This window comes from Hemibagrus wyckioides, linkage group LG07, assembly GCF_019097595.1.
Source record: "Hemibagrus wyckioides isolate EC202008001 linkage group LG07, SWU_Hwy_1.0, whole genome shotgun sequence".
Classification (NCBI taxonomy): Eukaryota; Metazoa; Chordata; class Actinopteri; order Siluriformes; family Bagridae; genus Hemibagrus; species Hemibagrus wyckioides.
The window spans coordinates 23555009-23626727 of record NC_080716.1 but is presented as its reverse complement, the minus strand read 5'-3'; the positions used below and the strand labels follow the sequence as shown (position 1 = coordinate 23626727).

The window sequence follows — 71719 nt, the reverse complement described above, 5'->3', positions numbered from 1 at the left end:
TCTCTTTGAAGTAACTCTCTTTGCCGCATAACGCAATGACCCAAATCTAAATATTTTTTTTACTTATGCAAATTCTTACTTGTGCAAATAAAGTACAAAACTTAAGACAAGTCAGTCATTTTGCAGATTTACTCCCCCCTTCATCTTCCCATCAGAAAAAACAACAACAAACCAATAACTAAATCCATGTCCTGGAATAAAACGTAAGGACAGGACACAGGGACAAAGGAAGGCATTTTGCAGTATATGTTGTTGCATTTTAAGCACAGACTATCTTAAAGTTTTATATTGTGCGACATAAAAATCATGATTTCTTTATTTGTGAAATCACGCCGAAAATAATCGTCTATAATGTTTTCCCCTTTATCATACCGGCCTACAATCTGATGATAATGCTAAAAAAAATGCAACCAAGAAAATAAATGACAGAAGTAAGGGATATAAACTCAGAACTGCGAGAATTGTGAGATGAAGTCGTACTAACCTTTTATATATATATATATATATATATATATATAATTTTCTTCTCTGCTTCGATGGAAACCTGTAACCAGCTGTTGCTACGGTCTATAATAAAAAGTAATGTTTAACATCCGGGTTACTCAGAGGGCTAGGCAAAGGAAATCGAGCCTGGAGTGTGGGACCGTTATCTCTCTCCAGCCTTTAAATGCCTGTCTCTCTCTCTCTCTCTCTGGAGCGCGCGCCTCTATCACTATAGCAACAAAACACCGCGAAGGCAATCGTGGATGAAAACCAGATGAATAAAGTGCATTATAACGCATTATAACGTGTTTTTTTTTATATATATCCTGAGTCCTTGGAGAAGTTGTGTGTTGAATAAAAGCATACCCTTTTTAAAAAATAAATAAATAAATAAATAAACTTTATATTTCCACAACTCTACATTTGTAGAAGTTTCTTATTTTCACATTTCTTTTTACCAAATTAAGAGCATAATAATGCTTTATATATATATATATATATATATATATATATATATATATATATATATATATATATATATATATATATATATATATACTGTATAAAGGTTAGATATAGATATAGATTTGCTATATATATATAATAGGTATATAGAATTTTTTTTTTTAGCAATGACAGCTTTTATTTGTGCATTCACTACCTTCACACTTGAGTATTATATTTGCATTTTGTGTCCTCTAGTGTTCATCTTGAGTTACTGTAGCTTTAGATTTATACCAGGATTTCAGTCAAAATGTGGTAAACTGAGCTGTTCATTAGATTACTAACGCTGCACAGATGGTAATTCATATCAGTCAGTTATTTGCATTTACATTCATATAGATGACAATTATTATATTCCTTTTATACTAAGAAACCACCATAAACCTTTGTATTTACATTTAATCAGGGTGATGCCTCGGTAACCTCTCATTGTTTAAAACATTTGAATTATCTTTCTGTTTGTCTGAAGTTGTCTGTTGAATGTTTACTGATGTTCTTTCTGTAGTTTGCCTAATTAAATAATTAGTATGATCTTAATATTAATTCTCACCTGTGTGCTTGTCCTTTTCAATCTCTGAGGATAAAACAGATATTATTCTTAATATTTTGTGTACATATTATACAAAGAAATGTGTAAATAGATTAAGCAGAGTAACAGTGACAAGTGAAACAGTATAAGTGATAAGACACAGATTTATGAAATGTAATTGATTACAGATCAATTAAGATTTATACAAAAAACAAGGAATTTATTGTACACTGTAAAATACAAATCATCTTCTCAAATAGCTCCTCTTAGTTTAGACAACTTTTTACTGATGCATACTGTGACTATAACTAATGCTACTAAACAAGCTTAAATTAAGTCTTTATTTGTCACATATATACATTACCACACAGTGAAATTCTTTCTTTGCATATCCCATCCTTGGGGGTTGGGGTCAGAGTGAAGGGGCAGTCATGATGCAGCACCTCGGAGCAGGTGGGGTTAAGGGCCTTGCTCAAGGACCCAACAGTGGCAGTTTGGTGGTGCTGGGGCTTGAACCCCAATCTTCCAGTCAACGACTCAGAGCCTACGACCCTACCACTTGAGCTACTGTACCACTGTCCCCCCAACTACACTGTTCTGTTTAAATAATATATACTAGTAACTTTCCATCTAGTAACTCGTTACCTTCAAAGCAAACATAAGTATGAAGAAAAAGTGTGATCTTTGTGACTTTGATCATGTAATGGGTATTGGTACCAGAAGCATCTCAAATGCATCTCAGCATTCACAAGAAGGCTCAGATACAACAGCAGAAGACCACGTAGGTTTCACTCTCATCAGCCAAGAACAAGAATCTGAAGCTACAATGGGCACAGAATCACCAAAACTGCATAGTTGATTACTAAATAGGTCAGGTTATTTTCCTCTGATTTTTCTTATCAACAAAGTGGTTTAGCCTGCCAGCTTATTTTGTTTGGTGTTATGTTGGCTTTACAACATTTTTTTTCCTGCTGTTTAAGCTTATTATTATTATTATTGTCTTCACAAAGATTATTATTTATTTATTTATTTATTTATTTATTTATTTATTTATTTATTTATTTATTTATTTATTAATTAATTAATTATTATTATTATTATTTCATCAAACTCCAGAGACCTTCAGTCTGTTCTGACAGTGTGCTATGACATAACCGATTGGAATTCTCATTAAAGCCTTCATAAAGCTGTGAAAAGCCTCACTTCCTTAGAGCCTAACTTCAGTAAAAAAAAAATGTTGGACTATTATAACTTCTAAACCTTTTAAACTACATTAAACAGTGGTGGACCATCCAGGGCCAGCAAGGCCTTCTCTGCTGGCCTAAACAGCAGTGATCTGAATCACTGACTTGCATTTTAATATATTGAATATATTTTTCCATGAATGAGTATTAAATTATTCCCAATAGTCTATTCTCTACATTTCATAGCTTTTCTCTCGGTTGCACTTCTTCCAGTAGTGTATATTTATGATAAGAGTATTTATCCAATCATATTTCAGCCAGTGGCTGATATGTGTTGCCAGGGTGAAAGAAATCTGCCTTAAGGCCTTCAGAATCAATAGTGCAGGCTCCCGTAGCTTAAAATAAGTGGCAATGAAATTGTTACATTAACCAATCAGATTTCGAGTTGGCGACACTGGGGCCATCTAGCAGGCATACGATTACGTCAGCAGTTTCCTGTCCTTTGATTGGATAATTGGAGTAGTCAGAGGCAGCCAACCGCACAAACTAAATAATATATATATTTTAACTCATAATGGCTGACAGAGGAGAAGAAATCAAAACCATTTATGCTTTTGGGTTTTCTTTTGCACAAAAACGGTTTGCCTTCATTCCAGATCCCTGGGGTGGACTGTGGGGTTTTTTTTTTTTATTTTGCTGCAGTGAAAGGAGACTTGTGAGACTGAATTGTGTTAATTTTGTTTTTTTGCTATATGTAATGTAATTTTATTCATGTTCATACAAACTATCCCCATTATTCTAATCAGCTTTTAAACTTTCAGACATTTTGTTGTGATGACCTTTATGTATCTATTTCTAACTATTTATTATTGTAAAGCTATAGCTGTGTTCAATTCTGCATTTTGCCTTTCACAGTCATTTTCACTGCTATCACATCAGCCACATACCTCACCTGTCATAGCCAGTAATCAGACTAAAAAGTGTACTTCATTCACTGACAGATTTCCTACAACCACAGTCAATCCTTGTGAAGTCTTGAAATCCTGAAATACTCTGTGAAGTTGAACTGGTTAAGTCATGGTTCCCTTCAGTAATCTTGGATTGTGGATGTTTTTGAATGTCTAATTTTTCCATTTGGCTTTCTAGAACTAGGCTCAGCTACCCCAGCAGTAAAAAAGCAGGTTCTACTGTGTAATTTATTCATTAATTAATTTATTTTTTATTACTTGTTTTTTCATTGCCCAAGGATAAAACAGATACAGCCTTACAAAGTTGAACAGCAACCATACAATAGAGTAGAGGGGGAAAAAAAACATAGGACAGAGAGCAATATCATGTACATGAAGAATAGGGTATCAGAAGAGGTTTTCAGCGTCAACATTTAACAGCGACCAAAAGTCATGGAGCTTTTGATGAATATCGTAAGTAAGTTTCTTAATTGGAAGTATTGTGGATTCCTGAGAAATGCAGATTTTGGAGGAAGGTACTCTACAGTGTTGTTAAACAATATCATTTTATTTGTACCTTAGTCTGGAACAAAATAAAATTGCAAATATTATGAATCCAACAAAAAAAATACATGCAAAAAATGAAATGCTGACAATCCACTTCCAAGCACCAAAGAGTTTGCCTGAAAACAAACAACATTTATCACATTATAAATATTCTTAATAAACTACTCAAAAATTAATTCATAGGTACAAACCATTCATTTACACAGAACACTGTATTGCCAATAGATAAAACAAAAAATAATGAGTAAATTATGTATTGTAAGCTCAAATGTCAATATTAATAACCTTATTCTGTAATGAATACATCAGTATGTAACAGTCTTTGATAAGAAAAAAAAAGTGTTAATCATCATAGACACTTACTATTAATGAAAACGTCAGTCTGCATCCTGTGATGTGTTTGCTGAAATCTGCAGTAAAATCTGTTGGAGTCACTACGATCGTAAACAGTGATGTGGCTTTTAACACTGAAGCCCTCAGAGTCCTTGTGTATCTGTGTATCTTCAGCAGGCAGAGTGACTCCTTCTACGTTCAGCCACAGAACCTCAGGTTCAGGGTTCCAGCCACTGGATTCACACACTAGATTAATCCCTCCTGAGTGATCATAACTCTCCATCTTGATCAGTGGATGGCTTCCTGGAACTGCAATCAAAAATAATAACTAACTAACCAAACATTTAAAGGTTAGCTTTTAAAACAAGCAAACAAAAAATATAAGTAAAGGCAAAAATAGTTTTTGTGAAATTACAGTTTGCCAAAAAAAGCAACAGGTTGTTTGTCCTACACCTCACAAACACAACCATGTGAAATGGGTGTGAAATGTAGTGAAATGATTTTTTTTTGTAAGAAAAGTTATTTTTTAGACCAAAGAAAAATTACATTACATACATTTCAACCTTAAATTACAATTATTCTATCTGCAAATTTTCTAGCATCTTCCTTGTAAAAAAAAAAAAAAAAAAAAAAATCAACATGCCTCACAGAAACCATGTCAACATGACAGGTTTTATATAAAATATTGACATGGTTTTTGTCAGGAATGTTGATTTTTTTGTGGAAATCTTGTGGAATTTATGCCACAAGAAATTCAGACTGTTTTAGAGCAAATGGCAGTCCTAGCTAGTATTAGTATAGTATTCCTAATAAAGTACTTGGTGTCTCTGAGTGACGTCTGTGCTGGGGATCATTTAGTCAAAAAGTGAAGCGAAAGTCTGTTCAAATGATACAGATTTGAAGACGATTATGTACGCACAAACAGATTACTAATGTTGAAAGAGGAGAACATTTTATGCAGTATAACGTTTGCTGTATAAATCAGTGCAGAATTGGATCTTACCCTCGACAATGACTTTCACAGTGATGTGATCGGACCAGGATTTGTCCTCAACAAAACACTTGTAAGTTCCTTCATCAGAGACTCGGAGATCTGAGAGTTTGAGTGAAGCATTGCCTTCCTGAAGCTTCTCTTTGAACAGTGTTGTTCTTCCTCTGTAGGACTGCGCCTGCTTTTCATTTCTATCTTTCTGATCCCTATATAGATAGACTAATGAGTCCTCTACATTGACTTTCCCCCACTGTATTCTCATGTCCACAGCACTGGTGTTGGGTTTGATGAAGCAGGGCAGAACCAGATCTTCACCAGCTACTGCAACAAGAGTAGCTTCTGCACCAACTACATGTAAATGCTCTGTATTTGGAAAAAATGATCAACAAATATAGCATGTCACTATATTTTTTGTAGGTAACAAAAACAGACCTTATTTAATTGTACAACTCATTTTTGAACTTGGAAGCAACGTTTACTTGATCTTACATTTCCTTGATTTCCTGCAATAACTAATGTTACCTACACACTGATAAAGACAATATCATATTATATTGAAACTAATTAGTGATCAAACACATAATTTGTATCTAAAATGCTAAAGTTTACATTAAAATTAACATTTTGACTCATCATGATTGTGTTGCATAGTGTAACTATCCCTATATATACTGATTGTGCACTTTAATAGGAACACCTGTACACCTGCTCATACATGACTTCCAATTAGATACAGGAGCACAGCGTAAAGAATCACACAGATACAAATCAAGAGCTTCAGTTAATGTTCAAACATCAGAATGCGGATCTGATACCTATATGATCCCTCCCTATATGACACATTATGTCTGTGATGTGAACTGTGCCATGAATGTTGGTACCAGACAGACTGGTTTGAGTCAGAAAATCTGTGTGTATGAAAATGCCGTCACCCTTTTCCCCCCACTTACGATGCCCCTGGTTTTAAGTTTCCCTTTAGTATACTTCTCTTTAGTATACTTGTTTCTGTTTGTAATATTCCTTGAATAAGTTTCTCAATTACAGTAGTAGAGATAATTATGATATTTGTAGATGACATTTTGTTACAGACTGTAACTGTTACAGGCTTGTTGAATTGATTAACAGCTGTCTAACAAACCCCTTAAATAAAAGGAAACAATGGAAAAGGAATAATGTGCATTTGTTAATGTATTTGTCAAAAAACAGAACAGGGTTATAGTAAAAATCAGATGTTTTCCCCGATTCTGATGTTTGATGTGAAGATTTAACTGAAGCTCTTGATCTGTAGCTATATGATTTGCTAAATGAACGCACTGTGCTACTGCCACATGATTGGCTGATTGGATAACTAAATGAATGAACGTGTATAGGTGTTCCTATAAAAGGATGGTGAGTGTACATATATGAAATGAATATTACAATGAAGCTGTAAAAAAAAGTATATTGACCTAGAAATGGAGTCAACCATGACAATTATATATATAAAAAAACACACAAAATGCATTTATATCTGAGGGCAAATAATTACCAAAGTAGCAAAACAAGCTGTCTTACCTGACTGAGATTCCATAAAGCTGAAAAGAATCAGGAAAGTCACACACAGAAACAAAATCCCTGAAACAAAGTTTATCATTATTTCTTCAGTCTGATTCATACAGATAAATAATGTTTTACAAATTACAGTAGGTGAACAAATTAAAACTCAAAATACTCACTCATTTTTAAGGTTTAGATTTTTCTTGAGACTCTAAAAGATAACACCTCTTTGTCTGCGTCCAAACTTTCAGTTATCTGTGCTTTCACTTCTGTAACCTGTGTAACCTGTTTGTTGCACATGGCAATGGTCCAAATTTAAAAAAAATTTATTTCTTTACTTTACAAACAAATTACTTGTACAAACAAATACAACATTTTAGAACATGATTTTAAAAATGTTCTAAAGATTTTGTGTGATTGAGAAAACCTGTTACGTTAAAAAACTAAAAAAAAAACAACGATAAAAATCTAGAAAAAACTGTTACAGCTCAAAATGATTTTATATGTTTTCATGTGCCTCATGTCAATATTTTATAGATACTCCCTGATTACCCTTCAGATTGTCCCCATCTCAGTACCCATTGTAGACAGAAAAAGCAACAAACAAAAAAATGAAAGCCATGTAAAATTCAAGGAAAATTAACAGGAAGGTATTTTACAAAACAGGTTCTGGAATTTGAATCATTCACTCTTATTCAGTGAGTACTTGATGGTGTTGGGACTGAAACTCTCAACCATCCAGTCAGCAGTCCAATGTCTTAACTACTGAGTTACTTCTGCCCAACAAAAATTCCCACTGACCTCCACTGATCCCACTGACCAATGAATGATCATCACTGTTTGTCCCATTTGCACATTTCTTTCTTCTTCATATTAAACCACAGGTTCTCAGTCTTGTGGTCACCTGAGATGTGGATTGGGTCTCTAGAGCAAACAACTCAGCTGAAGACCTTTCTCTTCTCACAGCACTCTTCTTACTTTTCTTGGGAGCTAGATAAAGTGAATAAATAAACATATGTTTTTTTAACCTAATGTATTAAAGTTACTATAGAATTTACAAGAACTTACTGTTGGTATCAGTCAGAACTTAGCTGTTTTGTGACCAACTAGTAAAACTAGTACCAGAGGGGAATTTAATATTCAAAAGCCTGCATTCTAATTCTGTAGCAGCTCAGATCATATCTGATCCCATTGTTAGAGTGATTCCCCACTTGTCAAAATAAAGATAAAAACGTATGCCCAACCCTGTTCTATTTGTCATGACAGACCAAAATATGTACTCGTCACAGTACCCAAGCAACTGTAAGAAGCTTAAACAATAAATAAATAAATAAAATGAAATACAAACTAAAAGCAGTGTTGTGTGGGGACTATCTGTCAGGGTTGTGGACTTTTCTGGCCACTAGAGGCCCCCACTGCCTTTTTGTTGGTCTCTGGCATTGACATGTCTAATAGGTGTCACTTGTGCCTGTGTTTAGGTTTGCGTATTTAAGTCACCCTTGTCCTAAGAACTTTGCTCAGTGTTTCCTGTGCCTTAACCAAGTCTTCAGCAGCCTCATTCGCTGTTTTATGGCCTTAGTGTTAAGATGCTTTGTGCATTTGGTATAATTTCTTGTTTTGATTTCTTGACTTATGCTCTTTTGAATGCTTTATGGATTTATTTTGTGGACTAATTGGATTTACCATTTGGAAGTATTGACTTTTTGTTTTTTGAATGGACTCCTGTGAACCTTTGTATGCTTTTTGGATTAACCTTGTGGATTTTTGGGATTTATTCTTTGAAACTACTGTCAATTCTTTTTTAAGATGGCTTGTTGGATATGTCTTGTGGATTATTTGATGTGCATTATCATCTAATTAAACATAAGTTAACTTTTCTCCAGAACTGTGACCTGGTTATCTGCATTTGGGTTCAGCCCCTTTGATTATGTTCAAGTTTTCTCACTAGGCCTGTCCTCAAATTCCTGACACCGTCAATGAAATGTGATTGGTTAAGGCTCAGACTTTTACTTTGATGTTTATTTAAAAGTATTAAATAATTTTAAGAAAAAAAAAATCAAATCATGTCAACTCACTCAAACAGAAAAGCCACAAAAAAGGAAAGTTTTGGTTCCAATGGTGATAGTTACAGTAAACATGTTAAGCCACTCTAATCTCTCATGTTCAATAGCATACAGTATTTAAGAGGACTTCATATAAACAGAACCTAAAGGTGCATGAAGATAGAAAAGACTGTCTTTCTGTTTGAAGTCTCCATCAATATATTTATATACTTTATATTTATGTACACTATTGCCAAAAGTTTTGGCACACCCCTCCAAATCATTGAATTCAGGTGTTGTTTTTCAGGGGTTGGGCTCGGCCCCTTAGTTACAGTGAATGGAGTACCAAGCATACCAAGACATTTTGGACAATTTCATGCTCCCAACTTTGTGTGAACAGTTTGGGGATGACCCCTTCCTGTTCCAACATGACTGTACACCAGTGCACAAAGCAAGGTCCATAAATACATGGATGAGTGAGTTTGGTGTGGAGGAACTTGACTGGCCTGCACAGAGTCCTGACCTCAACCCAATAGAACACCTTTGGGATGCTGTAAAATGTAATGTGTTTATGAACATTCTCACACCCAACAGCATAGAATAGTAGTAATAATAATAATAATAATAATAATAATAATTTTCACAATTACAGACAAAAACACAAAATTATCTATACTATTTTAATACAGGCAGGCTGGTTAGCAGAGTTCTTCTGTCATGATCCAATTTCAGTTGCCCCCACACAGCATGCATGGCCACCACTGATAAGAACAATGCAGGCAAAAAAGGATGCACTTTTTTTCCTATAAACAGTCAGTTTTCCAGGTGCCTCATGTCTTTTACATGTTATGAGCATAGCCAGTCGGTTGTCTCACCCAGGGAAGAATGATCACTGAAGAACTTTTTGCAACTCCATAGTTGTTTTGGAAGTATTTTAGAGGCCATTGAAAGTCTTCAGTTCAAAGCTTTTAGTTTGTCACATTAGGTAGTTTAATTAGACAATCTGCTTAGATAATAGTCAGTTTATGCTTTTCCCTCCACAATTTCCTTATATTCTCATAATGAGGCAGTTGTTGATCTCACTGGTCCTTAAGAGTTTGTTTCCCCAGAAAAGAAATGATGACTTTTTAGAAACTGAATCTCTCCATTCTTGAGGCTTACCAGTGTTTCTATTGTTCTTGCTTCTCCAAATCATCAACAAGATATTTCTCATGCTTTAAAAGGCTGTTGTAGAGCTCTACTTGCAATTTTGTTCCACCTTTATCTGTTATGTCGAAAAGCTGTCTTTTTTGCTCGTATTCATTTGGAGCTTGTAGAATCCTGTCATATTTATGGCGCTTAATAAACGGAAGCAGGTCATCAGCAATGGGCTTCACCGCCACAATGTTTTCAATGAGTCTGTTGCGGTTTTTCTTCAGAAATTGCACACCTGGGTAAAAGGAAACCAGTCATGTGAGTGATGAAAACTAAAATGCTAAAATCTTATCATATCTACAGTAATAGTTTTGTTTAGCTACATTTTTACCAGAACACAAATCTTTGATTTTAAACATATAGTAGCCTATAGTGTGTACAGATTATGAAGGATACAGTGGAACCTCAGCATATGAATGACCTCCCTTATGAATTTTCACCTTAAGAATTGAAAATTTGCAAGAAATTTGCATCGGCAGATGAAGCATTTTCAGCATACAAACAAACTGAATCGAACCGAACGCCAGCTAAGTTGCTCATATGTCTGGGAGCTGTTTAAAACTTGTTTGCCTCAGTGGAAAGCCAAGCAAAGCCAACTGAAGTGAGTTTACGAATTTTACAAAAAATCTTTTAGCCAGCATTTTTTTGTTGACAGATTGGTGGTGTGGGTGGTCTGTTCTCATTTTAGCCCCAGCTTCCTGTGAGGACCCTTGACCCTTGGAAATTGGTAATATTGTTGATATTTGTGGGTGGCTGGAATGGATTATCTGCATTTACATTAATTCTTATGGGAAAATTTGTATCATAATACGATGCAAAGAACTTGCCTCCAGAACGAATTAAATTCTGCCGAGGTTAAATGTCTTAAATAGTTTAGGACAGTGAAAATATAAAAGCTTCAGAGGTGAGATTATTTTCCATTTTAGCTGGAAGTTCATTTCCATTTATAATAATCTGTCTTCTGAATTCTTCATTGATCTGACTGTCTGCTTGTGAAAACTGTTTCTAATGTAGGTTAGGAGAAAAATACTATTGTCCTTTGGGTTTAACGATGTATTGCTGGTTTCTTGCATGGGTGCTTCTCACCCAGTATTAGTGTCTGACCTCACTAACAACAACTCACTGGAATGGGGACTGATTTTCACAGCCCAGGAATGTCATCTGGGCAACCCACACAATTACTTAGGATATTCACAATGACAAAATCTACAGCATAACTGTTTTGACAAATTATTTTCAAAGGTTATACAAATATATGCAAAAAAAAAAGAATAGGCCTACAATAAATCTAAAAGGCCATAGCTAATTTCAAATGAACATATTATCAAAATATATTTGACTAAGACGATTCTGACTTTATGACTGACTTTATTTACAACCTGTATTGATAAACATACACAGCCCCCCATTGGCCACACATTGAGCGGTAATGTGCTCCTGCATCTACACATGTACATCTACATATACACTCCTCATTTTGCATCCTTTATCTAGTCTTTTGTTCATTCAATTGCTTTTGTATTTATTTATATTAGTTTAACAATAAGACACCACCACTGGTAATTTCTTTAAGTGTTAAGCACCTCATATCTACAGTAGTTGGAGTGCACACATTCTAGTTTATGTTGTACTGTATATATTTTAAGTTAATATTATTTTCTCTTGTTATAAATATCTCCCTATTGTTTCATTTGGGAGGTCAGTTTTGCTCAGTTATGTTGAGTCCTCCTGAGTTGATCAGTTCAGTTTAGTATTGATTCTGTTGGCCTCCGTTGGATGTTTTCTTCTTGATTTGAATTTTTGAGCTTTGTGTTCTTCAGTTTTGTGTGCACACCTTGGATTTATTAAATTATATTTTTAAGAAACCCCAGAAATGAAAAAACTTTCTACACCCCAACATTTCTGGGCTGCATGGTCCCTCACAGACACTAATAATGTACTTATGAATACATCTTCAAGACTACTAACACAACAATTTTGAAACTAACAAGTGAGTCATTCATAAATATACCAGCAATGCTTTGAAAATTCCTTGATGCTAAAATTACTAAACACTAAACTGAACGTAGCTTGAAGATGAAGGAAATATAGACTGCCTATAAATTTTTAGTTTGTGAAAATACAAGCCTAAAGCAGTAGTGTCTACTATGATTATTTCTCTGTAGGTAGTTTCCATTTATAATAGAGTGTTAGAGTGTTGAATTTTCTTGCATCTGTCTCTAACATCTTTTGATACTTTAATCTGAACTTTTCCATTATTCTTTTTTCTGTAAATATTGATGGAAGGCTAAGAGGTGTGGTCTAACTGTTAAGCTGTACATTTGTCAGGTGTCACATCCCATAGAAAAATATTCCATACCTCTGTGAACTTCACTACCTTGGGCTTCACCATCCGGCATTTCTGTACAAAAAATAAAAATAAATAAATAAATAAATTATCCACAACTTTACTCATTGTGTGTGTATATAATGTATTTAAATGTATTATAAAGATTTCATATTATTGTATCCCATTAATATAATAATATATCCTACCTGCTGAGGCCATATCACTTAATTCATAAGACTTTTCTTCCTTAGTATGCTTCTTCCTCGACCATCTCATGGATGATGTCTTTGCCTGTGATTGTCTTTTCTTTTCATTTTGAGATTTCAGTGCTTGATTTTCTTTTTTCAGTTTGTCTATTTCTTTATCCTTTTCCTGAATGATTTTTTCCATTTTTCCAATCTGTCTCTGATGCTCTTCTTCCATCTTTTGTTGAAACTTTTTTGCACTCTTTACTTCATTTTCAAGCTGTTCAATCCTTATGTATTCACTGTGATTTGACTTTAACCTGACTATCTCTTCCTCCTTGGCTCTCAGTATATCCTCTTTTTCTCTCAGCAGACGTTTCAGTTCTCCTATTTTCTGATCTTTGGAATTCAGGCTGACAGAGAAAGCTGATAATTTGCGTTTTAGTCCATCTACTAGTTCAGCCAGCTCCTGACACTGCAGTTCAAGGTTTGGCGCCTTCTTCAGCATGTCATAGAAACGAATGTCATGCTTATATACAATAAAGTCCTCAACTGTTTCAATGAACACATTTTGTTTTTCACATGTGCTTCTTGCAAAGAAGTGATATTTACATCTGTCAATGATGGTTTGTTTTCTTGCACTGTGATAAACCACAATTTTTTTGGAATCCACTGAAACCATTAAAACATGCTGCATAACATTTTCACCCAAGATTTGTTTTAATTTCTCTTTTGTTTTCTCTGCAGGTTTAGTGTTCATATCAACAACCAGAATAATAACATGGGGTCCTTCCCTAACTGACTGCACACTGTCTTTAATCACTGGCCAAAGTTGCCGATTCTTTTCAGAGTTTAAGTCTGTAGACCAGCCTGGTACACGAGTCACACTAATATGTCTGCCAGATGTTGTGTTTTCATGCTTTAGGTAATAGTCTTTAGAGCGATCTTGAAAAGTGAAGACTTTCTTCTTAAGAATAACATTCCCAACTGTGTTCTTCCCAACTCCATGATGACCCATAAGCACAACAGAGATCTCTTCCAAGACTGGGACTGAAATTGAATGTGATTACAAATAAATTAATACAAGCTAGAAAATGGTGGATCTGATGGTGGAAATTATGACACTATTTTATTAGTTGAATATTCTTTTTTATTATGATTATGATTTATTTACCTTCATCTGTATCATCTAACAAAGGTTGCTGATCAGCTGGTTTGGCTGCAGATTAACCAAGAAAAAAAAACATTGCTTTATATTTTTCTTTCATTTAAACTCAGCAGATTTGACCATACATAGTGCAAGAGCAAATATACTTACATGTTAGATTTCCCATATTTTTACTGACCACCTAAAGAGATAATATCCACCAAGCCCAATTTCACTGAATTTTGACTGAAAAGCAGAAGCCGAGAGCAGTCTCTAGTCCTCACTGTTGATCATCAGGTCAAGCTGTGTGATAAATATTTCTATTATTTGAGAACTTATTTTTATATGTAAATGCATTGATTTTCTGTACTATCACACCAGTGTTGTATTTAACTAGGCATAGGAATTGTAAATACATAAAGCATCTCTGTAGAAATCAAGTGCTGTAATACATTTTAAAATCACACACACACACACACACACACTATAAGCAGACATGACTCTGCTCAAACAAAAAAAATAAATAAATAAGGGAACACTTAAATCACACATTAAATCTTGCACATTGCACATTAAATGTTTACACACTGTGTAATTCATTGAGAACAAAATTATATGACAACTGTCAGTGGAATCCAAAATCATCAACTCACTGAGCGTTATATAAAACATGGCGGTATTTCTTCCACATTCCAAAATTATTTAACAGAAAAACATGCTAAATCACTGGAGTCTTAAAGTTTTCTGTTTGTTCATTATTATGGCTCTTTGTAGCAAACTGTGAAAGTCGAGTTTCCTGGCTTTGTCTTACTTCCTGTTTTTGTGCATTTGCATCAGTAGTCTATGTCATTCCCCACAATGAAAGAGGAAATTCAAAATGTTTCTGTATTTTTGTGGACCCTCGCTGATGTCAGGAAACCATGGATATAAGTAGTTGTTTTTTTCTTTATTTACTTATGTATATATTATATATGTTTTAGTAGGTACAAAAATGCCACTGTAGGTTATATTTTACTTGCTCGCTTTTCCATTGTTGCCTTGTGATTTCGAGCTACTTCAACATCTTAAAATAATGAAATAACTTTGTCATTATAATGTAAAAAATAGACATTAGAAGTTATCCTGATAACGGGTGACAGAACATAAATATGAACTCTGCCTCTTACCTTAATCATAGCCAAAATCCTCTGTCAAAAGATGTAGTCCATCTCTTCGCATTTCTCTTTACTTACTATTCATTTTTTTAAATTATTGTTTTCAGGCAAACATTAGCGTATATGTGAAATGCAAGATGTTAGCTAAATAAGGGGTTTGCTTTGGGCCTCCTATGTACCAAAGTGTTAGACTGGTAGCACCTTTCATCTACATGGAATCATAATAGTCTAAAGTGAAAGTACAGCTGGGAGCCTAGTTATAAAGGGTATAAAAAAATAAAAAAAAAACACTTAGGGTTGCCAGGCCCTCCCCTTTACAACAATATATAGGTGGCAGAAAAAACCTGGAGAGGTGGAGGTTTGCACTGGAGAGAAAAGAAATGAAAGTCAGTCGTAGCAAGACTAAGTGCATGTGTGTGAATAAAAGGGAGGGAAGTGGAACAGTAAGATTACAGGGTGAACAGGTGAAGAAGGTACAGGAGTTTAAGTACTTGGGGTCAACAGTCCAGGCCACTAACTACTAGTGTGATTAAAGTAGCTTTTTACAAGCTTTACATGCTATGAGAGAAAACATAGCACACTTTTGTAGAGGCATCCACAATTCTCCATTTTACATGTTGAATGTCCCAAGATGGACTTTATTACAACCTGCAAATTACCTCTCACAAGGTACCAAGAAAGAAGCATTAGTGTTTGCTGCTGTTATGACTGACTCTATATTGCACCATTGCATCATTTTTGTGTTATGTAGAGTATATGTATTTATATCCCATACTTTAAATTAATCTACTCTAGAACCAGCACTGGCTGTATGTGGTGTTCTGGCTGATGAGACTATATTGAATTTAGTGAAAAATCTGTACCCCATGGTGTTCTTTGCTAGAGCGTTATACAACTTAATTATTCTTTGGACCCTGCTTAAGTTCAAGGGTTAGTCAAGCAGATTTGATTTTTTTCTGCAGCACTAGTACAAATATTCATAAAAATTTCACAATACTTGATAAGAACAAGCTCAATCCTTACTTTTCTGTTTAAAACAGTTGCTTGCAATAACAATGTTACAGGGACCTCTTTATTAGCAACCAATATTTTTTGGTTTTGTTGCAGTACCTGATCTCGAACTGTCAACAAAATAAGAGGTTAGTGAATATATTAATAAGTATATTAAAATGTTGATACAGTAGATTTAGTGTTGTATTTGCCTTACTTTGCTCAGATCTGAATGAAGCACAGAAAAGGTTTTGTGAAATTTGAAAGACACAGCAGTCCCCACCTCCAGATGCTCCTTTAAGACTAAAGTGCTTTGGGAAAATTTTTTAGCAAATCCTTGCCTTCTTCCTTCCCCTCATATCTGACATAAAGCTTGTGCTGTTATTCTTCCATTGCATCTGTTTTAAGCTAAAATATCACCTCATGAATACAATAGTTGTTTCAATTTCATAAGCAGTTCACAACCTGTAGGAACAATATATTAAGTCCTTTAGTTTCTTCATGCTTCATAAGATCAGATCTGAAAAAGGAAAAAACATTGCAAAATGGGTGTCTCTTAAATATGATGAATTTCAATGGAACAATGGATTAGAGAAACAAAAAAAAAAATAGACTGTTATTTCACTTCGAACAAAACAGGCAGTCCTCCATCACTCCACCTGATGCACACTTACATGTGCATAATGGTAATTAATTAATTATATTCATTCATACATGGGACACAATTCTTTTAAAACAAGCTTTTTACAAATCTTTTAAAATCTGCAACATTATTCTGTCCAACTTCATAATGACCCATAAGCACAACAGAGAACTTCTTCATGAGACCATGGTACCAGAGGTGTTGCTAGGCATAAATTTCTACTGGTACACTGGCCCCACATCACTCAAAAATTTTTTGAGCGCTAAATATATGTACTCTGCACTCCACAAATAAAATAAACACAAATGTCAAATTAAGTATATATGCAATAGAACAGTAAACAAAGAGTAAAGAAATTATCATCCTGCAGGCTAAGTGCCTCTCATGTTTGTTTATTCAGTTTATTCAGTATCAGTTTCCCGGATCAAATCCATGAACAGGGAAAAGTCTGTGGAGTTATATACCTCTTACAGCTAATGCCTTTATACACTGATCAGGCATAACATTATGAGCACTGACAGGTGAAGTGAATAACACTGATTATCTCCTTATCATGGCACCTGTTAGTGGGTGGGATATATTAGGCAGCAAGTGAACGTTCTGTCATTAAAGTTGATGTGTTAGAAGCAGGAAAAAGTGTAAGGATTTGAGCGAGTTTGACAAGGACCAAATTGTGATGGCTAGACCACTGGATCAGAGCATCTCCAAAACTGTAGCTCTTGTGGGGTGTTCCCGGTCTGCAGTGGTCAGTATCTATCAAAAGTGGTCCAAGGAAGGAAAAGTGGTGAACTGGCCACAGGGTCATAGGCAGCTCATTGATGCATGTGGTGACCAAAGGCTGGCCCATGTGGTCCGATCCAAAATACGAGTTACTGTTGCTCAGATTGCTGAGAAGTTTAATGCTGGTTCTGATAGAAAGGTGTCGGAATACACAGTGCATCACATGTTGCTGCATATGGGGCTGCATAGCTGTAGACCAGTCAGGGTGCCCATGCTGACCCCTGTGCACCACCAAAAGCATCAAGAACGGGCATGTGAGCATCAGAACTGGACCATGGAGCAATGGAAGAAGGTGGCCTTACTTGATGAATTACATTTTCTTTTGCATCACCTGGATGTGGAACACATAGCACCAGGATGCACAATAAGAAGAAGGCAAGCCGGTGGAGGCAGTGTCATGATTTGGGCAATGTTCTGCTGGGAAAACTTGGGTCCTGCCATCCATGTGGATGTTACTTTGACATGTACCACCTTCCTAAGCAATGTTGCAGACTATGCACCGAAATGGTATTCCCTGATGGCTGTTGCCTCTTGCAGCAGGATAATGCACCGTACCCCAAAGCAAAAATGGTTCAGGAATGGTTTGATGAACAGAACAGTGAGTTTGACATGTTGACTTGGTTCAAATTCCCCAGATCTCAATCCAACCGAGCATCTGTGGGATGTTCTGAACAAACAAGTCCGATCCACGGAGGCCCCACCTTGCAACTTACAGGACTTGAAGGATCTGCTGCTAACATCTCAGTGCCAGATACCACAGCACACCTTCAGGGATCTAGTGGAGTCCATACCTCGACGGATCAGCGCTGTTTTGGCAGCAAAAAGGGGACCAACACAATATTAGGCAGGTGGTCATAATGTTATGCCTGATCTGTGTATATTTTTGATGAGAACTACACAAACAGTCTATTCATACCCCATACTTCATATAGCAGACAGATTAATTGTTCAGGAGATGAATGGCTTGAGGGAAGATGCTGTGAACATTGTGATGAAGATGTTAAGCTGATCGTGATGAAGCTGTGAACATCAATATGTTCTCACTTGCTCTCTTAGGGAAAAAAATCTTGTGAGAAGTTGTTTCCCTTCATTTTGTTTTCTTTATTTTTCCTCTCTCTCTTTTCTTTTATGGTAGCCTGATTTTTGTTTAGATATTGTGCATATCGCGGCATCAGTCTCGACTACCACACTTGCCTGCTCGGTTGCTTAGTTCTGACTGCTGAATCCACGCTCCGGTGCTCCCTCACAGCCAATTATCATTTGGCATTGTTCTTGATTGACCAATTAAATCATTCAAATTTGCATGCAAGCTGTTCCCATAAGAGATGTTGACACAAACTTGTGGGTGTCCCGAATCTCGTTAAAAAAGCGAGGATCAGAATATTCTGTGCAAGCGGCACTGTACACTCAATTTCACAATAATAATAATACTATGTAAGGATCTTTGAGGGCAGGGCGGTCAGGGCCCCTCACATGCCACTGATGCCAGGGCCATAGGCACTCCCCCCACTCGCCCTTTTCCCCCCACTTATGACGCCCCTGGTTTTAAGTTTCCCATTAAATTTCTCTTTAGTATACTTGTTTCTGTTTGTAATACATTCTTTGAATAAGTGTCTCAATTACAGTAGTAGAGATAATAATTATGATATTTGTAGATGACATTTTGTTACAGACTGTAACTGTTACAGAATAATGTGCATTTGTTGTTAATGTATTTGTCAAAAAAACAGAACAGGCTTATAGTACAAATCAGACGTTTTCCCCGATTCTGATGTTTGATGTGAAGATTAACTGAAGCTCTTAATCTGTAGCTATATGGTTTGCTAAATGAATGCACTGTGCTACTGCCACATGATTGGCTGATTGGATAACTAAATTAATGAATGTGTATATCTCAGTACCCATTGTAGACAGAAAAAGCAACAAACAAAAAAAATGAAAGCCATGTAAAACTCAAGGACAATTAACAGGAAGGTATTTTACAAAACAGGTTCTGGAATTTGAAACATTCACTCTTATTCAGTGAGTACTTGATGGTGTTGGGACTGAAACTCTCAACCGTCCAGTCAGCAGTCCAATGTCTTAACTACTGAGTTACTTCTGCCCAACAAAAATTCACTGACCTCCACTGATCCCACTGACCAATGAATGATCATCACTGTTTGTCCCATTTGCACATTTCTTTCTTCTTCATTTTAAGCCACAGGTTCTCAGTCTTGTGGTCACCTGAGATGTGGATTGGGTCTCTAGAGAATAGCATGTCTCGTTTTTAGCAAACAACTCAGCTGAAAAACTTTCTCTTCTCACAGCACTCTTCTTACTTTTCTAGGGAGCTAGATAAAGTGAACAAATAAATGTGAACATAAAAAATGTTCTTTTTAACCTAATGTATTAAAGTTACTATAGAATTTACAAGAACTTACTGTTGGTATCAGTCAGAACTTAGCTGTTTTGTGACCAACTAGTAAAACTAGTACCAGAGGGGAATTTAATATTCAAAAGCCTGCATTCTAATTCTGTAGCAGCTCAGATCATATCTGGTCCCATTGTTAGAGTGATTCCCCACTTGTCAAAATAAAGATAAAAACGTATGCCCAACCCTGTTCTATTTGTCATGACAGACCAAAATATGTACTCGTCACAGTGCCCAAGCAACTGTAAGAAGCTTAAACAATAAATAAATAAATAAAATGAAATACAAACTAAAAGCAGTGTTGTGTGGGGACTATCTGTCAGGGTTGTGGACTTTTCTGGCCACTAGAGGCCCCCACTGCCTTTTTGTTGGTCTCTGGCATTGACATGTCTAATAGGTGTCACCTGTGCCTGTGTTTAGGTTTGCGTATTTAAGTCACCCTTGTCCTAAGAACTTTGCTCAGTGTTTCCTGTGCCTTAACCAAGTCTTCAGCAGCCTCATTCGCTGTTTTATGGACTTAGTGTTAAGATGCTTTGTGCATTTGGTATAGTTTCTTGTTTTGATTTCTTGACTTATGCTCTTTTGAATGCTTTATGGATTTATTTTGTGGACCAATTGGATTTACCTTTTGGAAGTATTGACTTTTTGTTTTTTGAATGGACTCCTGTGAACCTTTGTATGCTTTTTGGATTAACCTTGTGGATTTTTGGCTTTTATTCTTTGAAACTACTGTCATCTTTTTGAGCTGACTTGTTGGATATGTCTTGTGGATTATTTGATGTGCATTATCATCTAATTAAACATTTCTCCAGAACTGTGACCTGGTTGTCTGCATTTGGGTTCAGCCCCTTTGATTATGTTCAAGTTTTCTCACTAGGCCTGTCCTCAAATTCCTGACACCGTCAATGAAATGTGATTGGTTAAGGCTCAGACTTTTACTTTGATTTTTATTTAAAGTATTAAACATAATTTTAAGAAAAAAAAAACATCAAATCATGTCATTGATATATTTATATACACTATATTGCTAAAAGTTTTGGCACACCCCTCCAAATCATTGAATTCAGGGGTTGGGCTCGGCCCCTTAGTTACAGTGAATGGAGTACCAAGCATACCAAGATATTTTGGACAATTTCATGTTCCCAACTTTGTGTGAACAGTTTGGGGATGACCCCTTCCTGTTCCAACATGACTGTACACCAGTGCACAAAGCAAGGTCCATAAATACATGGCTGAGTGAATTTGGTGTGGAGGAACTTGACTGGCCTGCACAGAGTCCTGACCTCAACCTCATAGAACACCTCTGGGATGCTGTAAAATGTAATGTGTTTATGAACATTCTCACACCCAACAGCATAGCATGACATTTTGGAAAAATGTTTTGGCTTACTTATTAAAAATCAATAAGGTACTTTTTTTAACATCCAGTAGGTGCAGCTGATGTCAGTGGGATATGTCTGGGGTCAATATTTTCAGTACAAATTTCATCTGTTTAATAGCCTAATAATAATAATTTTCACTATTACAGACAAAAACACAAAATTATCTATACTCATTTAATACAAGCAGACTGGTTAGCAGAGTTCTTCTGCCATGATCCAATTTCAGTTGTGTGGCTGATCTCAGTCTCACTGAAGGCTTTTTGCTGGTATGGCCCCCACACAGCATGCATGGCCACCACTGATGAGAACAATGCACCCAGGATCCACAGAGCCAGAGAGCAAGGCAGGCAAAAAAGGATGCACTTTTTTTCCTATGAACAGTCAGTTTTGCAGGTGCCTCATTTTTTTTCAACCATGTCTATTACATGTCGTGAGCACAGCAGGTCTCTGAAGAACTGATTGTTTCAGCCAGGGAAGAACGATCACTGAAGAACTTTTTGCAACTCCATAGTTGTTTAAGAAGTATTTTAGAGGCCATTGAAAGCCTTCATAAGTTCAAGGCTTTTAATTTGTCAGATTACTTGTCCTTAAGAGTTTGGTTCCCCAAAAAAGAAATGATGACTTTTTAGAAATTGAATCTCTCCTTTCTTGAGGCTTGCCATTCTTTCTATTTTGCTAGCTTCTCTAAGTCATCAACAAGATATTTCTCATGCTTTAAAAGGCTGTTATAGAACTCTTCTTGCAATTTTGTTCCGCCTTTCTCTGTTATGTCATAGAGCTGTCTTCGCTGGTCATACTCAGTTGGAGCTTGTAGAATCTTGTCATATTTATGGCGGCCAATAAACAGAAGCAGGTCATCAGCAATGGGCTTCACTGCCACAATGTTTTCAATGAGTCTGTTGCGGTTTTTCTTTAGAAATTGCAAACCTGCATAAAAGGAAACCAGTCATGTGAGTGATGAAATCTTATCATATCTAAAAATAGCTACATTTTTACCAGTACACAATTCTTTGATTTTAAACATATAGTATAGTATTAACAGATTATGAAGAATACTACAGTGGAACTTATGAATTTGCCACCTTAAGAATTAAACATTTGCAAGAAATTTGCATCGGCATATGAAACACGAACGAACCGAACCAAACACCGGCTAAGTTGCGCGTACGTTCTAAACTTGTTTGTCTCAGTGGAAAGCCAAGTGAAGCCAACTGAAGCAAGTTTACAAATTTTACAATTTTTTTTTGTCAGAATTGTTTTGTTGACAGACTGGTGGCGTGGGTGGTCTGTTCTATTTTTAGACCAAGCTTGGTGGCACGACTTCCTGTGAGAACCCTTGACCCTTGGAAATTGGTAATATTGTTAATATTTTTGGGTGGCTGAGATGGATTATCTGCATTAACATTTAGCATCTGTCTCTAACATCTTTTATTCTTTAATCTGAACTTTTCCATTACTCATTTTCTTTTTTGCTGTCCATATTGGTGAAAGGCTAAGAGGGTGCTTTGGTCTAACTGTAAAGCTGTACATTTGTCAGGTGTCATGTCCCATAGAAAAATATTCCATACCTCTGGGCACTTCACTTCCTTGTGCTTCACCATCCAGCATTTCTTTACAAACATAAAAGAAAAACATTATTCACACCTTTATCCATTGTGTGTGTATAATGTATTTACAATATATTATAAAGATTTCATATCTTATATTAATATAATATAAGCATTTTTGTCCATCCTACCTACTGAGATCATTGGAACCAATTCAACTGACTTAGTATGCTTCTTCCTTGGTCCACTCATAGAAGATGTCTTTGCCTTCTTTTTCTTTTCATTTTGAGATTTCAGTGCTTGATTTTCATTTTTCAGTTTGTCTATTTCTTTATCCTTTTCTTCAATGATTTTTGCCATTTTTCCAATCTGTCTCTGATGCTCTTCTTCCATCTTTTGTTGAAACCCTTTTGCTCTCTGTGCTTCATTCTCAAGCTGGTTAATCCTTAGGTGCAAGTTCTCATTGTGATTTTGATTTGACTTTAACCTGACTATCTCTTCCCCCTTGGCTCTCAGTATATCCTCTTTTTCTCTCAGCAGACGTTTCAGTTCTCCTATTTTCTGATCTTTGGAATTCAGGCTGACAGAGAAAGCTGATAATTTGCGTTTTAGTCCATCTACTAGTTCAGCCAGCTCCTGACACTGCAGTTCAAGGTTTGTTGCTTTCTTCAGCATGTCATAGAAACGAATGTCATTCTTATATACAATAAAGTCCTCAACTGTTTCAATGAACACATTTTGTTTTTCACATGTGCATCTTGCAAAGAAGTGATATTTACATCTATCAATGATGGTTTGTTTTCTTGCACTGTGATAAACCACAATTTTTTTGGAATCCACTGAAACCATTAAAACATGCTGCATAACATTTTCACCCAAGATTTGTTTTAATTTCTCTTTTGTTTTCTCTGCAGGTTCAGTGTTCATATCAACAACCAGAATAATAACATGGGGTCCTTCCCTAACTGACTGCACACTGTCTTTAATCACTGGCCAAAGTTGCCGATTCTTTTCAGAGTTTAAGTCTGTAGACCAGCCTGGTACACGAGTCACACTAATATGTCTGCCAGATGTTGTGTTTTCATGCTTTAGGTAATAGTCTTTAGAGCGATCTTGAAAAGTGAAGACTTTCTTCTTAAGAATAACATTCCCAACTGTGTTCTTCCCAACTCCATGATGACCCATAAGCACAACAGAGATCTCTTCCAAGACTGGGACTGAAATTGAATGTGATTACAAATAAATTAATACAAGCTAGAAAATGGTGGATCTGATGGTGGAAATTATGACACTATTTTATTAGTTGAATATTCTTTTTTATTATGATTATGATTTATTTACCTTCATCTGTATCATCTAACAAAGGTTGCTGATCAGCTGGTTTGGCTGCAGATTAACCAAGAAAAAAAAACATTGCTTTATATTTTTCTTTCATTTAAACTCAGCAGATTTGACCATACATAGTGCAAGAGCAAATATACTTACATGTTAGATTTCCCATATTTTTACTGACCACCTAAAGAGATAATATCCACCAAGCCCAATTTCACTGAATTTTGACTGAAAAGCAGAAGCCGAGAGCAGTCTCTAGTCCTCACTGTTGATCATCAGGTCAAGCTGTGTGATAAATATTTCTATTATTTGAGAACTTATTTTTATATGTAAATGCATTGATTTTCTGTACTATCACACCAGTGTTGTATTTAACTAGGCATAGGAATTGTAAATACATAAAGCATCTCTGTAGAAATCAAGTGCTGTAATACATTTTAAAATCACACACACACACACACACACACACTATAAGCAGACATGACTCTGCTCAAACAAAAAAAATAAATAAATAAGGGAACACTTAAATCACACATTAAATCTTGCACATTGCACATTAAATGTTTACACACTGTGTAATTCATTGAGAACAAAATTATATGACAACTGTCAGTGGAATCCAAAATCATCAACTCACTGAGCGTTATATAAAACATGGCGGTATTTCTTCCACATTCCAAAATATCTGATTCTGTTGGTGTACTGCAAGAAGAATACCAAGAGTTCCAATTTCCCTGAACAAATACATGAACTGAGATAAATCTGTGGAGTTAAATTTATTCATATATCTTCTGATGAAATCAACAGGAACAGTCTATTCTAGGAAAAGGTTTTCCTCTTCAAACCCTATATCTCATACAGAAGTAGCATGCAGGTAGCGGGAGCTATGACGTCACAAAATGAATAAGTGTCAAATTATTTTTGCTGATTTAATTTTCCTCAACAGCAGCTCTGAGACTGTAACATAAAGGATAGATATTAATGTTTATGTTCTAATAGGTTATCTTTCCTACTGTATAATAATTAATAATTATTAAAAAATAAAAATTGCTTATTCACAGGATGCCTAATAATAAACTGAATAAATATGCATTGTTATTTAACAGAAAAACATGTTCAATCATTGGTGTGGTGAAGTTTTCTGTTTGCTTTTTATTATGACTTTTCGTAGAAGATGTGAAAGTCGAGTTCCCTGGCTTAACCCCAGTTTTACTTCCTATTTTTTTGTGCATTTGCATCAGTAGTCTATGTCATTCCCCATAGTGAAAGAGGAAACTCAAAACATTTCTGTATTTTTGTGGATCCTTGCTGATGTGAGGAAACATTGGATATAACTAGTTGTTTTTTCTTTCTTTGCTTATGTATATATTATATATGTTTTAGTGGTTACCGATTCAGTTGCAGTTAAAGGGATGCTGAAAATAGAAACCAACACCTCCTGTGCCAACACACAAAATAAATAAAAAATAAGTGCGCTGATTATTATAAGAGTACGTAGTATCCAAAAATGTATCCTCTAATCTACATGGAAAGAATTTATTTACGGAAGTCCTAAAACGCCACTATAGGTTATATTTTATATGCTTGCTTTTCCATTGTTGCCTTGTGATTTTGGAGCTACTTAAGTTATCAAAAACGTTTATTCAAGATGATGGAATCATTTTTCCTCAACATCCTGAGATAATGAAATAACTTTGTCATTATAATGTTTAAAAAATAGGCATTAGAAGTTATCCCAATAACGGGTGACAAAACATAAATAAGAATTCTTCCTCTTACCTTAATCATAGCCACAAGTCCTCTAACAAAAGATGTAGTCCTTCTGCATTTCTCTTTACTTACTTTTCTTTTCTTTTTTTTATTATTGTTGTCAGGTGAATATTAGTGTATATGTGAAATGCAAGATGTTAGCTAAATAAAGGGTTTGCTTTGGGCCCCTATGTGTTAGGCTGGTAGCACCTTTCATCTACATGGAATCATAATAGTCTAAAGTGAAACTACAGCTGGGAGCCTGGTTATAAAGGGGTATAAAAAAACCCAAAACAAACAGTTAGGGTTGCCAGGTCCTCCTTTTTACCACAATAGGCTAAAATTTACTTATTTATATTTATGTTATTTACACATAATTTTTTTATTTTGTTCATGTTTTGAATACCAGCTAGTTTTTTTTTTAAACCTGTAAAAGGCAAATGTATTTTCTATATAAACAGGACATTATTATTAAATTAAGTTTAGGTAGAACAGTGGTAAAAATTGGACTTGGAACTTTTGGACTTGGAATTGTAACTTGGAGTTTCAGTTTTCTGTATTTTAACATGTATATAGCTATTTCACAGATGGTCAGTGAAATATCAGCCATGGTAAATAAGAAAGTTTTGTGTTTAGTTTATAAAACATTTTTTTTACATATATAACTTATAGGGATGTGCAATGTACAAGGGCAGAAGAAAATTTAGAAACTAATTTCTAATCTTTTTTTTTAATGAATTGTCTTCTTTTAAATGAATTGACTAATGTCCCATAACAGCAATAGCATACTTGTAAAGAGAAACAGGGTGTTAATGGTAATGTAGAAAAATCAAGTCTTTTAAAGAGAGTTCATGCAAGTTTATATAATCTTTTTAAAACTTAAAAAAGAAAACTCAAGAGCTATCATATACACCTATTATGATATAAGTTAATGTTAATAAGTTAATGTAATGCTATTGAGCATCTGTGGGGCATCCTCAAACAGAAGGTGGGGGAGCACAAGGTCTCTAACATCCACCAGCTCTGTGATGTCATCATGAAGGAGTGGAAGAGGACTCCAGTGGCAACCTGTGAAGCTCTGGTGAAGTCCATGCCCAAGAGGGTTAAGGAAGTGCTGGAAAATAATGGTGGCCACACAAAATATTGACACTTTGGACCCAATTTGGACATTTCCACTTAGGGGTATACTCACTTTTGTTGCCAACGGTTTAGACATTAATGGCTGTATGTTATTTTGAGGGGACAGCAAATTTACACTGTTATACAGGCTGTACACTCACTACTTTACATTGTAGCAGAGTATCATTTCTTCAGTGTTGTCACATGAAAATATTTAATAAAATATTTACAAAAATGTGAGGGGTGTACTCACTTTTGTTTTGTTTTTAAACTTACACTTAGTTGTATTCTGGTCCTGATAAAGTGGCAAGCTGTCCACCTGGAATAAACACCATCACAGTAAAGTTTACAACCCAATGAAGTCAAGCAGATTTGATTTTTTTCTGCAGCACTAGTACAAATATTCATAGAAATTTCACAACACTTGATAAGAACAAGCTCAATCCTTACTTTTCTGTTTAAAACAGCTTGCAATAAGTTGATGTGTTAGAAGCAGGAAAAATGGGCAAGAGTAAGGATTTGAGCGAGTTTGACAAGGACCAAATTGTGATGGCTAGACCACTGGATCAGAGCATCTCCAAAACTGTAGCTCTTGTGGGGTGTTCCTGGTCTGCAGTGGTCAGTATCTATCAAAAGTGCTCCAAGGAAGGAACAGTGGTGAACTGGCCATAACCACTAACTGGTCATAAGCAGCTCATTGATGCACGTGGTGAGCAAAGGCTGGCCCGTGTGATCCAATCCAACAGACGAGCTACTGTTGCTCAGATTGCTGAGAAGTTTAATGCTGGTTCTGATAGAAAGGTGTCAGAATACACAATGCATCACATGTTGCTGCATATGGGGCTGAATAGCTGTAGACCAGTCAGGGTGCCCATGCTGACCCCTGTGCACCACCAAAAGCATCAAGAACAGGCATGTGAGCATCAGAACTGGACCATAGAGCAATGGAAGCAGGTGGCCTAGTCTGATGAATTACATTTTCTTGTGCATCACGTGGATGTGGAACACATAGCACCAGGATGCACAATAAGAAGAAGATATATATACATATACAATAAATAAATGCGACAAAATTCAAAACAAACCTCAAAATATTCCAACATAAATAGCAATAACATTATAGAAAATACTAAATAGAATCATTTTAAAAGTGACTCGTTGTGCAAATGTATGTGTGTGCAGCTGTCTCGTTTGCAACTGTCTCGTAGTTTATTCTTCAGTTCTATGCAAACAAATGTCTTCAAAATAAAACTTTTCCTCTGCTGGTGGGTTGCCAACACATGATTGGTGGTACCTCCTATCTCATCCATCACAGACAATCTGAAAGATCATAAAAAGTTTCAAATCATGAGTAAAATATCACAGAATATTTTTGTCACTCAAATTCTACATTATAATAGACTTCTCTGTTACAAGTTTAGCTATAAAAGCATAGGGCCATCAAAAGGCCAATACAATAAAGCTATCATTATTATGTTTTATTAAAAACTTTTATTAAAATAAAATAAATGTCTAATTACCCACACAGTTGTCAATTCTGGATCACTTGGGTTGATGCCTTCCCAACAGAACTGACACAAATCCTCTAAGAATGTGTACAGGGATAAATTAGCTTTAGAGACTGAATTAATTATACAGTGATCAGCTTTAACATTAAAACCACTGACCGGTGATTTGAATAACATTGATTTATCTCATTACAATGGCACCTGTAAAGGGGTGGGATATAAAAGACTCCAAGTGAGCAGTCAGTTCTTAGAAGTGTGTTCACTGAAAAATGAGAAAGCATAAGGATCTGAGTGACTTTGATGAGATCTAAATTGTGAACACTAGATGACTAGATCAGAGGGACTCCTAAATGGCAGGTTTTGTGGGGTGTCCTATTTAGGCACTGGATAGTACATACAACAAGTATTCCAAGAAAGGACAACCAATAAACCTATGACAGGGTCATAGGCACTTGAAGTTCACTGATGGGCCAGAATAGACATTGCGGTGTAGCTTGCTGTGTATGAGCAGTCAGAGAGCCCATGCTGACCCCTGTATACTGTACCACCCAAAGCTCCTACAATGAACACGTAAACATCATAAAATGACTGTGGAGTAATGGAAGAAGGTGGCCTACTTTGATGAATTTTGTTTTATTTTTTATCATATTGAAGGCCAGGTGCATGCCAGATGCATTGTTTACCTGGGGAAGAGAGGGAAGAAGGCAACCTATGGGAAGAAGGCAACCTGGTAGAAGCAGGGTGATCCTCTGGGCAATGTTCTACTGGGAAACCTTGGGTCCTGGTATTCATGTGGATGTTACTTTAATGTTATGTACCACCTACCTAAACATTGTTGCTGACCAAGTTATACCTCTTCATGGCAACAATATTCCCTAATGGCAGTGGCCTCTTTCAGCAGACTACTGTGTGCTGCTACACTGCAAAAATTGTTTAGTAATGGTTAACGGAACATGAGAAATATTTCAACAGAGATATTTCGGCAGCGTAAGGGGGGCTTAATATTAGGTAGTTGATTCTAATATTATGGCTGGTGGGTGTATATGTATCTAAAACCTAAAATAACATTCATAATAGTAATATTAATTGTTTGGAATCCTACCCAAACTTTATCACAAAGAAAAGTTTGAAGAAACAATTTGAATTACTTGATTTCTGCTTTAGCTGACTATGCTCTCTTTAAGTATGCCACATTAAGTCTCTTTAATTAAGTCACACAAGCTTAAATACTATTTAGAAAATAAACCCTTTAAAGTGTGTAACTGAACTAACTTCTTTGGTAGCACTCACCTGATTCCCAAATAAAGGATACTGCCATTTCTTTCCTCATAAGATTTGTTGACTTTTCTGTGCTTGAGAAGGTGATTGACTGGTCAGTTAGAATTATTTCTGCACACTGAAAATAGGTATTTTAAGCAAATATAACGCATTTATACAGTCTGATGTAATTTCTGCATACCTTGCATACAAAGATACTACAGGCTGTGCTATCATGTTGCATTGGGTGAAGAACAGTGTCACATGTCCACCATGAAACTTCACAGCCTTTAATCCTCATAAAGGCTCTACAAAAAAAAATTAACCTTCACATTATAACCCTAGCAACGATACCCATAGCGAAGATTTCGAGATTTCCAAACACTTGTTCACCTGTTTGTGACTATCCCATGGGATCCAAAAAAATAGTTTCTTTTGGGATGGATAAATGACATGCAGATTTAACAATTCACAACCTGTATATTAGTTGTATATTTAATTAACTTTCAAAACAGTTAATATGCTTTTATGTTTATATTAATGCACAGGTGCTTTTACTCTGAATCTCATGTAACTCAGGTTACAAAAACTCATGTTTTAAAAATAGAAATAAATATGAATATATAAATAAATAAAATATAATGTAACAGGGAATGTCACAAACTGGAAGAGCATGAGGTTAATTGGTAATGGCTCTTCCTTTATTGTGTTGCGTCCATGGAAGTGCAGATGAGGAAGTACAGCAGTCTTAGTTTTTGCAGCTTTTTCTCCCTCCCTTTACGTTCCCTGATGCCTCTGCAGTAACGGCTGTGGGAGTATCCGCAAAGAGAACACAATTCTGCAGGGAAGTGGCAAGCCAACCTGAGTTTCTCTGAACAGTTTATGCTGAAGTGATAGGATCACATGTGTGATTTCATTTCCTCTTTTGGAATATATTGTAGCAGACTAAGCAAGAATTACTCTTTTTTTTCTGGACAGTGGACTGAATTACCATAGTCTGAGTTATTAAGTTACTAGTCATTTTCAACATGTGTCAATGAGCATTTAATTTGAGATTTTGATGTATTTTGAATATATCTTGGCACACTGTGCCCTGATTAGCCTTTAAAAAATGTGGTTCAAGAAGGTCAGCTTATACAGATTTAGTGGCTTGAGCTCTAATTCAAGTTTGTTATGTAATCCATGGAAGTCAATCAGGTTTAATACGCTTTTTTTTCTGCAGAATTTTCACAACATTTCATAAAAACAAGCTTTACTTTTCTGTTAGAGGCAGTTGCTTGTAGTGACTATGTTACTGAGACCTCAGTATTAGCAGTATTAGTATTATGGTCTTGTTGCAGTGCCCGATCTTGTATTGTCTACAAAATAAAAGGTAAAACTTTGCAATAGATAAACTAGTGGCATTATATTTTGAAAAATTAAAGAGCATTTAAAGTATAAATAATTTAATTTATAATTTAATTATTTAAATAATGATTATATAGTTATGCCAAAAATGCAAACATACAAAAGATATATATTAATATGTACGTACATTTAGATATTAGTGAGTTTTTTTTGTTTGTTTGTTTGCTTGTTTGTTTTGCCTTACCTTGCTCAGATCTGAATGAAGCACAGAAAACGTTTGGTGAAATTTGAAAGACACAGCAGTCCCCACCTCCAGATGTTCCTTTAAGACTAAAGTGCTTTCGAAATTTTATTTTATCAAATCTTTGCATTCTCCTTTCCCCTCATATCTGACATAAAGCTTGTGCTGGTATTATTCCATTGCATCTGTTTTTTAAACTGAAATATCACTTCATGAATGCAACAATTGTCCTGTTTTTTAATTTCAAAAGCAATGCGCAATGTATAGGAACAATTTATTAAAGGCTTTGGTTTCTTCATGATCAAAGATAGGATCTGATCTGAAAAGGAAAAAACACTGCTAAGTGGATGGACCTTAAATACGATGTCTGTCTTGAAAACCAATAGGTTAGTGAAACATGGATTGTAGTTTTAGTTTCCACTGCAACATAGACCCAACCTCCATTACTCTATATTCATGATTGTAATAAATTTTTTCAATAAATTAATACGAATTAGCGACAATCATTTTTCAAAATTAACATTTTAATATATTTTTATTTATCGTTCTTTCGACCATTTCAGTCTGGGCACTCGGTAAGAAAAAAGCAGTGTTTAGAAAATTGTTGGAAAATGCCACAACACCATTAAGGGTTAATGTTATATTATCTTCGCCTGGATCATTTCCTTTCATGTGATTTCCTATAAAACACTGAACATGTGACATTACAGAGACTGGTAAACACTCGACAACTTCTTGTTTTCTGATTTGCAGCCTTGCATGATAGAATTCAAATATTGGCATTAGTTATCCCAGAATATTTGATGTCAGAGGAAACAGATTGGCAGAAAATATGTTTCAAATGCTCTTTATTTCCAGAATCATGTGTTTACACACTATGACATGCTGTCAATGGTGTAAGATTTTTTACTCAAGCAGGTTGTTACAAAATATAGACAAGATATGGCATAGATTTCTGATTACAGATTTAAATCCTGGTGTTTATCAACATCAAGACTTAATTTTCCCTCATCTTTTTCTCCCTCTCTATGGCTGGATGGTGACCTCCACCTCTCCATATACCTGCCTGAGAGCAGCACAGTCCAGGCTGGCCATCAGTCTGGTGGTTCCTGTTCTTCGAGGACGGAAGCTCTCAGACCATGTAATAGACTTGCCTGGGCCAATTATGCTGCAAAACACACAGACATACACTTTTTAAGTGTCTGCCAAATTGCTGGATATTATTCTTTTCATAGTCATATATTCAACACAGACAACGTAAATACACTTTGACTTTGTTTACCTGTACTGTTTAGTATTGATAGACATGATGCCAGGCCCCTCTATGCGCACATACACATTTTCCAAACTGAATTTAAAAGGGTTGGTGAACTCCACTGTCACATACATCTCTTCAGCCACTCTGGGAGAACCAGTCACCTAATATATATATAAAGAGATATGGAAAACAAAAAGGAAATAGATTGTAAATTAGAGGCCATATATTATGAGACAACTCAACAAATCAAATTCTTGTGATTTTGATCAGGGGGGTGCGTCAGACCTGCACAGTGAGTTTGGGATTGTGCACAGTGACAACCCTCATGGCGGTTATAATTTGACCTGTCTCTTGCACCTTCCCTGTAGCGATGAAGTTCAGGTTCCCCTGTTCCACCAGCTTACTCTGATAGTCCTCATTGCGTACCACAATTCTTTCCTTTTTGCCTGGAACCAACCGGGGCAGTAAAGCAAACATAGTACAGTTAAGATATTCTAATTTAGCTTTGATGAACATAAGAATGCTTTATGATTCAAGTCTCAATTGAATCTACATAGATACTGAGATATTTAATGTCTCATGTGAGCATTCCAATACAGACACAATCATGTTGAAGTTGAAATATGTTAAAAAGTAAGGTTGTAAAATGAATTTTGCAAAAAGTCTGGCTCTTAAAAAATGCAAAGACAAATAGTCACACAAATGCATACACACACCCCTACACATACTCACTCTTCTCTGGGTCCAGTTTCACATCCAGGGTCTTGAAGATAACCTCAGCACTCGGCACTCCTGTGTAGTAGACCACATTACCAGTGATGTAGATGTCCACCACACGTCGCTGGCTGCTGTGGTTGGTGAACTGCAGCTCTAGCTCAAAATCATCACCCCACTGCACCTCCAGAACAAGGATCTCTATCTCCACATCTGCATTAGGCACAGATGCTTTCTCCCGCTGACAGCCAAACTCCACAGCTTTCTCCAGAACTCTACGTTCCTCTGCAGTGCCTACAAACAAAGACAGTGGCAGTCATAGCACTATCCGTTTACCTTGTTTTTTATTATTCAAGTAATTGTTGTGAACAAAAAAAAATAGTTATAGTCACGTGAAAGACATGCCAAACATGCATTAGTGTTCTAGCTGACCTACCTTCACGGAACTTGTAATGGTCAGTGATGTCTCTGCGTCCTTTATCCAGCACTGCTTTGGTCAGCACCATGCGACCCACATAGCTGGGGTTCACCTTCACTGGATTCAGTGTGCCATCTTTATTTCTGGTGTAGTACACCAAGTCACTGTTCACCTAAAGTGTATTAGTTGGGGTAAAAAGGTAAGAGGGTAAAAAATTTAAATACCTGTTTAAATATAAATATTTATACATTTACCTGCACTACTACAACTACTACTACTACTACTACTACTACTACTACTACTACTACTAATAATAATAATAATAATAATAATACTAATACTACTACTAATCATCATCATCATTTTCATCTTCATCATCATGTGCATTTTTATAAATGTACCTTTGTAATCAATAGCTAAACAAATAGTTCTTACTTCATGTTTAATAGTTTTCATATGGTTAAATAAGTTTTCTTCTTTTCAACAGTATGTCTTTTCCAGAACATTAATATCAAATTATATACAATTATCAAGCTGTTGATTATTTCTCCATTGAATAAGGTGTATACAAACAGAGCATGGTAGGAACCATAAGTAAAGAGATACAGGATTGTTTAGAATAGACACTAATCTAATTACCTCTGCAAACACAAATGGGGCATCAAAGGGATAGCAGACTTCTCCATGTTTAATAGCTGCCACAGATGCAGGTCCACACCGGTACATACCTGTAATACATGAAATACATGATACTTGCTCTCTGAGCCTGAAGTCTTTTTGTCAAGCTACTTGCAATCCTGATGCCTGATACTAACTGTGTGATGTTGGGATTTGGCACTGCCTACCCTCTATGCTGTTCCTGCTTCTATATCTCAGACCTATTTCATTTTTGATTAAGCGACTTGCTATTATAATTGCTATTATTATAATGTAAGTAAGTAATGATTTATAAGCCCACTGTCACCCAGCAGAATATGGGTTCTGATGGTTCCTCTGAAGGTTTCTTCCTTATTTCAACTCAGGGAGCTATTCCTTGACTCTGTCGCCTTTAGTTGGTTAATTGCTAATAAACAGGTGAAACAGATAAGTTTTTCTGGTGGTGTAAAATATGATCATCAGGTGACACTGTGACTGTCACCTGACCAAAGTGTATACTGAATCTGATTACTAACATATGTTGGTGATGTGTTTTTGCATGTGTTCCCACCATCACTGGTCTCCTGAGGTGTAGCATCCACAACCTGCCAGCCTCCAAAGCCTTCAGGAAGATCAGGTCTGGCCATATAGCACTCATTCCAGCAATGATAATTCCTGCATGAAGTACAAATCTTGAGTCAAATTAAGTTTAAATCCACTGCAAAGTTAACATCTTAGAAACTGCTGGAAGTACCATATAAAGCCACACTGATATAGTTCCAGTCATCTGAATGATAACAGATGTTGTGTTGATGTGTACAATTTTTTAAAGCATTATTTAATGTGGATTTTATGGCTTAATAATAGGGACTGACCAGATGGAGTCCCTGGTGTGGCTTCTGTCCACTTTGCCATTTTCATCTAGTATGATGTCCATTTTCAGGTTTCCATTGTTGTCGTGGGCAGAGAAGTAGTTAGTGACCACTCTGCTAGGGATACCCAGACAACGTAAGACTGAAAGACAACAAGGTATCACAGATTAAATATTTTGAACAGGGGTATAATGATTAAAAATATTTCAGTTGATAACCATAAATCAATAACACAGTTTTACAAACTGGCATTTTAAATGGAATGTAGGCCTTAACGACAATGGAATGAACGTTTAATCATTTGTTTAAGGGAAACTATGACAACATTTAGCCAACACAAAATTGGTTACAAAGATTTTGCTTAATCTTCAATAGATATAGTGATGAAAAACTTTCCATTTCAAAGGGCTTTAGTATATAGTTTGGGTTTGTTTCCTGTCATCAGTATTAGCATCATATAATGTTAAAAAATTATACGATTATTATATTAGTATTCTGTCACTTATTTAGATTGACAACAGCACAGAATTATAGTTTTTATTTATTTAGTCTATTAGTTCTATTAGGATATTATTTCTGTAAGTTGCTTTTGCTAAGGGTGTACGTTGTCATAAATGTACTGATAGTCCATATAGGCAGTGAATTGTTCCAGTTGTTACTTTTTATACAATTAGGTAAGGCAAGCTTCTTTTTTTTTTACACTAAATAAGTAAAGAGCATTGTGTTTTCTATGTCATAACTGCATTTGATCAGCAGAGGGCAGTAAAAGCATAATTCATGCACTTACAAGTATTAAACACAGCGGCATAGACCCAGCACTGGGCATAGCCGACGGATTGTCCACCACTTCCAGCGTAGTCCAGCAGGATCTCCACACTGCCAGTCCAAGAGGTAGGAGCCACACCATACAGGTACTCCCCACTCCAGTTTCCCACCATCACGCCATCATCATCACGTGAGTTCATCTATAAGGTTGACACAATAACATGGGCAATATTATATTATGTATTAATATAGATAGATAGATAGATAGATAGATAGATAGATAGATAGATAGATAGATAGATAGATAGATAGATAGATCTGTTTTATAGTCACAGTACAGTTTGCACTTAGGGGGGAGTTTATTAAATATTTTGAGCTACTAATAATTAACATTGTTTATCAAACAAGTTGTGGATAAGATCATAACATTACTTCATGTCACATTACATTATCTACAAAAAATTAAAAGAACTGTTTGCTTTTCCTGTAATGCTTCATTGATGATGGACTGTTAAAAAGCTTTTGTGGGCTTTTGATATCCTTGTCTCAGCAACTCACCATAGCAGAGCCTTTCCTGCTGATTTTGATAGGATCTCCACGGTTGGTGAGGGGCATTTCAGCTTTATCCAAGATGAACAGACATGCATCCAGAATCCCAAACTCAAACTGAAACAGAATAGATAAAAGCAAAATAGCAGTACAAAACCACCTAAGTCACTGTGACAAGGAAACAGCAACGTTTTGTTTTCAACTGATTAATAATCAAATAGAAATATTGTTATATTACAAACAAGCTCAAACTGTATTCCTTTCTTCTATGTGATTAAATGGGGTTTGAATTCTGTGCATATAGCCTGTTCTTTCATATTATGACTGATTTAAATGTAACTGGATTCTGTTTTCTTAATCCATATGGCTGCTGCTTTCAAAGACTGGCATAAATATGTGCTCTAGTACCTAATAAAACCCAGAGTCCACTTTCATATCATTTACACATGTTGAACCATACTTTCTTTCATTTAGTTTACTGGTAAAAATTTGCTGACTTTTTTGGATTACACTTTCTGTACCTGTCCATAGTTCCAGGGACGTTCAGAAATATCATCATATGCTCCATGATAGATGATGCCGAGTTCATTTAGCACACACTCCTCTCTTTCCTCTTCATCATCAAGGAACACACTATCACCTACGATGAGCAGGACATGGTCAAAGGACACCTTCACAATAATAAAAAAAGATATACTTCTGCAAGCTATATTACTCCTTGTAATCGGAAATTCGGATGTTAGTGAAAAGTCTCATGGAACAGATAGAATGAAACGTTTTTTCCCAAGAACACTTGGAACAGTGCTTAAAAAATCATCGGGTGGTGTGATACAGCCCAGACATTTGGTTACCACCTCAGTGTTGATTGTTTTTCAGTAGCAACAAATCAAAGTGGTTTACTCCTGTTATACAGTAGCAGCGCAATTTGCCAACAATTACATTTTTTAGTCATTAAAGATATATTATTATTTGTATATTATATACTATTTTATTTTATTATTTATTATAATATAATAAATGTCATGTATTCAAACAAACTTTAAGATAAATCCATTTTACCTTGCAGCCAGAACTTCTGAACTATTATAAAAAGATCAGCTTCATACAACATAAGAGCCACTTCTGACCTGGTGACCAGGGGTTGAAGATTATATATATGTCTGAGCTTGGGTCCCTCCTAGTCCTCCGAATGCCATATGGAGTGACCACAGCAACATACATCCTGTACTTTCCCACAATACAGTCAGGAGCAGGGGTGATGCCCATGGTGACAGCATTTTCTGACTTCTCTAAGATCTGACCACGCCACACACTCTGCCGTTCTGGAGTCGGGAAGACAGGGATGTAGGTGCCTTTACTGTACTGTGCACCAGCACCTAGTGAAGAAGAAGGCATTTAGAAGTTATTCATCCACACACTGTTGACCAGAACATATAGTAAACACTGCATACTAAGTAGCTGATATGAGTGACATATGTTCAATTACTCTTATGTTTATAAAGTTTTATGAAGATTTTATCTTTGAGTGACCACTGGGACAACTACAAAATGTAAAACATATATGTGAGATAATGTTAAGGGAAAAAAGCATAAAGATGAAGAAGGAAAGTTATGAATGTAAAATCTCTCAAATGCGTTACAGTTCATTTAATAAAAATATCTAAATATCTAAATATGTACACATGAAAACTGCTGAACTGGTTTAGTGGACAGTTGATAACACTGAAACTTGGGCTGTGTGGTGTGTAAACCATAGCACTTTATATTCAACCATTTCTTCCTTATGTTCTCTATTGTTTACATTAGAATGTAACAAATGAATCATATCGCCAGTTGAATAAACAGTTCAATAGGTTTGAGCATTTTTTACTTTTGTAAATTCATGAATTAGGCAACTACCAAATGCAAATGCATCTCATATAAAAATCCTCAGTCTCTTAAGAAATATGGAATTAAAGCGAACCGAATAACTTGTAGAAAGAGGAAACTCTCCAGAGATGAGGAAGTAGAGCATTAAGAAGGGACGGGAACCACATGGCAATGTTTCCTGCTCACTCTCTTGCTCACATCAACAATTTGTTATGATTGCAAAGTTACTGCCGTTATTTCTCAACACACCCTCAGCATAATATTATGAAAAGAGGAAGACAGCAGAATTAGAAGATGTAACACTTAATACTTTCAATTCTCCAGGCTAAATATACATCTAGGAAATTGTTTTGAACAGTGCACTGCAAGAGAATTTTAGTGTTTTAAGATTTTTTTTAATGTCATGAGTATATGTGCATGTTATTGTAACTATGTATGTGCAGTCTCTTTCAACATGGCTGAAAAAGAAGAAAATTTGTGTTTTGGAATGGCCAAGCCAGATTAAATTGAGTAGATAACTATTTATATTGTCAGACCTGCCCTGTAATGATTACTCAGTGTGCTCAATAAAGACTTTGTGTTATTAGTTTAGTCAGATTGTGTTGGCCTATAATCGTGACATAGATGAAGAGCAGTCCACTTTTTATGAATAACCCTTGTAACTCCATAGGGTTCACAAATATTTTCTTGCAACTGTACCTTATAATAATAATTAATGTTTTAAGTTAAAGTAACACACCGATAGCAAACTCAACAGCAAACTTGTCCTGTGCAGCGTCGAAAGGACGGTTGAAGGTGATTTTAATCAGAAACTCCTGCGCTCGGCGTACAATCAGGTGGTCACTGGAGTAGAGGTGTGTGTGATGCCTTTGCTTATTCTCCTCATTGGGCTGTTTGAGCATATTGACATCCCAGATATCCAGATACTCTGCACAAATGAAGACACAGATAGAATATATGTAAATTGAAAATTATTATATTATTTAAGAGACATTGCTAGGATTATATATGAACATAAATAAAGACCTTGCATACAGGGAATTAAATATTTCAAAATTCCACTACTGATCCTTAAAATATTTTCTTTTATCCCCTTTATTAAGTGGCAGATTTTTATTTTTTACCGGGAAGCAAAAATACTTTGTTCTGATGAGGTGGGGAATAAATTTCTCTGGAGGAGTCATCTCTGCCACAAAAAAGGAAGCCTCTTCAATCAGGAGGAAGCAGTGAATGTAAAGAGTGAATTAGAGGAAACATTTAAACAACTCAGCATTTTGGTGTTACACTGCCGGACACATTTTTTATCCAATTAAAAGCAGACATTCTCCATATAATATGTAATCTACACATCATTTTATTGTAATATCTTCATTAATTCTATGTTTAAGAGTTAAATTGGTAGTAGATTTTAATAGGCAAAAAAAGACTTTTACAGAAAGTTGTGAGTTGAAATATCAGGGCTGCAAAAATAATGAATGTTAGACCCTTGACTGAAACCCCTTAACCATTACCTGCTCCCCAGATTATAATTTCAGGTTAAAAGCAGTTTCACTCATCGGGTGTGGTTCAGCTCACCAGTAAGAGGTGGAGGACCTCTAGGCATGAGCATGAAAGGCTCAAACTCAGGGATCTCTTCATGTTCTTTATTGGAGTTGGCTGTTGGGCCCACGCTGCGTCCACGGTGAGACGCCTGTTTGGGGCGTACAGGGGCCACAGCGGGTGTTGTGGGTGTGGCCACATTCTCAGGGGTCTCCTGGTCAGTCATGTTTAGTGTACTGCAGAAAAAATACTACTGACACTCACTCGCAAACCTATATGGAGGAAAAAGAAAAAATAGCAATAAAAACTACTATGGTTTTCATGTCTCCAGTGTTTCCCCAAGCTTTTATTTATGTACTACTGAAGTGTCAGTGAAAACGTCACTTTAAGTGAAAAGAATATCATCATGAGTGATAAATGGTCAAACCTTGCTTTGTTCATTTATCACAGTGTTACATTTTATCAGGGAAGCTGCACGGAGCTGTGGCTAACACAAGTGTCACTGAGGATGGATGAGCTGGTCATCACATCTATGTCTTAATCAACTCGAGCCAAATGTTCTCGAGCAGTCTGAGTCAGCAAATATGCATGTGCAATTCTGAACTATTTTCAACTCTCAGTGGCAAATGAGGAAGAACTGGGCTGAGTTATTTTTATAGCAGAAAATATTTATTGTAAGTTATGAGAGTCTTTAATAGTGTGTAACCCCGCTTCAAACATCTTCATGAACAAGTCAAGAAGACTGAGTTTATTTTAGACTTTATTTGGCACCTGGAAGTGGTTTGGATAAGGATGTCTGCTAAATTCTGTAATTGTAAATGTAAATGAACGGAACAAATTAAGTATTTCCTGCCAGGTTATATAATATTACATACACATCATCTGTTTTCATTCAAGCTGTGACGGGTGCCTATTTGAACATCTGTTGCAAAAGTGTCCGTGTGTGTAAACAAGTAGAACTGTGGGCACTGTGTTGGCACCTCCAAACCTCTGGAAGAGTGAGTCATCTCAAACACAGTAAATGCTCTGTTTTCACTCTGAGCATTCACAAATTGTTGATGATGGCACTTTTTCCACAGTTTTGTTTGGCAGCCAGTACAGGGTGGAGAAAATATCTACCAGCACTAAAATGTTTTCTTAAGGCAGTGTATTTAGTGATTGTCAACACGCACATATTACAGCTAACACACCATACACATGTGCACACACACACACACACACACACAGAGAGAGAGAGAGAGAGACAGACAGACAGACAGACAGACAAACACACAGACAAACAGACAGACAGACAGAGAGAAACACAAATATGTGTTAAATATTTACAGAAGACTTGAGGTTTAAAGAAATAACATCATCACAGACTTAAAATAGATGCTAAAATGTAATGTTTTGTGATAATTATTGTATAAACTAAAATTATTTTATCAAAATAATGTTTAGAGCAGATATGTTTGGTATTCAACGTAACATTATCATTGATTTATTAATCACTATTGTTATATTTTACATTAAAGCAAAGTTTAAACATTTCAGAGCAGTTGTTTGATTTGACGGAGACTTGAGGTTGCTTCTTTAATTTCATATAGTTGCTATGAAGTAAAGCTAAAACTAAGCAACCGAAGCATTACACGACCTTTCTACATAACCAGGTTCACTGAAAAATCTGTGTGTACAGTAAAATTTTCTAGCGAAACAGGACTTTTCAGATAAAAAAAGACTCTTTGTCTTCTGTGTAAACATAATGCTTCTTATTTCGAAGTTTTCTGAATGTAGATAAGCACTTTTTACTTATGGTTCCTCAATTTGTTGTTCCAATAAAAGCGATTGAAATGTAAGCAAAGATATCATTATAGTTAAGTTCATCACAAATGACAAAGTGAAGATATAGAACAGATTGCATTTTCTTACACAAGAGACAATAATCAACCCCTATAGTGATGCTCAGGATGAGTGATGAGTGACAACTGATCATTTAAGGCATGTGAGTGACATATACACTAGGTGGCCATATAAAACCCTTAACCCTTGACTGCTTAGATTCATTGTAAGATTAATTTATCAGCACCATGATTATTTTTCTGTGGCCACAATGGTTCAGCTGATTTCTCCATCTCTATTAAGTACTCAGTGGGCACCAAATAGATTTTAAGAAATTTAATTGTGACCTTAATAAATGAGTTTGTTGCAACACTTTATTAAAAATTAACCACCATGTCCCCTCAGTGGCTCTGTATAAATCACTAACTTGGGAAACTTCAGTGGATGATAGACTCCAGGACATTTAACGGCTTGGAACACTTTAAACATAATTGAAGTCTTGATTAAACAGAGTAAAGTGCAATACCAATGACGAAAAACTTTCTCAATGTTTGCACTGTTCATCAATGGAATTGATCAGTGTATTCTTTTAATGCAATCCAACATAATGGCAGTAATAATCCAAATGAAAAAAAAAAAAAATACAGATAAATTTATACCAAATCCTAGTTCTACATCATACTGCATTCATAAGATAACAAAATAACAGAAAATGCAGATCACTAATAGTATCATAAAAACTCATTTAGAAATGACAAAATAAGGCCTTTGTAATTGCTGGTGGTTCACTAACCTGATCTGTTTGTCGATGTAGATGCTGGACAATCTTAGTCTGCATACACATACATACACTTCAGGCTCCTGAGGCTGGCAGGACAACTTCTCTCTTTCCCTCTTCCATTTATATGCAGTAAAGGAGTAGCCCACCATGTGTGTGCTTGTGTGTGGTGGTGGTGGTGTGTGTGTGTGTGTGTGTGTGGTGCAGTGTGTGTTTTTGTGTGTGTGTGTGTGTGTATGTGTGTATGTGTGTGTGTGTGTGTGTGTGTGGTACAGTGTGTGTTTGTGTGTGTGTGTGTGTATGTGTGTGGTGCAGTGTGTGTTTTTGTGTGTGTGTGTGTATGTGTGTATGTGTGTGTGTGTGTGTGTGTGTGTGTGGTGCAGTGTGTGTTTTTGTGTGTGTGTGTGTGTTTGTGTGTGTGTGTGTGTGTGTGTATGTGTGTATGTGTGGGTGGTGCAGTGTGTGTTTGTGTGTGTGTGTGTATGTGTGTGTGGTGCAGTGTGTGTTTGTGTGTGTGTGTGTGTGTGTGTGTGGTGCAGTGTGTGTTTGTGTGTGTGTGTGTGTGTGTGTGTGTATGTGTGTATGTGTGTGGTGCAGTGTGTGTTTTTGTGTGTGTGTGTGTGTGTGTGTATGTGTGTGTGTGTGTGTGTGTGTGGTGCAGTGTGTGTTTTTGTGTGTGTGTGTGTGTGTTTGTGTGTGTGTGTGTGTGTGTGTATATGTGTATGTGTGGGTGGTGCAGTGTGTGTTTGTGTGTGTGTGTGTATGTGTGTGTGGTGCAGTGTGTGTGTTTGTGTGTGTGTGTGTGTGTGTGTATGTGTGTATGTGTGTGTGGTGCAGTGTGTGTTTGTGTGTGTGTGTGTGTGTGTGTGTGTGGAGAGAGAGAGACAGAGAGAGAGACAGAGAGAGAGAGAGAGAGAGAGAGAGAGAGAGAGAGAGACCTCTGGGTATTGCAAGAATGTGTGATATTCTATTATTTATTGCTTACACAGTGTGTAGGAGATATGGGTGTGACCAAATAAAGATCAAAGCGAGAACTTTAAAGAAGACAGAACTTTTCTTTCTATACAGATAACTTTTAAACAAGTACATTCATTTTATGCATGATAATTTACTAACAAAAATTTAAATACATAATATAAAACATCGGAAACACAGTGTGATTTGTTGATGAATGATAAGATATTTAACATTGTCTGAGATCAAAGGAAAGCATACCAGAATGCAGTTTTATTTAAACAATATGCAATATGCTAACATGGTACAGAGTGTGATTTTTGTATGCCCTTTAAGCTGTATGCGTCATTCCTACAGGCAGCCAGCTGGGAAAACGTCTCTTTACTTTTGACACAGAGGAACAGACCTCTCTTGTTTCGAACAGCTCTGATACTTAGGAAATACTGAGTCAGAAGCATGATCTCAGTAACATGCTAAGTAAATCCAGAACACATCAGACTACCTGCAGTTTTAAACACGAGCCTTTAAAGTTTGATGTATCCGAAGCCGATTGAAGTATATTTCAGTTTGGCATGAAAAGCTTCCTTAAACATCTGCAGACATTATAAAAACTGAACGTTTATAAATAATTTTCTTTTATTATTCTATTAAATATGTGCTGTGGAAAAACTTCTACTGATGAAAAATCAGTTTTTGACCATATATTTCCATTTTTTTGCCAATAATCAGTTATGCTATGTTATCTATTTTAAAAACAATTTTTTCTAAACTGATGTGCTAATGATTTTATTTTGGCTAATTTATAATCTGCTAAGATCATGTAAGTTATGAAGCTTGTTTAACAAATGTAGCTGTGAAAATTTCATCACATATAGGGAATTTCATGCAATGATCATGGATGCCTAATCAATTCAGTTTGAAATCATATACAGACTCCCATATTGCCTCCAGTGCTCCTGCACCATCCCATCATCATCAAGACAGAGAAAGACCCTTACACTCTCTGTGAAATGAAATAGCATTCATAAGAGCAAATCACTGAATTGATCAGTCATTTATTTCTAACTAATATCAGTGCAGACAATGATCAGTTAGTGAAGAGATGCTACTTAGGAGTTTTTAAAAGAAAAAAAAAAAGACAGTGTGAATACCAGGCCACCACCCATTAGCTGCAACCTTAAAGACTGTTTACTAAAAAGTCAGAAGAGCACTAATACCCTGTAAGCACTAAGCTTATTTACTGTGGTGAACTGTGTTATTATCTGTACCACACTGAAGGTTAACAACCCTGGTCCTGGAGTACTCCTTGTCCTGCACATCTTAGTGTTTTCATTACTCCTAACACACCTTATTCCATTAGAAAAGAGCTTGAGTTGATGCGAGTTGTTATAGCAGGGGAAACACTAAAAGATAAATAGGGTTTGGAACCTGTAACACAGTTATGTGTATACAGAAAAAGTGTGTACAATAAATTTAAAAAGAAACTAAGTAGACACATAGCATGTGAAGAAGGGACTCTTTACTGAAGCAGGTTTAACCACAGAGTTTTTATGATTTCCGCTCTGTCAGTGTCTGTATAGGCAGCACCAGTGTATGCTGTTTCCTGTGTCACACTGCAAGTTTGCGAGAAACCACAGGTTAATCACGTGACCTGGGTTCTACATTCTGTTGTACACTAGTCGGAAGTGAATGGTCTGTTCTAATGAGATTACATTAAAACGATGGATAGAATAAAGCTGTAAGTGGATCCAAACAGAAGAAAAGACTTGAGGCTTGACTATAAAGCAGAGTGATGGAGGCACAGAGCTCCCACCCCTTCAGTGCCGGTAAGCTGTATAAATAGTGCCGTAGTTTTCTGTAAAATAGATTCATAGGCTTTTAGGACAACACACAAGTTATGAGAAGATATATTTAAGCATTTAAAATTAGTTATAGGGAAGACATTGTGGTGTTACAGTAGCATGCAGAGTATGAATACATGCAAACTCCTTTCCTTTATGAAGCATTTTGGAAAAGGAAGTAAAAAGCACTACAGCCACTTGAGGGGTAGACGGTTTCTGCTGCTAGCATGAATTCATCCGGAAGCAGAAATGACCTTGCAAATTTCCTAGTTATTAAATTTGTATTTATAAACAAGGGTTAAATTGTATGTGTCTTTTCCTGTGGTTTAGCATCATTTTTGTGGAAATTTGATATCAAACAATTTCTTGTTTGTTATATATAGAGATTTTTTAGTATTCATAACATTACTAGCATTCTCTTTTGTATTTCATTCTGAGAAATTCCACATCCTGTGTTTTGATCAGCTTATAGTTCTTACAACTCCACAAGCACTATACAACTGATGCTGGAATACTTGCTGTGAAGCTTCCCTAATGAATGTAGGATGCATTTGCATTATGTTATGCATGCTGGGCATTTTGCTAATGGATATTGAAACAACATTTATTTTATTTTTGATACAATTTTTGCAAATACTGTGAGATTTAATTACTTAAATGCATACATTAATTACAATTACATAGTAACTACTAGTAAACACTACTACTAGTAAAACAACAACAACAACAAAAAAATGTTTAATTTATTTTTTGTTATCTCTTGCAGAAGCCAAACACCAGGTTGCAGAAAAGACAGCAGGGGACCCTAATCATGATAACCCTCCACTTCCAGAGCTGCGTCTGGTCCTACTAGGCCGCAAAGGAACTGGGAAAAGTTCTTCAGGAAACACCATTCTTGGCATGGCTGGAGGATTTGAGAGTGGAAAGCCGACAGAGGAGTGTGTGAAAAGACGAGCTGACATAGCAGGCTATCGAGTTACAGTGGTGGATACTCCAGGGTGGGAATGGTACTATTCTGGCAATGGCACTCCAGGCTGGGTGACAAGAGAGACAATGAGAAGTGTGACAGTCTGTCCACCTGGACCCCATGCTTTGCTTCTGGTGATACGGTCCTCTGCCTCGGTAACAGAGGACTATTATGGACAGGTTGAAGAACACCTGGAACTTTTGGGCAAGACAGCATGGACTCACACCATGCTCCTATTCACACGTGGGGAGGAACTAGGCTCCATTCCCATAGAACAAAGATTACAAAATGCTGGAAAGTCACTTCAGAAACTTCTTGAGAGGTGTGGAAACAGGTTCCATGTGTTCGAAAACAAACGCTGTGGCAAAGATGGTGCTCAGGTGCAAGAACTGATAAGGAAAATAGAGGAGATGGTAAAGGAAAGAGGAGGAAAACATTATGAATGTGATCCTTTACTACTAGGGATTGAGATGGAGGGGAAACGGAGAGCAAGAGAAAGAAGAAAGAAACAAAGAATAATGGAGATTCAAGCACAAAGAGGGATCATAAAAGCTGTGCTGACAAGTGAGGCAATCTAATACTCTCTCCCTGCATATACAGAAGACATTTAACTTAAAAACGTTATATTTTAAGCAATCCATAAAAATATTTATCTTTTATTGTAGATAGAGATCTGATAAAACTATCTTTTATGTGTCATATGTCATAATTAAGTCAACAAACACGTATTTACATGATTTATTATCTTACACAGCTGATATTTCACTACCTGAGGACCTGGATGAAACAAGTTTGTTCTCCAGGGGTTCCCGTCGTGTCCCAGAACTTCGACTCATCCTCCTTGGAGAAAGAGAGACTGGGAAAAGCTCTGCTGGGAATACCATCCTTAGAGGGTCTACATTTTTCCAAACAGGCCAGGCCACAGAGGAATGTTCAAGGCAGCAAGCAGAAATCTCTGGAAGACTGGTGACAGTAGTAGATGTTCCTGGATGGGAGGGTGGTCCTGAAGGAATCACAACAGACAGAATAAAGCGGGAGATCTGTGCTAGTGTGACACTGTGTCCTCCTGGTCCTCATGCCCTTCTGTTGACACTGAGGGTGGATGCCCTAGTCAGAGCTACAGCTGTAAGAGAGCACTTGGAGTTACTCGGGGAAGGAATATGGAGATATACCATACTGCTATTCACAAGAGGTGATCAGCTGAGAGAGGGGGTTACTATTGAGCAACACATCCAAGGAGGAGGGAAAGATCTTCATTGGCTAATGGAGAAGTGTGCAAAAAGATATCATGTCATCAGCAGCATTGTCTTGGAAGGTGACAGCTCTAAAGCTCAGGTAACCTCACTTTTAGAAAAGATTGAGAAAATGGTTTCATGTAATCGATGTGAGGCTTTCTCACCAGTTGTGCAGGAGATTCAGGAGCTTGGGAAGCAAAAGAATGAAAGGTTCAATGTAAAGCTAAAAGAAGTTAACGAAAAGCTTCAGCGTCAAGACCTGGAGCTCAAGCGGATGAGAGAAAGGGAGGTTAAAAGCATCAGGCGGATTTTTGACTGGAGGAAAGACAAAGTGAAATCACGAGGAAAAACAACTAGAGAAAGGGAGGAGGGAATGGATAGAACTGATGATGACAGAAAGAGTATCATGAGCGAGCTAGAGGAGAGGATGGTTTGGTTAACAGAGGACAGGGAGAGAGAGCTTCAGGAGCTGAGCCTGGAAAACAGCAGCCTAATTGCAGCTCTAAATAAGGGGAGTAAAGAGAGGGGAGAGATTCTAATGAAGTTAGATGAAAAAGAAAAAGAGAATGAAGAATTAAAAGAAAAGGTGGATGAGCTGCAAGTTAATGTCCTTGAGCTTAAACGTGTAAGCATTTTGAAAGAGCAAGAAAGAAAAGAAAGAGAAGAAGAGCTCATGAAAAGGCATGAGGATACTGAAAATGAGCTGAAAGGGCAGTTGGATCACAAAAAGAAGGAGGAAGAGGAGCTAAGAAGAACAGTTGTGGAGCTGCAGAAGCTGATGGCAGAATCAAAACAAAAATATGAAGACGATATTTTAAATGAGAAACAAGAGCAGGAGAGAAGACTAACAGAGAAACACGAACTTGAGAAAAAGCTCGAAGAGAAACAGAAAGAGATGGAAGTAATTAAACTGAAAAGTGAAAATAAAGTAAGGGAACAAGAGGAAAAATTGAGAGAGATGAATGAAAAGAGGGAAGCAGAGAAGCTTAAACTTAGTGAAATGATAGAGCTGATGACAAAAGAAATGGAAGATTTGCAGGTTGCTTACAGAAAAGAAGTGGAAGCTTCTGGATCTGCAAGAAAAATACATGAAAATATTGTATTAAAATACAACGAACTTATAGATAAACTTGTGGGGAAAGATGAAGAACTTGTTGCCATACAGCAGAGACAAAATCAGCAAGAGATGGCTAAAAATGTTGAAATCAGTGACTTGGTTAAAAAACTTACGGAGAAAGAGCAGGAGATTGAAACACTAAAACAAACTATTGATGCCAAACAGAGAAACATAGAAAATGTGCAAAATGATAGTAAGGCAAAAACGGCTGAACACACTTCCAGGATAAAATATTTGGAGGATGAGTACAAAGAGATGGAAGAGTTCTTAAAAGGAGAAAATGGGATTTTAAAAGAGGAAATAGAGGTAATGAAGAATTTGAATGAGGAGAATGCTAGAAAAAAAGAAGATGACACAAGGAAGATCTTAGAGGTGAAAGAAAACACTATTAACTATCTGCGCCAACAGAATGAAGAGAGTGGAGCTAACATAGAAGAATTAAAAAAGCAGCTAAATGAAGTCCAGATAATGGTGGAGAATCTACAAAATCAGAATGAAGCACTCATTCAGGAGTTAGAAGGAATTCAAATAACATGTGAGGACTATAAAAAGGACCTGCAGTCCCAGATAATAAAAAATGAGAGCAGAGAGAAGGATTTTAAAGATATACTCAACCAATCTGAAGAATTGGGAAAAATCAAAGATGCACTGAACCAAGAGAACATTAAAAAGAAGGAACATGAGATTTGTTTGTTGAAAGAGAGAAATCAAACACAACTAATGGAACTGGAGTTTATGGATCAAAGGAGTAAAGAGCTGGAAAAGAAGACTGAAGAGATGAAAAAATACTATGAGGAGACGCTTTCAGAAAGGATTGCGGAAATGGACGTTAAAGATGCAGAGAGAGAGCAAAGACTTCACAATAAAGAGCTGGAGCTGTGCGACAGAGAGCAAATCTTAGGTAAAAATATGCAAGAGCTTGAAAGAGGTAAAAAAGAGGTGAAAAACAGAGATGATGACATTAACTGCAGAGAACAAGAACTAAGAGATGAGAAACAGCAGCTGGATAGAAGAGAACATGAAGTAAGGGAAAAGGAAAACAAACTGAAACACCAGTGCCAAAATAACCAAATACTCCAGGAAAACCTAGAGAGAAGAGAAAAGGAGCTGACAGAAAGAGAAACGGAACTTGAAAGCAAGCACGAAGAACTGAGGGATGTATCTGAAAAGCAGGAAGTGGAAAGAAAACATATCAAGAAGCAGCTAGCAGAGAAAGAAATTTTCTTGAGGAAAATGGAAGAGGAACTTTCAGTAAAACAAACTGATCTTCAAGATCAGTTAAAAGAATTGGAATGCCACAGAGAGAACTTAGACATCAGAGATAAGGAATTCAGCAAAAGAGAGCAACAGTTAATTGAATCAGAGCAGTTACACGAGGGCGAGATGCAAAAACTGACAAAAGGCATGCAGGAACTGGAGCAAAATAAGCAGGATTTTGAAAAGTGGCAAGCAGAGCTAACTATAAAGGAAAATAGTCTGATGCAAAGATCAACTGAATTTCAGAAAAAAGAGCAGGAGCTTTTACAGAGAGAACATGAACTTCAGATTAAAATGCAAGATCTGTTAGAAACAAATAAAGAGATAGAAGGACATGAACAGGAGCTATTGAAAAAGCAAGAAATCCAGGCAGTTGCAACTGATCAACTGAAAAATGAATTACAGACCATCAAAGATGCATTAGAAATAAGGGAGCAAGAACTGAAGAATACTGCGGATATGCTTTACAAAAGAGAGCAAGAAATTGAAGATAGAGTAAAAGACTTGGATATAAAGGAAAAACAAATTGAGAAGAAATATGAAGAATATGAGGCTTCAGCGAAAACACTGGACAGTAAGCAGAAAGCACAAAGAGAATTTTCTGAAAAGCAGGAAAAGGAACTTGAAAACATTAGGCAACACCTAGAAGAGAGCAAAAAAGAACTGATGACAATGCAAGATGAACTTTCGGTAAAACAAATCAATCTCCAAAAAGAAAAGAAAGACTTTGAGAGTCTCAGAGCGAATCTGGATAACAGGGAAAAGGAAATTAGGAAAATAGAGCAAGTGCTCATGAATTCAGAGCAGTTGCATGAAGTCAAGGCACAGGAATTATTAAAGGGATCACAGGAGCTGGAGAAAAGCAAGAAAGATAATGAGAAATGGCAAGCTGAACTGACTAATAAAGAATATGATTTGTTTCAGCAGCTAAAAGAGCTTCAGAAAAAAGAACAGGGGCTTGCACAGAGAGAAAATAACCTTCAACTAAAAAGCCAAGAGCTACTGTGCAAAAATGATGAGGTTAAACCAGCTCAGCAACAGCTTCTGAACAACCACCAATGTCAGATGACTGAAAAACGGGAAAGCCAATTAGAAGATTTCAAAGAGACCTTAGCGAAAAGGGAGCAAGAACTCACTAAGAAAGAAGATGAGTTTCAGAAACGAGAGGAAAATATCAGGAGTGCAGAAATATATTTGGAAAAGAGAGAGATAATTGTGCAGAAAAAGGAAAGAGAGGTCCAAATGAACAAAGAGCAAAATGACCACATGTTAAATGATCTCAAGAAAAATCAAGAGAAATTAGAAGAAATGAATCATTCTTTAGAAACAAAACAGCATGAGTTAAGTGGCCTGGAGAAAGAAATTAGCATCAGAGAGAACAACATCACAAATAAAGAACAAGACCTGAATAAACGGCATAAAGAATTGGATATTAAGGAGCACAACATGGAAAACCGTGAACTAGAACTTAAGTTGAGAGATCAAGCATTCAAGAAAACAGAACAAGAGTTGAACGATCTAAATGTAACACTTGAATCCAAGAAGAAATATTTAGAAAATCATACAGCTGAATTAGAGAACCAGAAAAGTGAGATGAACATTGAGAAACAAATGATGAAAATGAAATCAGAGCAGCTGGAAAAGTGGGGGAAATATCTATACAACATGGAGCTTAAAATGATCAACAGCAATCCAAGTCCTGATTTTAAACCATGGAATCAAAAGAGAACATCTAATGTTATACAGTCACAGAACAGTGAAATAATGTATCAAGAGGTTGGATTTGAAAGTACAACCTATGATAGAGAAAATGGAAATAGCAGTGCAGGAGATGATGACCACAGTGTTGAAATGGCTTCATCATCTGAAACCACATACAACGAGCTTGAGAATGAGGAGTTAGCATGCCTAGTTAAAAGCAGAGGACTAGAGGTAAAGATGGAAGTACAAGGGAATGAAGCAAACAGACAGGAAACAGACACAATTAATAAAGAGGATGATACTGAGGAATTCCTTGAACCAGCCAGTTCTGACGACCAAGTGGCTCACGGTTTATTCTACCCACTTTCTGAACTCAAGCTGATGCTCATAGGCGAAGCTTGGTCATCACACCAGTCAGCTACACGCACAATCCTGGGACAAGATGTCAAGGTTGGCAACCCATGGAGAGGAAACATATCTGGCAAGCCCTTACTAGTCGTGGAGCCCCATGGGATAAAATGGAGATGTTCCAGAGATATGAATATGAATTTTCAAAAGGATCTCATACACAGTGTTTCTCTGTGCACACCTGGACCTCATGCCTTCGTTCTTCTCCTGCCTGCTTATTTAACCTTCACAAGACAGTACAGGAAAGCAGTGGAGTGCACTATGGCCACGCTGGGGGAGGCTGCTTGGAAACATACTATTGTTCTGTTTACATGGGCAGAGGCTCTTGGAGAAAGTGGACAACAACACATAAAGAGGAATGGGGACTTGGAATGGCTCATCCAAAAATGTGGCAGTAGATATCAAGTGCTGGATAACAGACATAGGGAAGCTCATGTAGTACAACTATTGGAGATGATTTATGAGATGGTGGCAGCAAACCATGGATGTTATTACCAAGCAAAGTAAATATGTTTCAGGGCCACAGAACTTTTGTAAAGATGTACCCAAAAATGTTGTAAAATCAGGATCTGAGTTTTCATGTATTTTGTTCATGTATTTGTTAATAAATAAATGCAAACTATGGGGTGGTAAGTAATAATTTTGTATTCTTTATTTAGAAAGGAACATTTTTGGACGCAGAATCTGAAAGGGTTAACATTCTGACGTGATAGAGCCACTGCGACACCTGCTGGCTCCATTGCACTCTTAATTTTACATAACTCCAAAATTCTACTATGATACCAGTTAGGGCTCTGTTGTAGCTTCTGTGTCAAACAGAATCCTATTCATTTATTCGCTCAAATTCAGAACAAAGTTCGAAGTACTGACCACGTGCAATTTGGATTGCTGTCACAATTTAAGAATGTATAATTGCAGAGAAAACTGTAACTGGATAGAAACTGTGAATGTGATCAATGCAATTTTACTTTCAGCAGTACCTTATCATGTGTTAAAATTAGTTGTTTCATGTTTCAGTCCTTTAAGGCAAACATCACTGTGCTAATTTATTTTATATTTTCAAACACACCAAATTTCAACACTTAAAAAGCTTTATAATAATATAAAGCTAACAATAAACTATTAGCTGAATCCTCTGTGTTAAACTCAGTTTATCATTAGTGTGGTCAGGCAGTGATGTTGGATAAAGAGACCTGGGCAGTGGGATTAAGGTCAGGACTCTGGGCAGGATACTCAAGTTCTTACACACTAACATCAGCATGTCTTTATGGTGCTCACTTTGTGGCACTGTCATGCTGGAACAGGTTTGGGCTAGGCCTGTTAGTTCCACTGTAGATAATTCATTATTGACTGCAGTCTGTTTATTTTTATCCATAGTATTTCATAGTACTTCAAAATAAAACCAAAACTTATAAGATATTATTTGAGTGATGGATCATGCCAAAAGCATGATGCATTATAACTAAATAATTTGAGAATGTGCAATTAATTTTTTAGCTTTTTGTTGCTTCTGCTATAGATAGCTTTAGATTACATTGAGAAAGCACCATGTGAACTGAGCAGTGGTAATATATTTCATGCAGGAGCCCAGTTAGATGTATATATGTATATGTGTATGTGTATAGATGTATTTACCATACCATATAAAGTTATGGATGATTTTTATTTCTTGAAATGTGTTCTCAGAGCACAAACTGACTGGTGGCATAATTAAACTTAATGAATAGAAGAATTAAACCTATTTACATTTTTTGGATGTAAATGAACACTTAAGGATCTGGAAACTTGAATTTGTGGATATATGTTTCATAAAGTGTAAATGCAGAAAAAAATAATGGAAAATAAGCAATAGTACATTTATTGTGAACTCAGTTGAAAACTCAAAGGTCTAACAGATCTGGCTTAATTAAGTTGATTAAGTTCTTATTTTCAACTTCTTTATTTGAGGAAGTTGAATGAGATCAGGTTAGCAATAGACACAGTTTATTGAATATTGTTCACAGAGATAACCACCTGTGTAAGACATTAAAAGGAGATAAACCATGTTTTATTATTCAAACACAGCAGAAGCCTTTAGTGGCAAAATAAATATAAATGGACTTGCCATTAGCCCTGTGGTAAAGTGGTCTCTTGCTGGGTTTCCACTGTTCTACTGACGGGTAAATTATTATTTCCAATGTTTCATTTGAAAGAGTCCCATTCAGTCTGGGAAGCAGAGTTTGGAAATAGAAATCTCTGTCAATGGCCACACAGACAGGCATGACAAGAAGCAAGATGCTCACATGTAATCAGCAGTAATTGAGGCCTGTGGCTGTCTCCTGTGAGACAGATATCCGTTTACCATATTTTTACACCAGGCAGGCTGTCAAATCAAACTGCCTGAGCATGGGAAAGTGCTCATCCATAGCATTTACTTTTCACCGTGATGTTGATACCTCTCAGCAGGGAGACTATTTGGATGTTTGTAAAGAAAGAAAAGTAGCACTTACCATTCATGCAGTAAAATACATAGTTTATATTCGCCTTTCAAAGACCACATTGTTAGATTTAAGGCAAGTGCATCACTTAGGTGAATGTAACATGCAATTAAATAGCAAATTTGCTTTAAACGCACGAGTGCATTAGCTTAGTCCATTAAATTGTCCATTAAGCTAACTATTATTTTAATTTAGTATCTGTTCATTTATTCTAAATTAGAACCTTTCGGTAATTCCTATACCCAAGCAACGTAATTTCACTCAGAAACTTAATAAAATCCATTTAACTGCATCGAATGATGAGAACAAAGCACAATGTGTGCATTTTGTCAATATAATAATGAGTAATATTGTAGCTTTTTGTGCTAGTTATTTAGTCAGTCTCTTTCATTACATTTAGGGGAATGGAGTAGTGAACGAAGTGGCACTTTGGATGGCATATCTGAATACATCTGTTCCTCTTTTTTTTTTTGATATATCTAAAAGTAACTTTGTCGGGACATTGTTTGAAACCTAAGCCTTAGAATCTTGATAGTTATAGGCCTTTTAAAACACTTCCACCCGTTCAGAGTGGATTTAATATGTTAGTTCTATCAGTGGCTAATAACTCATTTGAATAATGGATTTTCTAATGTAGGGTTTTGGTACTCGACCGGGTGCGTGAATGTCTGATTTAGTATGTCATTATTATTCAAGAGGTTTTAAAAACAGACGGCAGAGTTTTATAGTCCATACAATAATCCACTGTGAATGCAGAACATGTTTTCATTGGAAATAATTAATACTTGTCCATTATCTTGTCCATTTAGAACACAATGAAACACTTGTGAGTCCTCTACAGTCATTTAAGCTGTAAAGTACAGACATTGGTTTATACAGCGGTGATGTACAGAACATATATAACAGGATATCGGTTTCCTAGAGGTCTGTGCAAGGTCACCATCATGGCATTTTGAGAAACACTGACTGCACCCACTTGAGAAAAGTCAAACATATCTCTCCAAAGGTGGACAATGAGGAGCCAAACTTAAATAGATGATACACTATAAAACTTATTTAGGATCATCTTCCATAGCCTGTGTTCTGATCATAATGGCACCAGAGAAACCACAATGCTGATGCCACATTTGTAAGATAAGAGCTTATCTTCACAATGTGCTGGATGTTCTTCTGAGATAGACAAGACACAGCAGAAGAGGAACACCATGGCATGCAGACCATAAAATATAAAGTTTATGATTTCAAACAGCTTATATTGGTAGAGATGAGCACAATTAACCCAAAAAGAGAAGAAAAATAAAATGCTACTTCATACCCTGTTGGTGTGAGCTATAAACATGTATGAAAATGAACTAAGCAACATTTGTGATGTGGAAATGTATTGTACAGTACCATCCTTCATTACTCTGACTCGCTGGAGTCATTTTTTACTGTTCACTGTTTTCGTATTATTTTATTTTTTTTTACTAAGCTTTTGTGATAAATTTGAAGAAAATCTGAAGTCAGAATGTACACAGTGTAACCACATATATGTTTTACTGTCTGTTTTATTGCTCTGTACTGCACATATACACTAAATTTGATTTTTTTTGTTGTTGTTGTTGTTGTTGTTGTTGAACTGTTTTTGTTTAACCATCAGAAAAATGTTTTATTTCATTCACTCATTTTTCAATAATTCATTTCCCTTCCGCTTGTCTTTGTGGGGTGCAAAGTACAAACAGACTGAGCAATTTGAGGGCTATACTCCAAGGCACTCCAGTCTTCAGAGTTCCTCCCACTATCACAGAGAGTAGGACCCACTGGAAAAAGGAACCTCAGATCAGCATAGATGTCTACATTGAACTTATCTCATTGGCTGATTAGCAGGTTTTGGGAAAAGATTATTTAAAAAATCAAATACTATTTAATTATCAAATATAATTTAACTATGCAACAACGGCTATTATACTGACAAATACAAGAGATTTTTTTCCCCCACAAAAAGATGTAATTCTTTTAAACAAGGTAAAGTGTGCTTTTTACACAAAGTGATCAGTAGAGGGCGCTGGTGTAGCACATTTTTAGCTACAACGTTCTACTTTTTGGGTGTGTGGGTCTGTTTAATATGTTGGTGGGGATCAATTTTTGTCATATATTAAGATTAATATATGTCAGTATTGAAAACTGCTTTTCTTATTTTAAAATGTGTGGAAGAAAAGAGCACATATGTGTGTAAAACTATAAATCTACGGGAAGTGAAACATATCATGAAGCATAAAAAATCCAAACCAAATAAATATAAATATGTCAGTTTAAAAACGTTTGTAAGCTAAATGTATACATATAGAGATTGTCTCAGGAACTTGCTTTCATCTCTCTTACTTTTTTGTGACAGGTTGCTAAATATCACATTTTCACTCCTGTTTCAGCTCAGTAGTGCAGAATCTTGTGTGTTTTATCACCTCTGCTGGAAAATAACTAATCATTAAATACAAGCACTGATAATGTACACATTGTTCCCCCTGACTGCAATGAATCAATTATACTTGCTCCCTGTGGTCTTATATCATAAATTCACCTTAACTATCCACTGTCCTTTGGTGGCTTAATGAAATTGTACTACAAGGCAACCAACTTTTAAATGTTTTTTTTTTTTCAGTGCGTTTACACTGTATACAGTTTTGCAATTTATCATCACATGCAAGCATTCATTTATGTCTTAGAGTGTTATCCATGTAACTGTTTTGACACATCAGGCTTTACAGGGCCTTAGAAAAGTTTACCCAATTAATACTTCACTCAGTCGCACGTCCTCATCCACATTAAACACGAAAAAATCAGCCAAGTCCGTCTTGTCTGGCACTGTCTAACACCCAGGCATGTATTGTATCCACAGGGGAAAAGCTTCTCTTTGGGCAGGAGAAGAAGATGAGAAATAACAGGAGGGAAATATGACCCATTTTAGCTTTATCTCGATTACTTCTATGAAAATTTGATTGTGGCACATGAAGTGTAATGAATAAAGCACTGCGTTTTAGAGAAAGAGATTAAAGATTGATTGCGTATATGAGGAACACGCGCCTGAAAGGTTGTCTTTTCTACCTTTTGTAAACACACACATATATATATATATATATATATATATATATATATATATATATATATATATATATATATATATATATATATATATAATATGCTCAAATGCTCTGTGGGATGCTCTGTGTGAAGTCTGGATTTTATTTCATAACCAAACCCTGATTTATAATCTTCTAGTACTTTGTTTTCCAGTAGTTTTCCCACAATTGTTTTTATAGCTCTCTGATCCTCACGATTCTGCTTGTTTACATATGTTCTCTAACAAACTCTGGGGTCTTCCAGGAATAGTGTGTTAATACTGAGATTAATCCAAGCCATTCAGAACAGCTTTGATTTTTTTTTTTTTCATAAATATCTTAAATTATTTTGTCATTTAATTTGCTTTGCTTTACTTTAGAATAGCTTTTATTTCGTTGTTGACCGTAAGACTAAATGTATATTCTTGTGATCACTCATGTACCTACTTCTTTTGGTCAGACCTTTCTGCAATTTTGAACAGAAAGAACCCAAGATTGAGGTCGTGGGACTCTGTTTTGGTGTGTGTTTGTGTTTGGGCTTTAAAAAATACAGAAAATGCAATGCTGTTATAAGTATAGCATTGGCTAATCTGCATTGCAGTGCAATCATCTTTCAGGTACTCCCTTAGGCCTTTTCTAGCAGCTACAAACTCATAATCACTGCAGCTTCCACAAATACACAAATAAAGCTAGCAGTGTGCATTGGACCTCTTTCTACAGCAACTACATGACTAATTTGTCAAAATGTTGCTGGAGAACATATATTTTATCTCAAATAGAGAGAATATAGCCCCATGGTTTAGGCTTTTAGGTTCAATGGTTTTCAAGTAGTCATATTCTTTAAAATGCTGGCTCCAGATGCGTGTGCTGCCTCTTAAAATATTAAAATGCTCACCCTCAGCTCCTCAGTAGCAAAAATCCATCAGTGGAAAGGCGTGAAAGCAGAAGTAGGGATGTTTGCTTTAATTATTTGTGCATTTGAGGACCAGCAGTGATTGTGAGCTGTGTTTGCTGCCATTGTTCTCTTTTTCACTGGAAGTTTTGAAAGTCTCTACTACTTGTGCTTTCGTATTCCGCATTTTTGTAGTAAGACCAAGCTGGATTCTTCCATATGGGTGATTTTCACCTTGATTTTGATGGTTGACATTATAATATAAAGACTGAGTAGAATTTTCAGATGGCTTTTTGCTTGATAGCAAAAAGTCTGCTTGATAGAATCAACACTATCGGGATCCTCCATGACTTCCAGTTCAACAGGTTATGGTGTGCACATGCTGTCTAATGCTGTTGCCATGGCGATTCACTCATGGACCAAGTGAGATAAACATGCCCTAAAGAAATTCTTTATCTCTGGGCCACAAAGCAGTAATTCAATAAAACCCAAACATCCATTAATGATTGCAAAAATAAAATATTAATAATATATGCTTATGTTTTTTTTTTTCTTGGATCATTTAGACTGAATAAAAAAATTTGCTCAGAAAAATATAATAGAAGGATGTTTAAACAAACAAACAAATAGCATACAATAAACAATCATAAATAAATAAATAAATAAATAAATAATATTGAATAATAAATGCAGTGTGATTATTCTAATTATTTCTGCATTTAAATGTGCAAACTTACACTTCCCCAAGGCCTAAACGTTTTGGCATAAAATAAAAAAAAGGTCTATGAGAAAATAAAAAAACTCCCCTGTGCACTTTATATGATCTAATTAGACTGTGCAGCTGCGGAATGAATTCTGGGAAACAGCCAAGAGCAGATTTAAAGGAGAATCTCTACACAAAAAAGTCAAGTGTCTTTCCAGAGCAGACCATTTTGCATTTTGCTGCTGTTTTTTTTTTTTCCTCCCCACCAATTTAAATACCCTATAATTATAAGTGCAGCCCTATAATTAAAACCTACATGCATTTATTCACAAGTAAGGAAAAATAATAGATAATGTGCAATAGATAATATGCATCTCAAAATTGAAAAGGAAAATGGCACCATTTGTTACTTCTTAAGCCTTTTTTTTTCTTAGCTATACATTAAGATGCATAAGTGAATAATTTTCTATACATTTTTTTTGCTCTCTTAGTACAAAAATATCTTATTTTCTTAAACAACCCACGTGCTGTGATAAGCCTTTTCATAAATCTGCAACTATATAGCTGTATATAAAATATATATAGTCTACAGCTATAGGGAGAAAACAAAATTATTAGTAGTAGTAGTAGTACTGTTATTTTTTTTATAAGTATTTTAATAAGTATAGGATGACATCATTTGATTTTCTTATTCAAAGACGGTATAAAATGTTTCCTTTTGGATTTCGGCTTGGATGCATGAATAATGAATAAGATCACACAGAAACGGAAACAGATGTGATTAAAGCCCAGACAGCTTTCTACAAATCTTCACGGCGAGTTCAGTCTCGAGCGCACTGATGCAACGAGCGCGCGCACATCGAGGATAGAGGTAAAAAAAAAAAAAAAAAACATTTTTGTTGAAGAGTTTATTTAGAGGAATGCGTGTCTTATATGTCATATAATAGTTCTAAAATGTATTCTTATAATAATAATGTGATGATGAAAGTAAACTCGATTTGATGAAGTATGTAGTAAAAGCCATAACAATGGTGTGCAAATTATAATTATCCCTGCCTCTTCGAGTCCAAAAATTTAGGAAAAATAAAATTATCTTTATTAGGCTATTTGGTTTTTGACAGAAACCGGACCACGTTTAGGACCCCGCGGATCCCGGCGTTTCTGCCCCCTCCTGCGCGCGCAGTGCATTCACAGTTCACGGGCCCGAGACGTTAACGCGACTTGACAGGAAAACCTTTACGGAGACAAACGGGAGTATAGTATCAGGGAAAGCTGACCGAGCTGTGAACTGCAGCCCCAACACGGAGCAAATTAGCATCAACCAAAATAGCAGCGAGCTTCCAGGCCACTTGTGTGCCATGCAGAGGATGAAGCTCAGCTCAAGCAGCCCATGTGTCTTCAGTGCGCTCTGCAAATTTACACACCAGGGACATGGTATAAAATTATAGGTAATATTTAGGCTGATAGTAGGTAGATATCTAGTTATGCATGCACAAGAAAAATCAAATTTCTGTGTCTTAGTAATTTAGTAATTTAATTTGCCTTAAACTCACCAAGAATACCGGCAGTGTTGGATATATTCCATCTTTATTTGATTTTTTTGTTTGTTTGTTTGTTTATTTATACATTTTCTTTTATTTATTTATTTATTTATTTATTTATTTATTTATTTATTTATTTTTTCTGTTAAAATTCTGTTAAAACGTTACAGTACCATGTTCATGTTGTTCAGCACCTATTTTAGCAACCTGCAAGCTTTCTTTATTATTTATCAATATTATTATTTGTTTTGGCGAATTAGCAAGACTTAACATTAACATATTACAAAAAAAAATACAAAGTCAGTCAAAATCAAAATTAGAGGCAAGATTAGAGTTCATGCATTTTCTTGTCTATTTGTAATCAAACCACGTCACCCTTTCTCTTTTTAATACCTATTATAATTCCCCGAACAATTTCACTACCCACACACCATCACCACTAGATCCCGTGCAAAGCCTTCACTCTCAAAAATCTTCTGCTTTCCCCCTCTGTAAGTGCCAGAAGTACCATACTGCCTGGTGCCGTGAAAGATAGTGACAATATGGAGCCACAACTAAGAAGGAGTGATGGGGATGGGGTAGCTCTGACACCTCACAGCCCCAGGGTCAGGTTTAGTGCTGAGCCTGTGTTACATCCTGTGGTTCTATGTTTTTCCTGTGTCATTGAGGGTTTCCCAAAGGTTCTCTGGTTTTCTTCTAACGTGATATTAGACTGTATTTCCACCAGGTGATCATACTGTGCTGTCAGGAATCAGAATTATCAAGGTGTTCATAAACACCTTGGTTTTTATTACACATTGTCAAATTGGACACCTTTCAAAGCCAACAGAATATTGTGAAGGGTAGCAGGTTTGAGCAGCTCATTAAAAATACCTGACTTTGACTTTGCAGTGCCTCTTCCATCTCAACTTAGTGGCTAATTATGATCAATAAAATCATCGCACCAGCAGACAGGCTTATCTAGCTTACAGGACTATTTTATGTTTATATAAGCATGAATAGAATTGCCTAAAACAGGGGTGGTGTGGATGCAGATTTTCATTCCAACCAAGCTGAGTCTGTTGAAAGCCAAGAACACTTGATTAAATGGGTGGAATCAGGTGTGGCTCCTGATTGATTGGAATGAAAATCTGCACCCATACTGGCCCTATGTGGATAAGACTGGACAACACTGGTCTAAAATCTATATTAAAAACTAGCTAAGTACCACTAGATAGCTAAGTCGCATACTTACTTAGGTGTTGCTTACGTTGGAAATATTTAACTTGCTTAAAGTTAACTAGCTTAACTTTATTTAGCTCACAAACTAGTTTATGACATCTGTTTGCACAGCACCTTGAATTTAAGTGAAACACTTGTCATTGATTTTATTGTAAAACCTTAGGCCAACAAAGTTGTAAGCTTCAAGAGACATCTATGCCTTCAGTTTCTCTGGACTTTCCATGGCATATATATATATATGTCCATCCATTGCAGACTAGACCACCACCTAGATCATTCAGCCAGTGACAGGATGCCAAGCCATAGTGATCTTCTAGAGTTGAAACATTTGAAAGTGTTAATTCAGTTGAATAGCACTCTGTCTTTCAGTGGTAATCATTAATAAGTGTAAGATAACAATCCATTTCGCAAAGAATATTTGTGAATCTTCAGTGCTTTTAATATCATACTATTAGTTTCCTAGGCTCTTTGAGTCTTTAATGTAAGCAAATACCAAAGTGTTCATGGGCTGGTGTAACATCCATGGTGTGCTTCTGCCCTTTGTCCAGTATTCTGATGATTGGCTCCTTATTATTGGTAGTTGAACTGATTGTGCTTCTTGCCAAATGTCCTGTTTATGGACATTAAGGCACTTCTAACAGGGTATGTGATTTCCACAACGGCATGATTAAAAATGTTTTATAAACAGGGCTGGATAGTATGATATAATACTACCTCAATGCACTGTTCTAAGTATTATCATTATAGGCAACTGGTCTCAGTGCTTATATAAATCACTGCAAAAGAATTGCAGTTTTTTTCTGAACACTACACATAACAGTGCTGTCTATGCTTTCTCAAGTTTCTCGACTTATAGTAAAGTCCTTGATGGCACAAATATTATTATATTATATCTTTATCATATTGTGCACCCTTAGCTAGAATCAGTTATAAAATGTGCTGTGTATAATGAAGGTCTGCATGATCTTTTAGAAATATTTATACTGCAATTTACCATCTCCTCAGAACTTCTGAAGGAGAGCCACAGTCGGAACATCATCCTTATATAAAGGCATTAACTCAGTTAATTATTTACTGAAAGGGAAGAGGACCCTGCTTCAGCTCTGCATCACCTTGAAGTGCTTTTAAAGTTATGTATGATAATTAATCCAGAACATAGAGCTGTGTGCAGAGAAAGACAATTTGTGCTATGCCTACATTCTTTACATAGCCACCCTCTTAGCCTCATTGAGTATCTCATTAGCAGGCATGGAGCATTTAACCCTGTTAATGTTTGCCTTTAAATATAAACAGCTGTCATCCCAATACAATGGACTGAAAGCAGAATTGTTTACAAAAGTGAAATATCAATAAGATAATCGATCAATAAGAAAAGGCAAATATGAGGAAAATGAACAGTTCATTATCTACTTAGAGCCAGACGAAAAGATATATTTTTCACAAGCAGAGGGCTTATAAAGCCTTGGAATTAGGAATGGGAAGGGAAGGGAAGGTAGGAGGGACATTGTGTTAACTTGGATCTGAGCACCAGCCTGTAGAGAGACATGAAAAAGTAAGAGGATGATAAGGAAAAGATAAGACAAGGGTGCTTTTTTACTGCTTATACTGACTGAGGTTAAATGTAAGTGTGTAATAAGAAAGAAAAAGAGTGGCACATCAACATAATGAGCACCTTGCAGTTCACACATCTAAAGGTGTGTGCTTTTATGGATTAAGGATATTTTATTCAACAAGGTTTTATGATTAACAATGCATAATAATTCCAACAAAGCTGTGGATTTATAGTGTTAAAAAGTATAAATTTAAAAATATCCATGTATGATCCTAATTGATTTTTCCCAACACTAATTACAGCACATATTACATATCAACAGCCCAAACAAAAGTATGATCCAGACCATCCTGTCAAGACCGTCTGCTCCAACTATTCCTGCTATACAGCTATGCATAGGAGAGTCTTGAAACTCTAGTTTTAATTAATTAAAAATTTCAATTAGCTAAAAACTAAACTAACTGTATAAGAGGAATGTGCTTTCAGTTATTATGACTTAAAGACGTCCTTTTAAAAGTCTTTGAGATTGCTCTTTTGTATATTCTAGTTGAATAGCAAGCTTGTGTATCCAATATTGTTTTCTTTAGTTGTGGAGTCCTTTTATTTATTTATTTATTTTTTTCAAAATTCAAGGTCACTTTTGCTTGAGAGAGACCCTGCCACCTTGCTGGCTCACACCAAAAAAACATCACTCAATGACATTAGGCCTGAGTCAACCTGCAGCTTTTGCAGACAGGTCAGTAGTCAGCATGAAAGGTCCTAATTCATTTTATAAATATTTGTCTTTTTTTTTTCCAATAATAAATTGTCAGTGTTTACACAGGACTGTGGAATGTGCATTTTCTTCTGTCAGTCATCCATGTTCTTTTATCATAATTCCGGCTGCCATTTATCCACAGCCTTGGCTTCATTTTGTGTGCAATATCTCTGTGCTCATGAGCTCTGGGTGCATACAGCATCAGATGCAAATACAAAGTGAACTCATGTGTAAAGAAAATGCTCATAATCTGCAATTGTGCTCAAATCACATTCGATGTATGACAGTTTCATTGTTCGAACATGCATTGGGTTCATAAGTCATACAGTGCTTAGATTTGGGCTCGTTTCTGTATATTTATGATGAATAAAGTTTACCGCTAATGAAAAAGTGATTTGAAATATAAGGCTATGCATTTCATACAAACCTGAACCTATTATTGAAATGACAAGAAATGCTGTTATTTCCTGTGCATTGATAGGATTCGTCCATTCCTTTAGCTCTTAACCTTTAGATCATACCAAGTGATATCTAGGTATAATACTCCCTGCCTCTCAGACACACACAGATATCTACATGTGATGGCAATGTGTACACAGGGCCCATGGATGCAGAAGCAAAGTTCTACACTCTGAAATATGCATCAGAAAACTAGAGGATGTGTGGAGCTTCAACCATCTCATTGTCCTCTTGCCATTACATGCATAATTTACTTAGCGTAACACACATTTAGAACATAATACTTATGACCATGTGATATTTTTTCATGTTTTCTGGTTCTGCACAGCCTAATTATTAAATTCAATATTGAATATACCCTCTATAAGTTGCTATAAGTAAATACCTCAAGTATATCCCTGACTCGGAGGGTCAACCTTAACATAAACTAGCCTGTAAAAAAAAGATGTAAAGCTGCATCCTTTTCCTAGTACACTTCACTGTTTCACTTACCTACCTCTTCTTCAATCCTTCCCTCCCTCATCTCACTTATACAGTGTGGTCTGTGTGAGAGAGGTCGTGATGCGGTCATTGCACACACCCAGCTCACACTGTGACTTCGAGCTGCAGAATATGCCATGGTGCATTAGTGTAGGGTTGAGGGGAGAGAAAGAGAAAAAGAGAGAGGAAAGAGAAAACCAAATGAATGACTGATGTGTAAAGAAAAAGGAAGCTAGTGAGAGAAAGAGAATAATCTATGGATGAAAGGCCAAGATACAGATGTGAGAAGAGAAGGATGGGAGAGACAGAGCTAAGGAGATTGTCAGAGAAAGCTGGGACATCAGCGCACTTACACTAACGGCTCAGAAGTCTCCTGGGCATGAGGTCTTCACAAGGTGGCACATTAAATATGAATGCGATGTGAGGATTGTACAACTCTTTCTGGTCTCTCTTCTTCTTGCTCGCTCTTATGCCGCACATTTTTTTAAGAGTTCACGGAACAGTCATCCTTCAACTCAGCTTCAGCTCTTATCACAAATGGGCATAGCATTAAAACAGAGTATATTTCACTGGGAAACATTGCAGCTTTCTCCATTTCCACTCCTTCTCTGTGAATAATATTGTCGTATTCATGGGGATCAGATTTCAGGCAGTAGAAGAGGGTGTTAACTGAGCATATGAGATCTTGCAGTTTGTATATGCATGTATGACATGAATATCAGTTAGTAAGGAATGTAACATGATGGGGTCCCTCTTGATTGGACGATTATATATATATTCCCATAAAAGAAACGTTTTATTCCTCTTTATTTATTTTATTAATCAGGAATTTTCCTGATTAAAATGGCATGTCATATTGTTTATAGTTACATTTAATGCTGTGGAATGTCTACAAGACAAGTTATACTTTATTGCAAAAAACACAGCTTGTTGTGTTACAGAGAAACCAGAAAGAGCTGCCGTCTGATGATTTTCCCATAATGAAAACTGATGTAGCACTAACACAGGAGACTCCTTCATAAATGTTTTTTAATGTCTCATTACTAAGAATGTCAGTACAACCAATGTTTTAATTTGTTAAATAATGTATTTCACATCAGATCATTATGTGGAGTGTTCCCCATACAAGTACCTGTAAATTAGATAGATAGAAGATATTGGATAAATATAGATAGAGGATAAAATATTAGAACAATTTATAATATAGATAATTATAAAACTGTTATTTCAATTACAGCCAGTACTACTGTCATACTGCTGTTATATCAAATTAATCTGCAGATTTGAGAAGAAACAGTGCAGTATAAAGGAACATAATAGAGAAATACAGACATCATATGAAATGCAATATAGTATGCACTACAGTAATAAATGTAGCAGTGACAGTTGAGATTTCCTTCCTTAAGAAAAGATATTTACTGCGCTAGAATATTTGTATTTTTATACAGATACAGAAACATGTTCAGCATGTTGGCTGGCATAGTAGCTCCACCCACACAGTTCACTGCTCAACCAATCATAAAGCAGTACATCAGCTGCATCATGAGAAACCTATGAGCTCATTTTCATGTGTGCCTTAAGCAGACTTCACATATATCAGCTCCAATATCTGCTCATCTGTAGTCTGTCATTTTCTCTGTCCTGTTAACCCACATAGTTTTTGACCTGAAGTCAGAATAATAATTCAATTCAATTAAATAATTCAATTCAAATAAAAAAGAACAGAAAATGTACCTAAAGCAGATAAGCAATGAGCGGAGCTAAGGTTTTGACTATTTTTTTGCCACTTATACAACTTATTAAACTCAATGTAATCCTTTCCAGTATTAGCTGCCTGCAGTCCATACAGTATGTACATCATATGTATGTTTATTTAAGTCATGTTTAAGTCAAGCATTCACAGAGGGAAGTTGTACAATATGTTTAGTATATAAAAAAAATCATCAAATTAATAAGTAGTGTTTGAGAATAAATATGACATATGAGATATCCTATCTTGGGTGAAGAAAAGTTCACATGGTCAATATTCAACATCTGATACTTCCTGAGTATTTAAGTATCGACAGTTCACGCTTGACAGAGACATGGAGAAAATAATCATTACCCATATCATGACCAATCATGCGTCACTCCTGATGGGAGGCCTGTTCAATAATTATTGATCAAAATACAGCACAATTAAAAGCTGTCAGCTCACAGTGGCTCAAATCAAAGGCACTAATCATACAAAGCAATATGCATAAACATTATTTACTGACTATGTGTATTAAATAGAAAATTTGTCAATTTATTTGAAATTTCTTAGGAGAGCTGATGAGTTTTGACTGAAATGTCCTGTTTCTCTTTTAACTGTGTGTACAATACACTCACAGAAATAAAGGTAGCAAACACTACGGATGTAACTGTGGTTCTATGAACTCCGGATACCTGCCAGGGGCAAAGTTTAACTCCTGAATGTGCTCTAGTGTGTATGCACGCCATGCCTGAGACCTTCCAACATCATAACCTCAAAGTCACAGTCATGATGTAACTGTGATCTAGTAATTCCAATGCATATTTTACATACCTTTACCTAGCTGTGATCCTTTTAGCTGGCGAAATTCCTATATAGGTGCATTTGTATGCATGCAGTACAGACTGTTAATATGCATGAATAATAACCACTGCTGACAGTGTAATTTTTGGCTACAGATAGCTAAAAGGACAACAGCTCCAAAGATTAGCACAATGTACATGTTCTCTAGATACACCGATCAGGCATAATATTATGACCACTGACATGTGACGTGAATAACACTGATTATCCCCTCATCATGGCACCTGTTAGTGGGTGGGATATATTAGGCAGCAAGTGAACATTTTATCCTCAAAGTTGATGTGTTAGAAGCAGGAAATGGGAAATGGGCAAGCGTAAGGATTTGAGCGAGTTTGACAAGGGCCACATTGTGATGGCTAGACGACTGGATCAGAGCATCTCCAAAACTGTAGCTCTTGTGGGGTGTTCCCGGTCTGCAGTGGTCAGTATCTATCAAAAGTGGTCCAAGGAAGGAACAGTGGTGAACCGGCGACAGGGTCATGGGCGGCCAAGGCTCTCTGATGCATGTGGGGAGTGAAGGCTGGCCCGTGTGATCCGATCCAACAGACAAGCTACTGTTGCTCAGATTGCTGAAGAAGTTAATGCTGGTTCTGATAGAAAGGTGTCAGAATACACAGCCCACCTCAGTTTGTTGCTTATGGGGCTGCATAGCTGCAGACCAGTCATGGTGCCCATGGCCATAATGTTATGCCTGGTCAGTGTAAATGCGCCATCTACAGACTGAACAGATTGTTGATGTATTGTTTTCCCAGACACATTCGACTGAGACGTCTGAATGCACTCGGTGAACTATTCCTAATGCTTAATAAATGAAATACAGATGGGGAAGAGACAAAACATTTGCAGGTTATTTTCAATCCCTTCAGGGGAAATGATCAGAATATTGAAGTTCACTCAAACTTAATTATTTCTATTTGTATGCCTCCACGTTATATTTAGATTTGATTTATTCGTTCGTCAGACGCTTTTATCTGAAGTGTGCCATAATAAAACGAGTCCCCTTTTTTTTTACTTTCTGGAGCTTTTTATTGCAGCCTAATATTTGTAATGCATTGCATAAACACCCCATAATTTAGCCTGATTCTGTAGGTTGCTACTGCTTGCGTATCACCATAGTAACAGCAGAACAGGTCAACAAATCTGTCATGGACGGCGCGTGGTAAGTTATTGATGTCCTCTTACTTAGCTTTTACTTTTATTACTAGTCGTTATTCGCGACATATTCGCCCCCAAAAAATGACATTAGTTTTGTTATTGCAGTAAAAACTCAAATTCTCCTGTATGTGTGCTGATTTTTAGCCCCGCGCGCGCGCGAAAGCTCCCAGCCGGAGACCTGTTTCACGCGGCGGTGTGTGGAGATCCCAGATGGCTGTGTTTAACTCTGGACAGAGTGCAGTCTCCAGGTCAGCAGCACAACAAACAGGTGCGAAAATAACAACCACACCGCGAGATTGTTCAATGATTAAAAGGATCAAAAGTCCCCTGGTATTTGAGTGCATTATTGTTGCTAATCTGAAGTATACTATAATCCGAATTATCCGAGGGTTGCCAGGTCAGTCATTAATCAGACCAGACCAAAAAAGGAAACCAATATCAAAACCCCCATTCCCAAACAATATACCCCCCAACATCTTGACTATATCTGAAAGATGCAACATGAAACAATCATAACCTGACCTCAGGAGATAAACCAGACACATTATATATTAAATATTAATAAATTAATAATAATAATAATAATAATAATAATAATAATAATGAAATAAACAAGTTATTTCACCCAGTTCCTAAAATATAAGCATAAGTAAACAGATCATTCTGGCACAGCATATCAGCATATGATTATGGCACAATATACAATATATCCTGTTAACTCTACATTGTGTGCATTTATTGAAGTCGCAGTACATTATACTGATTTCTACACCTATTTATCTATTATATTCTTCTGAAAATCACAGTGGCCTTCGCGTAATGGTGTATGCCTATATTGTTTGCATAAAATATTTTTGATTCAAAAGAATCAATTCCTAGAATTTTAAAAGTAGCCCAGTTCCACAGACTTACAATGACTTTCAGTATGGGTTATATATAAATTCTAAAATTTATATATAAATTCTATATATTCTAAAGGATACTTGCAGGACTTAATGGATACTTTTGATAGATACTGACCACTGCAGACCGGGAACACCCCAAAAGAGCTGCAGTTTTGGAGATGCTCTGATCCAGTCGTCTAGCCATCACAATTTGGCCCTTCATCAAACTCGCTCAAATCCTTACGCTTGCCCATTTTTCCTGCTTCTAACACATCAACTTTGAGGACAAAATGTTCACTTGCTGCCTAATATATCCCACCCACTAACAGGTGCCATGATGAGGAGATAATCAGTGTTATTCACTTCACCTCTCAGTGCTCATAATGTTATGGCTGATTGGTGTATATAAGCTTTAAGCAACCCAAATAAAACTATGGCAATATGTTAATTATCTAATAGGAATATAATGTAATACAATTACACAATGCTACCCTGCCAATTTCAGCACAGGTATTATGTACAGTAGGTGTCACTCTACAAGTTGTTGCCCTGTAGAAAAACTTTATTTTAGTGTTTAGTGTTTGTGTACATTTTTTTGTAAAAACCATGCATATGTGTGTGACAGGGTCTTACAGTGCTCCACGTGGCTGCTCAACATGGTCAGCTAAATTGCTTGAAGCTGCTTCTGGAATCTGGTACTGTTGATGTGAATGCAAGCTGTTTGCATGGCAGGAGACCATTGCACATGGTGCTGAGCCCAGAGAGCAAGCCAAACACTTACAGCTGCCTCACATATCTGCTGGAACATGGAGCAGAGCCCAATGTGTACTAAAATGCATTTATTCAATAACAGGGAACACCTTTTGTCATGGCATAGAAGCCATTGTTAACTGCAATGCTTAGGCTAAGAATCTCAATCTAACAAAAAAAGTTTAAAATGTGAACTCCTTTAAGCTTTTCAGTTTTAGTATATTAAAGGACTGATAGCATCAAGTTTCTAAAATAAAAGTTAAGGTTATATCTGATGTGCTGCCAGTTCCACAGATGAAGGATTGACCCCACTGCACATGGCCGCAGCTGAAGGCCTGGAAGAGTGTGTTGAAGAGCTGGTTAGGGTTGGTGCAGATACCCACACACACGATAGCCGAGGACATACACCCTTCGAACTTGCTTGTTTGTGGGGTCACAGGGTTGCTGCCAGGTAAAGATCAAAGTAATTAAAAGGCTTGACTGTCATTAGAGGACTCAGAACCAGGAAAATGTATGTTTTCTCATTAATTTAGCACATTACTTAATGTAATTAATTCATATGAAATTGACAGCTGTATACAAAGCACACAGTGAATTATTATAATAATAATTAAATAACTATTAAATCACTGATTAAAATGGTAAAATTACAATAATATTTTATAATAATAAATAACTTATATAGAGAGAATCTGTGTGTGTGTGTGCATGGCAGGATTCTTAAAAATGCAATGTGGCATAAAGATAAGAAGAGAGACATGGAGAAACATCAAGAACTGCAGAATCTCAAACAGAATATGATCAGGATGTACAGAAAAGCAGAGGGAATGCAGAAGGTTGTTTTTAATTGTTTATTCATGTTTATGTTCGATAAAATAAAAAAACAAGATTTATAACTGTAATAGCAAAGTAGATACTTTTTATACAATAGTCACTTTATAGAAAACTATGGGAAAAAACACTCATGCCACCTTAAATCCTTTGTGTTTTCAGTTAGCCAGAGAGGCCATTAACAAACAGAAAGT

The 71719-nt window shown here is 36.2% G+C and overlaps 6 protein-coding genes across 12 annotated transcripts in view; 2 read left to right on the top strand and 4 right to left on the bottom strand.

Moving 5' to 3' along the window:
- LOC131355951 (butyrophilin subfamily 1 member A1-like) overlaps positions 1-583 on the bottom strand; it is a 15765-nt gene extending 15182 nt beyond the window's left edge. The window contains exon 1 of one of the 4 annotated variants that reach the window (XM_058394582.1): positions 485-583. The gene's annotated coding sequence lies outside the window, so the exon portion shown is untranslated. Of the gene's footprint in view, positions 406-484 lie in introns of those variants that run through there. The other 3 variants (XM_058394583.1, XM_058394584.1, XM_058394581.1) reach the window with 3 other exon arrangements.
- Positions 584-5812: 5229 nt separating this feature from the next.
- On the bottom strand, positions 5813-15353 carry LOC131355949 (uncharacterized). The gene is made up of 7 exons (XM_058394576.1): positions 15138-15353; positions 14143-14274; positions 13999-14043; positions 12846-13874; positions 12670-12711; positions 7093-10545; positions 5813-5901 (listed from the first exon to the last, which is right to left on the bottom strand). Exons 2-6 carry the CDS (start codon positions 14156-14158, stop codon positions 10286-10288), a joined length of 1392 nt encoding a protein of 463 aa, XP_058250559.1. The 5' UTR covers positions 14159-14274; positions 15138-15353; the 3' UTR covers positions 5813-5901; positions 7093-10285.
- Positions 15354-19923: 4570 nt separating this feature from the next.
- LOC131355950 (CAP-Gly domain-containing linker protein 1-like) lies at positions 19924-26210 on the bottom strand. Of its 4 annotated transcripts, XM_058394579.1 has the most exons (8): positions 25992-26210; positions 25603-25650; positions 24850-24946; positions 24366-24497; positions 24222-24266; positions 23072-24097; positions 22902-22943; positions 19924-22260 (listed from the first exon to the last, which is right to left on the bottom strand). In XM_058394579.1, the coding sequence occupies exons 4-8, from the start codon at positions 24379-24381 to the stop codon at positions 22001-22003; spliced, it is 1389 nt and encodes a 462-aa protein (XP_058250562.1). In that variant the 5' UTR covers positions 24382-24497; positions 24850-24946; positions 25603-25650; positions 25992-26210; the 3' UTR covers positions 19924-22000. The 4 variants fall into 4 exon arrangements, with proteins under 4 accessions (XP_058250562.1, XP_058250561.1, XP_058250560.1 ...); XM_058394578.1 differs by lacking the exon at positions 24850-24946; XM_058394577.1 differs by lacking the exons at positions 24850-24946; positions 25603-25650.
- A 6054-nt stretch (positions 26211-32264) lies between these two features.
- On the bottom strand, positions 32265-42823 carry f13a1b (coagulation factor XIII, A1 polypeptide b). The gene is made up of 15 exons (XM_058393783.1): positions 42668-42823; positions 40090-40325; positions 39254-39442; positions 37773-38021; positions 37167-37285; positions 36655-36762; positions 36119-36296; positions 35335-35473; positions 35031-35134; positions 34463-34551; positions 33842-33995; positions 33424-33699; positions 32977-33137; positions 32716-32852; positions 32265-32601 (listed from the first exon to the last, which is right to left on the bottom strand). Exons 2-15 carry the CDS (start codon positions 40277-40279, stop codon positions 32460-32462), a joined length of 2235 nt encoding a protein of 744 aa, XP_058249766.1. The 5' UTR covers positions 40280-40325; positions 42668-42823; the 3' UTR covers positions 32265-32459.
- Positions 42824-45235: 2412 nt separating this feature from the next.
- On the top strand, positions 45236-53488 carry si:dkey-185m8.2 (trichohyalin). Its single transcript, XM_058395863.1, has 3 exons — positions 45236-45432; positions 46214-46978; positions 47169-53488. Exons 1-3 carry the CDS (start codon positions 45399-45401, stop codon positions 52637-52639), a joined length of 6270 nt encoding a protein of 2089 aa, XP_058251846.1. The 5' UTR covers positions 45236-45398; the 3' UTR covers positions 52640-53488.
- A 14513-nt stretch (positions 53489-68001) lies between these two features.
- ankrd53 (ankyrin repeat domain 53) overlaps positions 68002-71719 on the top strand; it is a 4449-nt gene continuing 731 nt past the window's right edge. The window contains exons 1-6 of the mRNA XM_058395490.1: positions 68002-69064; positions 69205-69328; positions 70570-70769; positions 70981-71145; positions 71410-71530; positions 71688-71719. The exon at positions 71688-71719 is cut by the window's right edge and continues 731 nt beyond it. Of these exons, the coding sequence (XP_058251473.1) occupies positions 69051-69064; positions 69205-69328; positions 70570-70769; positions 70981-71145; positions 71410-71530; positions 71688-71719 (656 nt within the window). The 5' untranslated portion in view covers positions 68002-69050. The remainder of the gene's footprint in view (positions 69065-69204; positions 69329-70569; positions 70770-70980; positions 71146-71409; positions 71531-71687) is intronic.

Bases quoted from the DNA above. Each gene is read 5' to 3' on its own strand.
- LOC131355949 (XM_058394576.1), bottom strand. The intron at 13,875-13,998 runs GTAAATAAATCA...ATTCAATTTCAG, and splicing joins GTTAGATGATACAGATGAAG to TCCCAGTCTTGGAAGAGATC. The intron at 12,712-12,845 runs GTAGGATATATT...TTTTTTGTACAG, and splicing joins AAGTGATATGGCCTCAGCAG to AAATGCCGGATGGTGAAGCC.
- LOC131355950 (XM_058394579.1), bottom strand. The intron at 22,944-23,071 runs GTAGGATGGACA...ATGTTTGTAAAG, and splicing joins GGTTCCAATGATCTCAGTAG to AAATGCTGGATGGTGAAGCA. The intron at 22,261-22,901 runs GTATGGAATATT...CCTTTTATGCAG, and splicing joins AGGAAGTGAAGTGCCCAGAG to GTTTGCAATTTCTAAAGAAA.
- f13a1b (XM_058393783.1), bottom strand. From the start codon at position 40,279: ATGACTGACCAGGAGACCCCTGAGAATGTGGCCACACCCACAACACCC. The intron at 35,474-36,118 runs GTAAGTGCATGA...GTTGTCTTTCAG, and splicing joins TGCCGCTGTGTTTAATACTT to TCTTACGTTGTCTGGGTATC. The intron at 34,552-35,030 runs GTGGGAACACAT...CATGTATTACAG, and splicing joins ACCTCAGGAGACCAGTGATG to GTATGTACCGGTGTGGACCT.
- si:dkey-185m8.2 (XM_058395863.1), top strand. From the start codon at position 45,399: ATGGAGGCACAGAGCTCCCACCCCTTCAGTGCCG. The intron at 45,433-46,213 runs GTAAGCTGTATA...TATCTCTTGCAG, and splicing joins CTCCCACCCCTTCAGTGCCG to AAGCCAAACACCAGGTTGCA. The intron at 46,979-47,168 runs GTGAGGCAATCT...TATCTTACACAG, and splicing joins CATAAAAGCTGTGCTGACAA to CTGATATTTCACTACCTGAG.